The sequence below is a fragment of the Dermacentor silvarum genome, chromosome 3, assembly GCF_013339745.2.
Source record: "Dermacentor silvarum isolate Dsil-2018 chromosome 3, BIME_Dsil_1.4, whole genome shotgun sequence".
Lineage (NCBI taxonomy): Eukaryota > Metazoa > Arthropoda > Arachnida > Ixodida > Ixodidae > Dermacentor > Dermacentor silvarum.
This window is the reverse complement of record NC_051156.1, coordinates 183,549,875-183,621,963: the sequence shown is the minus strand read 5'-3', so window position 1 is coordinate 183,621,963 and position 72,089 is coordinate 183,549,875. Positions and strand designations below refer to the sequence as shown.

At 46.6% G+C, this 72,089-nt stretch overlaps 1 protein-coding gene across 1 annotated transcript; it reads right to left on the bottom strand.

The window, feature by feature from the left end:
• Window positions 1-15,047: 15,047 nt before the first annotated feature.
• LOC125944411 (uncharacterized) lies at window positions 15,048-70,910 on the bottom strand. Its single transcript, XM_049664867.1, has 4 exons — window positions 70,902-70,910; window positions 69,820-69,987; window positions 68,377-68,508; window positions 15,048-15,251 (listed from the first exon to the last, which is right to left on the bottom strand). Exons 1-4 carry the CDS (start codon window positions 70,908-70,910, stop codon window positions 15,048-15,050), a joined length of 513 nt encoding a protein of 170 aa, XP_049520824.1.
• Window positions 70,911-72,089: the final 1,179 nt, after the last annotated feature.

Here is a 72,089-nt window from a genome sequence, read left to right as displayed (position 1 = left end):
CCCTGCTGAGAGGATGCAACGTAAAGTCGAAGAGAAACGTCGTTGGCGCGAGTCTGATCCTGCTATACGAGCGCGCGAAGCCGCAGCTAAGCGTGAAAAACGAGCCGAAGAAGCCGAACTGCGAAAGCAGCAACGCGACGATGCGATACGGCGCATAACGAAGTGTGCAGCAGGCTTTCACCGTCACGCATGTTGCCAAACATTTTCTTATGGGCAACATTCATACCTAGCTTATTGCTTTGGTATCAGATTTGGTCAGTTTAGTGCGTCATGGTAATGACGATGACGCCAGGTATGATGTTGCGAGAGTTCCTTTAATATCAAATTACAATATTTTATAAAGCATTGTCCCAACCCTTATGCTCATTAGGCGTCATCTTCTTGCGTGCGAGAAGCGTGTGTTAAGCTTCTACAACGTCGAAAACAAGTATAGCTGCTTTTGAAAACACGTGACCGCTAAAAGTCGCGAATGTTGTAGGAATTCTAAGGTGTTCGTTGTCGAGAGACACACGCACTGGGATATGCATTCTTCTAGAAAAAAAAAAGCAAAATCAATGTTCGCTATCTAACGAGTGTCAATATGCGTTGGCGGTTCTGTTCAAAAATATGCTGGAAACGTAGGCCTCTGACTATCAATAGTTGGGCCGACCCACATGGCTTCTATCAAACGTGCGTTTTGCATTTCAACAGCTTGAATTTCTTATAGAGGGCGTCGAACGATTCTGGTGTTAGGAATACATGTCCCTCTCTGCGCTATCATCAGTTGCAGAGCGGGCGATATTTTCTGTCCCGAAAGAGCGTAACGAGCAGACTTGTGCAAAACCTGAACATTCTAATGTAAACAAATGTATTGCAGGAGGATGACAAAGAAATACTGATTTCAATGAAACTAGAAGATTCAAGCCTAATCAATGGTCTAGTATTTTACGTCAAACAGGCTTCATTTTTGAAACGCAAACAGATAGAGAGAGAGAGATACATAATTATTCCTTCGAATCACTTCATCACCACCCACAGCCAGCACTTCGGCGAGCACAAGCATTTCTCCCGAAAGAATTACCCGTACAAGTTGCGTCGCGGTAAGGTCATATTTATCAAAAGGCTCGCGATTCACAACACTAGGCCTCGCACTCCGAGTCCCCTGAAGCCGCCTACGTTCGAGGCAGACATTGTTGCACTCGCACTCACCTGCACTCCCACTCACTCGCACTCCCCTGCGCTCACACATACTGGCACTCACTCATACTCGCACTCACCTCCACTCACACTCACAGGCACTCATTCGCACTCGCACTCACCTGCACCGTGCTTCATAACGGAGATTCGATTCCACCATCAGTCGCACGTATTTTCTTTTATTGCGATAGCAATTATATGGACACTTCAACCGGATTTCTGCCGTCGCCGTCGCCGTGAGGTTCCGTATAAATAAAATCTTCGCCGCGCGCCGTATGCCCGAGCAGAAGCGTGCGGGAGACGCGCGCTATCACGGAGAGCGAACGCCGGGGAATATGGGAGGGAGGGAGGGAGGGAGGCGGGGCGACGCTGCGCTCCGGCACCAAAGGCCTATCTTGCAACCGTGCGCAAGGGGAACTTCCCACTCAATCTTCCACGCGCAAGCAAGGAAGCGGGAAGGCAGCGCCGGAGGGAGCGGGGGGGGGGGGGGGGGCGCACTTCTACTCTGCCAACAACCGCGCTCGTCGCTCGCCCGCACCGTCTCTTATCTCCACACAGCTCTGACCTTTGTATGCGCTGTGCATTCGCCGCTCAGTTTCCGTTGAAGCGATAGACCGCACGTACCTCGCCCGCTACGGCGTATGCGCTTGCTGCCAGCGTTTTGACAGTCGTCTGCAGTCATTCACTGTGGTCTATTCATGTTTGCTTGTGCGCGCTGACACCATGCTTGTTCATTCAGTTAGTAATAGTCGGGTCATATTTTCCAACGCACGCTACATATGCAATGCTGCCCGGATCGGCAGTGCAGCGCTATACAGGTGTGTCCCTTCGCACGCGCTGCCCACGGGCAGCGCTTGTCATCAACACCACCGTTTCACACGCGCCTTCTCGTGGTCATCGAGTCTCTCTTCATGTCAGTCTACTTACGCCGCAGCACACCTACTTACTTAATCAGCTCATGTTTACTACAATTCATATTGCTACCAAAGCCGCTCACCTTATTTCGTATGACAGTGCTGTGTTGCTATCGCATTCATTGCTTCGCCCTTAGGGCGAAACTGTGGCATTTTATTTTTTACTAAATCGAGGCGAGACAGGAACCTACCTGCCTGCCTACTTACCGCAATGTGCCAGGGATGAGGCAAAGAGTGCTTCGCAATAAAAAAAGATCGTTAATCAGTCTGTGTTAGTACTACCTCGGACCTGTCTGAGTAGTTTTGTTATTGTTTCCTGGATGCGCGGGTGAAAAAAAAAAAGTACGCCTCCAGTCCACCCTGTGAGAGTGGATGTACAGAGGAGCTGTTGCCGACGTTAGACAAGCACCACCACCACAAGCGATGTACTAACGACCAAAAAACATTACGAACCACGGGATCTCAGGAAACGCTAAATATCCGAGCAGCCTTTAAAAGAAGCCAGTAAAACCGTACAGCACAATGTTGTTCGCATATACCAGCAGAGGCTGGAAATGGGGATACCAGGCTGCGTTTCGAGGTTGCGGAGATATTCAGCTTTTTGTCAGATCCCTTGGTCTGTAAACTTTTTTTGGTCGATAGTACGTCACGCGCGCACGCACGTGTTTCGGAAGTGCAGCATACATCCTCATTCTCCTATAGGCCCTCCGCCAATCGCAAAATGCTTTATTGAACTAATTGAATTTTTCAAAGAAAATTGCGTCAGACAATTCGTAAAGTACGATTTACACTCAAGCTGGAGACATGATAGCTCCGGATTGTAATTCGAATATACGATAAAGCATAATTCTGTTACACGGTAACTCAAAGGCAAAGCCATTCTCCAGCTGTCGTTTGAGGTCTCTCAGAGTGGCCTGGGCCGCTAGGTGGGGGTACCGTTTTTGGGTGAGCACAGAATGAGCCCACGAAAAATCCCGACCAACTAGAAGCTAACAGCTTCGCTCTCAAATTCATCGTACGCCTCGGCCATCCAACGTCAAATATGACATCATTACCGGCGCTTCTCGTACCGGCAGATTTTGTTGCAGTGTACGAGAGGCGGCGCCTATATAGGAAGAAGCGGCCGGCCCGCTTATTAGGGAGTTGAGCCCGATGTCCGTTATAAGCCGTCTTCTTAAGCCCCTGCTATTCCTCGAGTCTTTACTTGGTGGTCCAAGAACGTTGTTTCTTAGGCTTTTGTTCATATATAATTCGGCCACAGCGTTCTCAGAGGAGAAGGTCACGGGAGGGAGTGATATCAAGCCCAGTAGATGAGGCAACAAAAGACATGTCTCACCGGCATCTTTGTGGTGTGATGATGGGAAGCCCTGGTTACCTCTGAAAGTCTTGAATGTGAGCCAACCGGAACCTGGCGGTTAAATCCCAGGAGCGATCTCCTGGAAGCCCTCCTCAACACCGCCATAGTTCATGGAGGCATATTACCTTGTTCCGCGTTATCTGAGGACGAGCCTATGGAGGTATTGTTTGTCGTTTCCTACTATGTGAAGCGGTGTAAGCCGTGAGATTAACGATGCTATTCGCCAGACCTATAAAAGCGAAGAATACGCAAGAAAACACGCATGATGCTAGCACGTAAAGTTGGTCGTTTAGTATGCTTATATTTTTTAGTAAAGCCAAGATTTTTCTGCCTCTTCCGCCCACTTTGTGTGCGCTGACTACTGTCTGCTGTTGGCTTACAAGTAATACAACAACTTTGGCCACTAGTTATGTGCCCGAATAGACAAGCTGGGTCACTGTACATGTGAAACTGGGCATACGCCACTGACAGTGTGTCCGAATAGACAAACTGGACCACTGCATGTGGGCTACGGCGCATTTTGCACTGGGTATGTAAACAGTCCAGGTCAATCCCCCAGACGGTTTATTTGTCACTGGGTAATTCAACTTTTTCCATACACCATGATTGGATTCAGGCCAGGACTTTCGACCCAGGATGCCATGCTTAGAATTAAGAAGGGGCTCATATCAACGGTCACTCGCGATGCAAGAGTCCTACTCGGTCTTGATGTAGAGAAGGCTTTCGACACTGTACGCCACACGGCAATTCTCCAGGCCATTTCGGATCTTAATCTTGGTAAATGTTTTTTCCGCTATATTCAATCTTTTCTGAGCGGCAGAATCGCTTCCTTGCACATTGGCGACTTAAAATCACAACTTTATGAGGTGGGTGACAGCGGCACTCCACAGGGTTTGGTATTGTCTCCCTTCCTGTTCAATCTGGTGATGGCCAAGATGGCCAAATCATTGTTGGACATTGAAGGGGTTGAACACACCATTTATGCCGACGATGTTACTCTATGGAGCGCTGGAGGCAGCGACGAAGAGTTGGAGGCTCTAATGCAGGAGGCTATTAGAACCACGGAACTCTGCCTTTTTCCAGCGGGACTCAAATACTCGTCGAGGAAATCGGAATTGCTCTTTTACCGTCCTTCCAAGCCAGGAAGAAAACCTAAGGGCTGGGAGCAAGATAGTCGACGTCATATCGTGCCCTTTGACATGGATGGTAACCGCATCCTTGAAGTACGGTCGATCAGAGTCCTAGGACTGACTATTGAGGGTAACGGATACAATGGACTGATGATACAAAAGATAACTGCCAAAGTGGAAAATGCTCTACGAAGGTTTCGACGCATTGTCAATAGAAATAAAGGTATGAGCGATGAATGTGCCATTAGGCTCATACACGCTTTCGTACTATGTCATATTACTTAATTATGTTGCGGCTATGCTCGATTGGAGAAAAACAGAAGAGAAACGACTCGATACCACAATCCTTCGAGTCTTCAAGGTAGCCTTGGGGCTACCGTTGAACGCATCCACCGACCTTTTTTTCGAAACTAGGAGTTCACAATACTCTAGCTGAAATCGCTGAGGCTCAGCGCACAGCTCAGGTCGTCCGGTTGTCAGGCACCAGAGCTGGCAGAGACATCCTAGTCACTATGGGCATGTTTACTGAACTTGAAAAGGATAACGTCAGACATCTTAGCAAAGAAATCAGGGACGCGATTGTGGTTCGTCCTTTTCCCAGGAACGTCCACCCCGTCTTTAACCAAGGGAGAAGGCTCGCCCGCGCGAAGGCTCTTATTGCCGAGGCTGCTACGGATTGCACAGAAGCTGCCTTCGTAGACGACGCCCAGTTGGCCAGTCGCGAAGCTTTTTCGGTAGCCGTAATAGACGCCCACGAAAAAGTCTTCAACGCACTCTCTGTCTGCACCAAGAATCAGGAGGTGGCCGAACAAATGGCCATTGCACTCGCTCTGCTAGATCCAGAGCGCTCGGTAATCTATAGCGATTCTAGGGCAGCCACTCGCGCCTTTGCTAGGGGAGTGGTAGATGCGAAGGTTTCCATGTTACTCGAAGGTAGATCCACTAGTCTACACTCTATAATCTGGTTCCCAGTCCATATGGGCGATATCGTGGGAGGACAGCGGAATCTTAACGAATCCGCTTATAGGGCCGCGCGAAGCCGCGCTCCCCTGCAGACCCCCCAGTCTCCTCCCAAGGCCTTTAAAGACCAACTTCAGACATATAATGAGCTCAACAAGCACCTTCATTTAGGACGTAGAGAATTCTCCCTTCCAAACAAGGAACTTAACAGGGCGCAGTCAGTGACTCTCCGCTTGCTACAGACGAACTCGTACCCCAATCCTTGGCGTATGAGCCCAATCGACCCAAACTACGACGGAACTTTCACTTGTGCCCAGTGTGGTGGACATGTGAACTTGGGACACATGTTGTGGGGATGCGCGACGCAGGCCTCCTATCTGGAGGACAAGAACAAGTGGGACGGCGCTCTTAGGAGCAGCGAGCTCCAAGACCAACTCTGGGCTATCCAGAAGGCCCGCGAAGCGGCGGAGAGCCTAGGGCTCCCAGTCCCGACATGGGAGGTGCCCTCTACACCTTGACGAACAGTCTGGTGTCCTTCAGGACCCTTTTTGGAAATAAAGTTTCACCACCACCACCATTGCCGGAATAGACAAGCAGAGCAAGATGCAAGAAGTGGAGAAGTCGGCAACAAAAAATTTAATCATTCTGAACTGCGCCGAGTGAAACTGATGACGAGCAACTAACGCAAATAGTGACACTACCCAGGACGAAAAAGCAAAAACTACCAATTGGGTAATTTCGTTGGTATCGTTTGCGCTTCCTCGTCCTGTCTAGTGCGTCAGTTTGTGTTTGTTGCTGGTAATTAGTTTCACTCAGTGCACTTCACGGTTCGTGATGAATGAATCATCACGAACCGGCCCGGCTCCTTGCTTCACTCGAGAAAAAAAATGTCACAGTTTCGCCCTAAGGGCGAAGCAATGAATGCGATAGCAACACAGCAATGTCATGCGAAGTAAGGTGAGCGGCTTTGTAAGCAATATGAATTGTAGTAAACATGAGCTGATTAAGTAAGCAGATGTGCTGTGGCGTAAGTAGACCGACATGAAGAGAGACTCGATGACCACGAGGAGGCGCGTGTGAAACGGTGGTGTTGATGAGAAGCGCTTCCCGTGGGCAGCGCGTGCGAAGGGACACACCTGTAGCGCTGCACTGCCGACCCGGGCAGCATTGCATGTGTAGCGTGCGTTGGAAAATGTGGCCCCACTATTACGAACTGATTGAACAAGCGTGGGGTGAGCGCGCACAAACAAACATGAATAGATCACACTGAATGACTGCAGACAACGACTGTCAAAACGCTAGCAGCAAGCGCATATATACGCCGCAGCAGTGGGCGAAGGTGCGTGCTGTCTATCGCTTCAACGGAAACTGAGCGGCGAATGCACGGCGCATAAAGGTCAGAGCCGTGTGGAGATAAGAGACGGTGCGGACGAGCGACGAGCGCGGTTGTTGGCAGCGTAGAAGTGCGCCCCCCCTCCCCCCCGCGCTCCCTCCGGCGCTGGCTTCCCGCTTCCTTGCTTGCGCGTGGGTGATTGAGTGCGTTCGCTCTCCGTGATAGCACGCGTCCCCGCACGCTTCCGCTCGGGCATACGGAGCGCGGCGAAGATTTTATCTATAGGGAACCTCACGGCGACGGCGACGGCGACGACGACGGCGACGGCAGAAATCCGGTAGAAGTGTCCATATAATTGCTATCGCAATAAAATTGAAGAAGTCAATCACAGAGAAGTGATTAAGTTGACATCAAGAGTAGCCGAGTGGGAATAAAGTAATGAAGATAACAGAATGGGACCAGAGATAGCATTGAGCGTTGACATTCGTGCTACAAAGAAATGAACAAAAAGTCGGTAACAGAAAATTTAAGTCGGCTACACAGACATGAAGAAGCTGGCAACAAAAGCAGCTGAGTTGGAGAAAGAAGTTAACTGAGCAAAATGGGACCGGTGCGTGCATTGAGCCTTGATTTACATTTGAAGTTAAGAAGGAGCAGTGAAGTGAGGGCGTTTCTGTAAACGTCAAAAAAAAAAAAAGCTTCGCTTATTACCTATTTCCGCCTATGCATGGGATTCGCTAATCTTTAGGACGAAAACGGTTAATATGAAGATGTAAAGTGGAATAAGCTGTACCTATCTGGTGCTTGCTTTTGTGGTATCAAGCCAAGAATAAATAAAAGTTTTTTTTTTCGGTTGTTTTTCGCAAGAATTAAATGTATCTTTTGATAGAGAATGTACACTGCTATTGCCGTCGCTCGACAAAATAAACAAAACTCACTCATAATCATTACTAAAATATATTTTTACTTTATGGTTTGCTCAAATTTACTCATGAAGATCAGACCCAGCCTGACTTACTTGGGCTCAAGCGCTCACGACCCAGGCAAGCGTGTAGTGCACGTTAAACAACCCCAGGTGGTCAAAATTAATCCGGAGCCCTCCACTACGGCGTACCTGATAATCAGAACTGGCTTTGGCACGTAAAATCTCAGAAAGAAGAGGAAGGAGAAGAAGAACCATGCAAAGCTTACCCTGACTCTCAGACACCATAATTACATCCCGCGAAACTCAGTCCGGCTCGGATTCTCCAAAATTAGACTGAGACAGGCTTGCTAATGTGCTCACAAGCAAATACTTACTCGGGGTCCCCCAGAGTCACAGAATCACCTGCTCCATCTGTCTCATCACACAATGGGTGCCGACAATGCCGCTTACGGCCTCTCAAGCACGATAAATATTCAGGAAATCAGGGGCTCACCCTTAAACTCGCAGACGAAAACTAATTTCCCTGAACTTTGCAGCCTCATACCTAACGCCGACTCAAGATCAACTGCTCCCAGTGAAACTCCAAGCAAGGCAAAAGTTCACAGTAAGGCATAGACTTGAAGCGATCGATGGTGGTGGTCGAACAAGGGGTGTGTCAGACTTGAGCCAACGTTTCGACAAAGTCAGAGTCCTGACATGTTTTCGTCAGGGCACTGACGAACGCATGTACCGTTGTCGAAAGCTTCGCTTCAGAGACATCTCTTGTTCGACCACTGTGGATCAGAGGTCACGACAAGGACATTTGCTGTATTAAGAGCCTGGCCTACATGTAGTGTTACGGTCGAACTTCGCTATAGCAAAGTCCCATCGGACACGAAATTATGTTATTTATATCCGATATAAGCATACCCGCACGTATAGGCAAAAAAAAAAAAACGCGATCACGTTTTTGTGACAGAAACGCAAACTGGATGGGCGAGGGGCGAAACGCGACGGGCGAGCATAGGACCGGCTGCGAATTTTGTTGACCCGTGCCGATACAAGGCACGGGAACCACAATAAATTGCATACACGTACGCGCTCGGTACCACTGCGAATACGCAGCCATGCGATCGGTGCTATCATGCGGGATCAGCACATTGGTTTACCGACTCCGGTCCAACCAAGCCAAGCCACTGGCCAGAACGTGCACCGCGCCGAAAGACTTTTCGGGCACAGAGACAACCGCACGTGGATCCATTCTCAGCTACTACGGCCGTGAGTCTAGCCGTTGCGGCGGCTCTCACATTCGATTGTCGATAAGGTGTACGAGTGCGAACATATTGGCGGCTAGCTTCTCGCGACGGCTTGTCGCCAGCCACTCCACCGGCCGCATTGCCTAACCGGCGCTGCCTCGTCGGCAGTTGGGCGAGTCTGCATGGCGGCCACATTCTTCCTGGCAGCCATGTTTACAGCATCGCACGCGTGGTTCATGCCCGAAGCGCCGTGTAGTATTTAAATTTTGGTAATAGCCGCTGTACGCTAGTGCTAGAGGTAGGTGGCGGTGCCGCAGGAATCATGCATGAAATAAAGTAAATGGGCTGCGAAAGTGTTCAAGTATTTGTACAGAAAAAAAATTGACTCACGGAGGAAAAGAACTACGAAGCTTACCACCAAGTATGCGAGCGGTATAGTAGGCAACATGGCAACAAAGAACGTTAAACGCAAAGTGAGAAATGATGAGGCAATCTCCTGGGTGGCGGCAACGGAAAAGAAACCGGCTTTGATTAACTACCTAAGAGGTAAAAAGGAAATCAGGAAACAAACAACTTATAATAACTGAAAGGGAAGCTCTTTACTTCTTGAAGCGAGATCAGGATGCCTAAGAACGCGTAGTTATAAAGAGAGGTACACTTAAGAAGAGGAAGCATGGGCTTGCTGCGGTAAAGCTAGAAGAAACGATGGAGCATGCTTTACTAGAATGTGAAGATATCTACCCAGCTGTCGGCCTCCTTGAAGCCCTAGGGTTCAGACATAGCAGGGGGAAAGTAAACATATCCGCAACAGAGATCGGAGAATTGGTTGCAGAAAAGTAGGGAGACCACAAACAACAGATGCGCACAAAAACAACTTCTCAGAAAGTTTGATGCTGAGAATTTTTGCATATTAAAGAAATATTTATACTTAAAACATTAGGCAAAATGAGAAAGATAGCTTGGTGGCGCTACCCTCGGTTTCAAAGGGGACACTCATAGCATCCATCTATCCATACATGCAGGTCCGACAAATCAGACGTCTGAAAAAATCATTCGGTGTCTGTGTTTGACATGTTTGCCACCAAAATGTATATCTTTAGGCACGTGCAAACCGGAGTCAGCTTCCCAATAACCAATACCGCCTGGGATCCCGCATTTTGATTCCCTTATGATAGAGAATACTCCATTAAAATAACGCACGACAAACCAATCTTTGTATTTACTTTGTTGTATCCGATAATTGGATAACCGGTGGATCATTAGAGTTACAGAATATATACCAAGAAAAGGAAGCACAGTCGAGGACAGCAGAAGACTAGGTGGGGTGATGAAGTTAAGAAATTTGCAGGCGCAAATTGGAATAAGCTAGCGCAAGACAGGGGTAATTGGAGATCGCAGGGAGGAGCCTTCGTCCTGCAGTGGATAAAAATATAGGCCGATGATGACGATGATGATGATCCGATAATTCATTATACCAGTGTTCGTTGCATCGAGGTTTGACAGTATTACAATCTACTGATTGCATTGGCAGCTATAAAATAAAATTCTGCTTCTGTGTACGCCAGTGTAGTCAGTGGCAGGATATAAAACGCACCAAGCAACTTTTTGACATTATATTGAACATATTACTGCAGTGTAATAGCACACACATCCGCCTAGCTTACGTCGTATAGAGCTTTATAATGAACACGAGCGCAGAATTTGAGGAAGCGAGTAAGGTCATCTCTCACTATTGACGCTGCCTAAGAAAGCAGACGGTTGCTGTGTGCATTCCATTTTCGGTGGAACTCCAGCAAAGATCCGGAGCCAAAGCTGCGTGAGAGAGTGCTACCAGACGTAGTTTGTGGTGGTGGTCACTTCGGAAATAACTAATCAAAAGTTTTGATTTCTCCCCCAGCTACTGCGTTGTCGAAAATGTATACATAGAATTTCGTGATTGCGTCCTACACAAACGGACATTGATGTGCAAAGATGTGCAAACAACGTGTCCAGGAAAAACTGACAGCCCATGGAACATAACGGCTCTCCATTCTCGCCTCACCATAAATTTGCTCTCGTTCGCAAGCGGTGGGTTAGGCACAGCGCGAACGCATAATGTGAAAGGCTTTCAATCTCATCCAGGCCGCAAAGTATTTGCGATAATATTGTCTGTTTTCTTAAGTTTGTGCCGTCATTGCAACCGTCGGTATGCCAGCAGATACGCAAAGCCCTGTAACCAACACGTCAGAATAATCGATACGTTCAATAACGTAATTTGCTTGCATCTCAAAAAGGTAAACTAGAAGAATGTTCACCAATGACTTGTTTACCCATTAATTGGTTAATTTGCTTCTTTCTGTCGGTAAGAGACAACATAATTACTCATTTTCTCGCTAAAGGTTTCAAACGTTTCGTTCTCCCACCATGGTGGCATTGTAGGCGCTGTAGGCGCCCATCTGATATAGGAGCAGAAGCGCCGCGTTCATATATTTCCTATCAGAGTCACGTATACGGTGGTTGGCATGTGTGTAGGATAGTTACCAGCCTGTTATTGGTTTTCTCATTTGCGTCTGCATTCATTTTAAGCCACAATACAGTACAATAAAATACATAATTATATAACGTCAATAAAAAAGTCGCAGTTTCGCCTGAAGACGAAGCATCAATTGCGATAGCAAATCAGTAGAGAGCTATACGGAGTAAGGATAGTAGTTTTATCGGGTGCATAAACTTGGACACATTCGCTTACTAACTGAATTAACATGCATGGTCTCAGCGCGCACAAGCAAACATGAATAGATCACACTCGATGACCGCCGACAACCACTGTCAAAACACTGGCGTGAGCAAGTGTGGTGTCAGCAGCGAGCGAAGGTTCGTGCCGTCTATCGCTTCAACGGAAACTGAGCGGCGAAAGCACAGCTCATACAAAGGTAGCAGCGGTGTGCAGATCGCTTTCAAGATACGGTGCGCGTGACCGCCCGCAGCCGCGCAAAGTACAAGTACGGAGTTGCTGGCAGAGTAGAAGCCGCACCCCCTCCCTCCCGCGATGCCTTCCGGCTTTCCTCCTTTCGCGTGGGAGATTGAGTCGCCAGTTCCCCTTGCACCCGGTCGCAAGATACGCAGTTGGTGCCGTCGCTAAACGTCGCCTTCCCTCCCTCCCTCCCTCCCATCCCCACGACCTTTCACTCGACGGAAGACGATCGCGTTTGGTCTCCGCCGGGCGTTCGCACTCGGTGAAAGCGCACGTATCTCGCGCGCTTTCACTGGCCATACAGCATACGGCGCGCGGCGAATCGCCGTTGAACTTTATACGGAACCTCACGGTTACGATGACGATGACGGTAACGCTGACGGCAGAAATCCGCTTGGAGTGTCCATATAATGGCTATCGCAATAAAATAATTATGCTGCTTATAGTTGAGCGGTAGGAGTCGAGCAACGAAGTTTTGAAATTCGAACATTTGATTATGTACATCAAGTTGCTTCTGACGGCTCTGCGAAGCATAAATTATTATCCGCATAACCTGTGATAGTATATGAGGCTCCTAATTAGGCGCACGCTTCCATTTATCTTATCTAAGAAACTTATCATTTTATGAATGCTTTTGACGGCTTTTATCGGTGTTTATAACAAACGAATCTACTGAAATTGACTACAGCAGGCACCATGTGCTCACAACTGTTAGCTTCACGCTACCGCATTCATACCTGCTAAGTAGTAGCCAGATAAAACTCAATAGGAACGACCGACCTTTATTCACAGGTGGCCCTCGTTCCGAAGCCCAGTGAGTGGAGCACAGCGCCGCCACTCAAGTAATGAAGACACTACGCATAAATCACGCTCGTCGATGATTCCTATAAACAGGAAGTTCTCGGGAAACAGTACGGTGTGCCAAGGCGAAATTGCATGATAATAACGTGAATGCAATATACAGAATAATAGGGCATCGATAAGTGGAAAAATACTTAAAATAGAGCCGATGAAAATTTAATGTTTATATATACGGCAATCAGTCAAGCTCACAGAGGATTTCCGGATGGAGCAGCAGATGCGACTAAATCAACCTCTGCTTTGAATTTGTGCAGATTCGTCAGCCTTCGTCACTTATCCAGGAAAGCGAAAGCGGTTATATGCGCAAGTTTTGTCTCTCGGAAATTTCCCTTTTTTTTCCGGTTTTCTGCAATCTGCTCTGTCTCCGATCTATGCAGAAAATGTAAGCGGTCACATGCACGCGAGCTAAAATATGCCTTATATATTCTCTCACGCAATAATGGGTCGAATCTCGTAAAGTGGAGATACCGAAGCACTGTTGATGAAACTAAGCGACCTACCAGCTCCTGTCTCCTTTTGCCTCAGACGATCGCCATAACATCTTGTTCGTACACATCCAGTAATCACCATTAACGCCAGTCACCATACTACCCAAGCCGAGGTCAGACGGGGGAGAGAATTTACTTGCTTCAGTTCCAAGGCATTTTAGGTTAGGTTAGGTTAGGTTAGGTTAGGTTAGGTTAGTCCGGGCTTCTTTTGTAGGCTCGAGCCTCATGGGCCACCCCATTCTTTATGCACTGCACCAGAAGCCGCCACCATACTTTCTCAAGGCGTGCGTGGAAAAGTGGTTCACTCCTTTCAGCGGCCGAGATGCTTTTTGAGTTGGTAGGAAATCGTTTTGGGAAGCGTAAGCACCGTGGCATTCCAACAAAGCGTGCATATTCAAAGAATAGGCTCTTCAGTGTATACAGGTTGAGGCAAAAGTGTTTTCCTTTGCGAACATTCAAAACAAAAGTGGTAAAAGGATCCTTATCAACCACACATCTGCTACATTTGGCGGGAAAACTTGGACGAGGCGCTCACCTTTTCCTCACTCTGTCATTTTCGTACACATAGGTTACATCTGCATGAATAAACGCTTCGATATATTGCCCAGCGAGCTCAGAGTTAAGATGGCTTGAACTGGGCTAGTGCAAGGAAGAATAAACACCTATAAAGCCCAAACATATGCGTTGGCTGTGCGTAGATTTATTACTTGGTTTCAAAGTTTTGCAAACTTTTTCAGGCGAGTGTTCGTTTCTTTTTTTAAAAAAGCTTTTCGAAGTTGTCGCGTTAGTAGCTTCAGCAATGCGCAGGTTACCGCAAGCGTATTTACATCGGAGCTGAGAAATAGACGTCTGGCTAAACACCGCAAAAACACAACTTTCAAGGCAATCTGTAGAATAAACAATCAACCATAATGAAAACCCTAAAGTCCTGCGACAGAGTGTAGAAACATGCAAGCTTGCACTAGCTTTATTCTCGACGAACGTGTTGCCTATTGCAAAATCCAGTAGTCAATGTCAAAAGGGCGACGCAATGTATGATACGCGATTCGAAGAAAGAAAAATAATAAGAGACCGCGCAAATAGGGAAGGTTGCAACTCAACATCGTGACAGTTTGCATTGGTCACAAGAAATAATGTTGAATTGCGTAACGATATCTGCGTGAAGCGAATAAAATAGTAAATGCCACTGATATACAATCAATTCAAGCGCTTCTAAAGTTCCGCGCGATATCGGTCCACCGTAGAAGTGAATCTTCGCCGTGTCCATCAAGAGAACGAGCGGAACGCGCGTCGAAGGTAAGAAGATTTTTCCTCTATCCCCGACCCTGGTCCCCACACAAGGCACAAAGCTCAAAACAAGCAAGCGCTATAGACAAATGTAGTGATAGTGACTACGCGAGCAACTGTGCTTGCCCCGTAATAACTTCGTTTTTTGTCCTGCTCGTGCCCACACAAGAGCTTCCGCACTCCATGGCAAGTGCATTTGATTGCTCAAATATAAATTATTGGCAGAAAAGCAGGCATTGCCTTCCCCCCTTTTTCTTTAAAATATATGGAGTGCCCAAAGAAAGTGCCGGAATTTTCTCCCAGCGTTTAAGCGCTGCGACCAGTCTATAGTCCGGCGTCGTACGTATACTACACGACAGCAACCCCCCCCTCCCCCTTTTCGATGGTATATATAGAACTTTGTCGCTGCACAGGAACACGTTCCTTCTTCACGGGCAATCGGGGATTGACCGCGCTTTCAGCTTTGCAATCGTCGTGCCGGAACTGTACTGGTAGATGAAGCTGATCCTGTCGTGGCCTGTGACCACGTTCGAGTCTCTGCTGACGCAGACTCCCTGCCAGTCTTCGCACTCGATGTCGAAGAGCGCCAAGCTTATATCCAAGCTCTCGTACCGGTACTTGGCCTCGCATAGCTGGAAGTATTTCAATGAAGCCACACATGTACTTTCCCCTGAAACCATGCACCCGACGAGTTTAAAGAAAATGAAATTTCAATATCTGACACAATGTTTACGTTTATGCACCGCAAACATGATAACTATACTCGAATGCAATGCGTTTTTTTTTTCTTTATGCACTATACCCCGTTTCACAAGTTATGCCGAAATGCAGACATCAAATCCGGCAGATGTACAGCATGAAACGTTTATGTACTGATGTCAAGAGAAAGAAGGCGATGCGTGAGGCTTCTCGAAGGTAGAATTGGGATTACAAGTGCATGCACGGAGAAACACGACATACATCTAGTTATTTGAAGGATTTTTTACCACTTGTGCCACAGTGACACATTCTCAATCTGGAGGAGTGGCCAATGGACACACACTATTTAGTGGCATAAACCCAATGGCTAAATCAAGGAAGCCGTTGACCACGTTATTCTCTTAATAATTCTGCGTGTTTTGGAGGTACCAAAGCGCCAACACACCGGGTGTGTCCGGGAAGTAATAAGACTGGTTTTTCCCCGAACGGAACAGTTGCATGGCACCGCCGGCAGGCAGAACTTGTAGAGGGGAGTCTAAGGTGCAGTCGTCATCAATATGAAAGGGAACAGGGAATTTTTTTTTCCAAAAGTATAATAACTCGTGATGCATGGGTTCAAATCAAGGCACTTGATACTTAAGAGTTCCTCTTGATCTTTTAGTCTCTTTGAACACCTTTGGGGAGGGAATCTGTGTTTGGCCCCTTCCGGCGTTTGAAGAAATTCGGCAGGTGTCACACTCTTGTAACACAAGAAGGCGAAAGCCTGCTGCACATTTCGTAATACATGAAGTTATACGATCGGGGTTAAACTTCTTTGTAAGACACCTTGGTAATGCACTAAATTATACAATCGGGGCTAGACTTCTTGCAAGACATAACAAGCCGCAATGGGAAGTACTCGCGTGACACTAATGCGACCTCCTGAACGCGACATATGAACACTTAACGTAGTACCTAAAGTGCGGCATACTGGTGCATGCACTAGGCCACACCTTTAGTCAGCGAGATGGCGACGACGTGACACGTGCAAACACGCACGCACTAGGCACACCTTTAGTAAGCCAGAACCGTGGAGCAGCCGTGGCTTCAGGGAAGCGTGCTCGATCGTCTCGCGCCCCGGAGGTCTGGGTTCGATTCCCACCAAGACCGGAATGTACCAGATTTTATTTTCAAGGCCACTAATTTACTTTATTTACAGGAACCTCCCTGAGAAATATGACGTCTATCCGAGCATATTTTGCGGCGTCGGCCATTTTTCGTCAGGGCGCAGTTTCGCCAAGGTCACCATGAAGGGCACGCCAAGGGCACCGCCAACATATACACCTAAGGCTTTCAAATTAAAAATAATCAGGTGTACCCTTTCATATAGATGATGGCTGTGCATCACTACCCATGCGCGTCATGGCAGGTGTCAGTGACGTGTTGCAGAGAAAACATCAATTGCTAAATGAAGTATCCCCTTTTAGCTCGATCGGAGTCCGAAATGGAGCCTGCCATTGAGCAACGAAATCTCTACAAACTGGTAAAACTGCCGCTGCTATATTTTACATGGAATGACTCGGTCAATTGTTGAAAGAGCTACTGCGGGTCCTCAATAAAATCACCACTACCTGGACCCTCTGTCATAGCACGCCGAATGACATGGCTATGGCGCGGGCTATAAATGATGTCCCGGCCCCCGCCTATCAGGAGGTGTACAAATCTTGGCAGAAACGATGGAAACGGTGTAATGACGCCGAAGCAGAAGATTTTAAAGATTTTCGAAGTGTTTGTATCAACAAGTTAAAATATATTTATTTCCTGGCAATAGTGCACGCCACTATTCCGGACAGATCCTGCATACGTTCACGCTTTGTGTCAGAAATTTTTTTATTTCGTACGGACACACGAGGCCCGTTCAGGCCACAGGACTAAACGCATTTCTAGAGTACGTACAATTATTCTCGCCGTCAAGAATTCGTTCTTAGACAACACCTTGGTCACGTGCACCATCTACTGTTCCAGCCAGCGTATCCAATTCGTTTCTGCCTAGTTTACTTCAATTAAACAAATGTGCGTGTTTTGATATATCCCTTCTTTATTTATTACGGACTTCTTGAACAATAAGATATTCCTTAAAACACCTTCAAAATGATTTTATGCTGCCTGTATCGGTTCAAGGTAACCAATTTATACTTCATAATATAAGGAATTATAGTTTTGTAATGTTTGTGGTGTTGATCGCGGTGACAGGCTCTAAAATAGTCAGACTACTGCGTCGTCACCTTTTCCGTAACAGCTGACGGCAGTTCGAAGGTCGCCATGAATTCCGCGAAGTTTGTATTGTAGCTGTATCCTGCCAGGTCTGGGTAGTGAGTATCGAAAACGTGGTAGTACTTCTTGGCATCGTTGCAATACTGGAACACAGATGAAAGGAGAAAAGAATGAATACACAATGCGTGAAACCGACAATGACGACTATCTGCTCCGCCAGCAGCAGAAACTTTAACGCTTCAATAGAAGGCTTAGGTTTCCACTCTACCTGCTCTAAATACGTTAAACGCGGAAAATCTCGCACTATAAGCAATTGTAGAGCAACATGAAAAAAACTGTGGCTCCGATCCACGCTGTGAAGGTGGTTAGACAGCGAAGCTGTAAACGACACCCACAACGATTACCCATTGTCACGTCACTTGAATTAACTCACTTGGCTCTACAACGAGTGAAACCAGAGACAAGTCAAATGTACTTAAGCATACCCTTTATTAGTTCACAACGACATTATATTAACGCTGTTCTTCGGGCGTCTTTACTTTGCGTGGTCTACCCATGGTAGCCTGGAATGAACTGAATGAGTTGCTAGACCGTGGTGACGTCACTACGTGATTTCTATGCTGTTGAGTACTTTCCCACTCGGAGTAGCTTACGCAACCGTAATCTTTACCGGGAAACACACGCGGGAGAAGGAACGTGCTTCGCACTATTCACAGACGTCTTAGCATACATTATATGGTTTGCACTTCACACGAGGGTTTTGAATGACGTCAACCCCTTTCGAAGCAGCTGCAAACCTAATCTTTACCGGAACGCGACGGAGGGTGTTCCCATTGCTCACACGCGCCTTATAATCAATCATGTGGTTTTGATGCTTGTTTTGTGATTTTTCTCTTGAAAACGAGTGCTGAGCTGTACGTTGTATGCCTGATTTCAAAGGAGATATGTGGTTTGTATTCAATTTTCAGCCTGGCGTTTTTTGCTTATGCCAACGACACGAAAATTTTCTTGGCTGGTAGAGGTATACAGCTTTGCTGTAAAACTCCCGATACAGCTTTTTGTTGCTCAATACACGCTACATAAAAGTTTTTCCGAGCGTGAAAAAAGTCCGCGAATACACGCAAAATTTTCGCACGACTGGCCGCTCAAGACACTTTGCGTGTATTCGCGGGCATCTTTCACGCTAGTAAAAACACTTTTATGTAGCGCGTATTGAGCAACAGATAACTGTATCGGGAGTTTTTCATGTTGCTCTACAATTTTCTCATTGACACTTTTCATCTAATTGTAATAATTGAGAAGTTTAATATTCAATTAAGACTAATCGTCTAATTAGGCGGAATACAAAAATCATTCTTAGTATCTCCAAGCGACGGCAAACAACATTACCTAGTCCATCTACGTAGCATTTGCATATTTGTAAAGTCTGGCTCAAGTTAAGTGAAACACCCTGTAAACTCTTTATAGGTGAGGACACTCGCGAGACGCAACCGAGTAGAGATAAAGTATCAACAGCGCAGGTGCAGCGGGAAACCTATCGGCGGGACGGCGTAACTTCAAGACAGAAAAAGTTGTCGCACTCGTTTCACCTGAAAGGTGAAGCATCAATTGCAACGATAGCAAATTTGTAGAGAGATATACGGAGTAATGATATTAGCTTTATCAGCTGTATAAACTTGGACATGCAGCAGCACCGGCAACGCGCCGAACTGTTGTCGACGCCGTCGGCATTTTGCCCGCGTTCGCTCAAAATGCGTGCGGCGTTGGTGACTGTTGCCGGAGCCTCTGATATAAATAGGCACTTGGTGCCGCACGTCCTGCTAAACGTCGCCTCCCTTCCCTCCCCCTCCCCCCCTCCCCCACGGCCTTTCGCGCATCGGAAGAAGGCGCGTTTGCTCTACATATATGGTGATTGTATTCATTAGTTTTATCTCCCGCTGATATAGCAACCAGCGCTTCGCGGGAAATCCGAAATGATTCAGTGACGTCCGAAAGTAGGTGAACATGGGGAGGGAGAGAGCGTAGGGGAGATGGCATGGCCTCAACGGATCAGATACAGCGACGCGACGACGCGTGCAAACGCCGTTCTCTGGTTGCTTGTCCGCGCAAGCTCTCGCCTGCGTTCTAACCACTTTCCAACCGAATTTCCCGCCGATGGGTATCCGCTGCCGTCTACCGCGCCATTGGACGCGCGCCATCACTACTTTATCTGGTCGATCGCGTCTCGCAAGCAAGCCGTGAGAAGTATCCCGATCTAAAGAGTATATATCTTACACCGGGATATACACTGACCTCAGCGGAATTGACAGTAAGTGGCAGGCTAAATCTAATCCTACAATTGACGACTTGCGAAATTCTGCGCGTCCTCTACAATATTTGGTTGGAAAACAAGGTGATTTCGCTATCGGTGATATTTGATAGCTTCTCGGCCAGCTGAGTTGGGCTGAGTCACTTGCATTTCACGAGAGAGCGATAGTGCAACCCTATAAAACAGGTGCTCTTGACCACTGGTCAGTCCCTTATGCCGTCTCAAGGTAAACAGAAGAAAAGCGTGTCAGCGCCTATCTATGACGACTCATTCCGTTCTTTCTTTTTTCGAAAATGGCGGAACAGATAACGACCAGATAAGCACCTTTGGTTGGAAAATAAATTTTTCGCGCATGCATAATATTTTTGCAAATGGTCAATTGCGCACTGAAAAGCACGGACGGTTTTCCATCGGTCTCGGCTCGCGCACCTGCGCGCCATCGAGCTGCGACACCGGTGACTCCACTGCCGGTGTACTTCACCTCGCCAGCGTTGTGAGAAGCCTGGTGTCTGCCAGAGGCTGTTCCTGCCACACAGGAGCAGGTGTCTCGCGTGTAGCGTGACGCCATGTTGCCTCCGCGTATTGTTAGAACGCCGTGCGAGGAGCTCGAGCACAGCGCTAAACCTTGCTTGTCGCTTTGAATGCTTCGCCTACGGGTGAAATGGACAATTTTTTTTTTTCGCTTAAGAACCTTTTTATGGAATACTGGCCGAGAAGATGTTACACGCGTGCGCGGGCTCCTACCCCTGCCGCACCGTGATTGCAGTGTTCCTATATACTGACCGCGGCAGATGGGCCGGGCGGAGTGCCGTTGTCCACACACGTGTCGCCGTACATTGCGGTCGTCCCCGTGCTGGTCTTGTAGATGCGCGTGCACATCGACACCGAAATGGCCAGCGAAGGGTAAATGTTCCACGTCGTGCTGCTGTTCACCCACTCCAGCACTTGGAACTGCGAGCGAAATGGAGTGAACAACACTCCGCGAGCGATGAAGGAAGGAAAACGAAACCTTTAAACTGCCAGCTAAATAGCAACGCATAACTATTTAGGGACTGGTGAAGTATTCTTTGAGGACCTTTCACTTATATGTCGAGAAAAAAATACTCGTAATTTACGAAGGAAACGTAGGGCATAGGTTTAGCCTTTTTAATGGCTCGTTAAACCTCAACGTTGCTACGTGATTGAGGTCCCCGTTTCTAAAGTATATTTTCGCCGTGTACGGTGATTTTGATACAGCAGAAAGTCCTCAAAACTTGCTATGTAGAGCCTCTCGCGCTTTTACAACGCAGTCTTCATCCTTAAATGTTAGCCTATAACATAGTGATGTCTGAGCCGATGCCACAAATATTCATGACGTCATGGTTAGTGCGAGATGTTTTTGTACCGTAGTATGGACGTTTTCCTAGTTTACCAAGATTACGCTCAGGGTAGGACTTATAGTTTTGATTTTTAAGTGGGTAAAATAACCGAATCTGATGAACTAGTTTTTTTTAATTACACCTAAACAGTGATTTTCGATCTTTAAATGCCACAGGGTGTTTTGTTTTACTAATTCACACGCACTTCCAGTCCCGTATCTTTGAAGGGTGCTGCACACAACAAATGAAGATGCATTTGTCGCACACAATACCGAATCGGCGGAGATTTAGAGAATGCAGACAATTACTTGCCCAAATTAAATCTGCGTTTAAAAAAATACACGGTTGAAAGGCAGAGCGCAAGTGAGAAGGAGTTCCCCCACAATGACTTCTCGAATGACTGAAGTAGATGCCAGTTACGGAACTGGCGCAAAGCTAGCTGAGCATGCTGCTTCTTTTTTTACTTTTTTCTCTCTTTTTTGTTGGTTTGTTTGCTTGTTTGCTTTCTTTTTGTTAGAGAATGCGGGCAGCACCTCACCATGTCCATGGTGTTGTTGTTGTTGACGTCCTTGAGTGGCGACGCTCCCGTGATGACGCACTGCGGGTATCCGGCGGTGAACTCGTCCTCCGTGAAGTGAGTCCACGGGAGGAAGCCGTCCACTTTGAACCGCCTGAAGAACACGCCGTGCCCGAAATCCGGCAGAATAGATGAGTCAACCCGCGCGCAAGTACAATCTGAGCTCCGCAGTTTCCTACAAAAGCACTAGAGCAAATTGTGGCGCAGCAATTGCTCGGCTACAATGGTAGTAAACGCCTTTACATAAGTATAGTATTATTTACATAGGTCAATATTAACGGCACTAGTTCAGACTTTCTTCCTGTAACATCTGGCGTTCCCCAAAGTTCGGTATTAGGTGCCCTCCTGTTCTTAGTATTTAGCAGTTCTCATGTTGCAATTACCAACATCCCCATTGACGCCGTGGGCGCATTCAAATATCTTGGCCTTACTATAACGTATTACTTAAACTGGTGCTCACATGTAGCGAACGTCAATCACATCATTCATCTGCTAATAGCATAGCATAACGTAGCAATAACTGTAGCATTTCTAAAACGTAACCTTCGGCATGCTGCTCAGCATGTTAAATTACTATCATGTAAGGCACTGGTTAGGTGAAAACTCAAACGTGCATCGCCACCCTCCACGCTTCCACGACGCCATGGTGGCTCCAGGGTTCTGGCTTACTAAAGGTGTGGCTAGTGCGTGCGTCATTAGGCATGCGCGTGACGGAGCAAACAATGGGGTGAAGGTGGCGGCACGTCATTAGTGTACAAAATGAGCGTGTTCATGGCGTTCCGGGGTTTACAAACGGTATAATGCTTTTGCATGCCCACGTATGTAGTCTTAAGTGTCCCTGCTGAATTCTTTTCCCTCGCCCCCACAGCAGCAGAGGGGAACAGCCTTCCCCACAACATCGCCGACATCAACACTTCATCTGGCTTGATGGAAGAAATAACAAATGCTTTGTAAATAATATTGTGGACAACCTTTACTTCAATGTCTCGTATTCCCACTCCTTGTGTAATACCCCGCAAGGGGTCCACAAGGAAATAAAATGAAATGAAAACAAGATTTGCCGCAACTTCGCGCTTGAAGCTTTGCGCTTTTTGTGGCGGCTAACTATTACATTCTATCTTTCCATGTTCTCGTAATCATAGTTTTTAAACAGCAAGGAAATAATACTCTGCACGCCTCCGCATTCCTTGCCAATTGTATTTATACCACCAAAAATTTAATTTATTTGAAATATTTGTTCATGGGGAGCAATATAGACTATTTTATAAAACTCGCCGATGCGTGGTGTGAATCCCAAACATTCCACATACCTTTCCCACTTCTCGGGGGCACTGAAATATAACCAGATAAGTTATGCAGAAGCTAAAAATATGCAAAATACCACGCACTGTGAGAATCAGTCTAAACAAAGATTTCATTGATTTGCGAAGAATGCTATTTTCTTTTATCGACCATTTCCACATGTAGAACTTGCTACCATGTTGTGCACATTTTTCCCTGAGAAACGTCTTTCTCAACTTAAACTTGTGGTGCTCCATCAGGCGCATCCCACGCACGACGACGAAGGCATGACGCCGACGGCATGGCGACCTTAGAATCCTTGCGACAAATCGACGACGATAGAAGGACCATAATGCCCATAAGGAGGACCATATAATGACGACGACGCAATGGCGTCAATGGAATGGTGACGATAAAATGACGACGATGACAGTAAGACAACGGGATGACTACGACGGCGTAACGATGACGGCATGACGACATATTGGATGACGATGCTAAAACCAACGGGATGATGAAGTCGGATTGACAACAATGGAAATGACGGCGACGGCCTGACGATGGCGACGTGATAACGATATTACAGCGCAATGACGACGGCGTGACAACAATAACAATGACATGATGGCAATAAAAGAACGACAATAGAATGAAGAAGACGACAAAACGACGACGGTATGTGGCTGTCGGAGCTCCTGTGTGCGCTTACGTGCGTCACCTTCTATTTTACCCTGTATTCGGTGCTTGATTGCACTACGTGTGGTACTGAACTATCTTGCAAGACATCAGCCAGCAGGCAGCAGCCATACGCGAAAAAGTGAAGGGGAAGAGGCAAAGAAAGGTTGCAAGATGGTGAAACATATTGCAAGATGGTGAAATTAAACTCTAATATCTGCGCACATACCTTTACTTCTATTGAATCTGGATTTGCGGGAGCATGTCTTCTTAAGAGGAAGCTTTTGCTCGGGGGATCCTACCTAAATACATGGGGAAGGAGAACTCGTTTTTCTCGGCAGCAATGTACCAAGTTTGATGAGGTTTGTTGTACTTCAAAAGAAAAAGTTAAAGTCTAGGGACTGTTGGCGGCACATTTTCGATTTATATCGGAATTTGTACATTAAAACTGGCAAACATCGTAAATTTTCAGAAAACGAAACTATCAAGTTTACAATGCCGTAACTCAGCAACGAAACACGATATCACAATTCTGTAAATTTCCCCTACAACTAAAACGGACAAAATTTACATACTATTAACATGGCTCTAAAATAAATCACTAATATGTGAGTAGTAGCTTTGAAAAACTTTTACAAGCTATTTAACAAATTAAGATATAAATTGACATATCAAATTTGTACTCTTTGGATACTCTTAAAGATCCAGTTTTGCAGAATTGCGATATCCGTTCTTGGTGCAGATCTACAAATTTGTAAACTTCGTGATTCTATTTCTTTTCTTTTTTCAAGCGAAAAGGCTGCGCTATACGGGAAGGCGTACTTCCTAGTAGCTATCATCACTTGCTTACTTACTCCAGCTGCTGCGTGACGTTTCCGAGGAATGGCGTCTTATTAGCCGGCCACATTCGGATGCCCAGGACAATGTAGCCACCGTGAGGCGCGCCGGGCTTGGGGTGACTCGCGTTCACTTTTAGCTGCCAGTCCTTCAGCTCCTGCACACATGGAAACCCATCAAAGCAGACACACAAATAAATATCCCAAAATATAAAACGTAACATCGCTCAAGAGCTTGCAAAGTATCATGGCTACAGCACTTTTCGACGTGTCAAAAGAACTGGCCTGGTATTCCATTAAGACGTCAGCACTCCGACACAAGTAGATGAGAGTGGTCGTAAGTACCTTCTGGTAGGTCCTCTTGAAATGGCAGCGCCCGCACAAGTGTGCGACAAGGAAGGTCGTGTGCTCCCTTGTATTTTTTTGTGTCCGTGTCCGTGCACGCGCACGACAACATTAGGAATACGAAAGGTACACTAGTAGAGTAGTAGTAGAGAGCTCATATCACAGTCACGTTCTCCTTGGTTTATACCAAAATTATGCAGTTATCCTTTTTTTTCGTTTCCCATTTTTCATTCATACAGCTTCGAGAGCAGATATGGAGCTAGATTCACGAAAGTGTGTTTGGGTATGCAAAGAAAGGCTGTCGCATTCGAAATGTCAGTTTAATGCATTATTGAAGTGGGTTGTGCCAACACCACCTATGTAGCCCAAGGCCTCTTCAGTTCGATCCATGACGTCATGCTACCTCGCCCGAATGCCGTAGAATCTAATGGGGATGCTCCCGAGTCAGCAGCGGTGACTTCGACGTCACCCCTTTCGTCACGACAGGCTTGCCAATAGAAATTTTGAGCTAGGCAGCATGACGTCATGAATTGAAGTTAACAGGCCTTGTGCTATCTATAGGTGGTGTCGGTCATGCTCGAGAGCATGCTCATTTTGCAGATCGCGGTCATGCAATGGGTGCAAATACGCGCGCACCTTCAGTAAGTCGAACACCGCCTGAACTTCATTCTGGATGTTCAGGTTTTCCCAGGGCTTAACTTCCAAGTCAAGGACGGCGTGATGGTAGATGTTCCCGTTCCAGTAGTCTTGAAGCTTCACCTGACCTTGGGGATCCCTGACGTGCTCAATAACTTCGGCGTTCCTTCTGCAAAGGTGAAAGAGTCAATACCGATGTCACCGATTTCCAGCATCGGACAAGTGTTGCATGTAACCAAATTGTCCTACGCGTTTAGGAAATTGTTATATAGCATTCAAGAATGACATCCTTTACCAAGAAAAACAAAATGAAAATCCCTGCGCCCGTAAGGTACACAAGGATAGCTGGGCTGCAAAACAGCGGCAGTGAGTGGACTGCGATTTGACTAGGGCGTTGTCTGCACAGACATTGCACATATTTTGCCAGATTGAGTTCAAGGCAAAGTCAACACCACAGACCTTTTTTAATCGCGGAGCTGTTTAGGCCGGCCGTAAGTTGTGCCGCTAGCCGCAAAACATCGCGGAGCGATGAGTCACCTGGGTTGCCTAGCAACCACCACGCGGAGCGGCGTGTGCTTCGCCTCCTCTCCGAGGAAAGGAGAGCATGCGCGCGGCGCGAGCTATGCTCAAGAGAGGAAAAAAGAAAATGAGAGCGAGAGTGAGAAATAAATTGTAGCAGCACCAACGAGGCAACTGCGCAGAGCTGCTGCGACGCCGCCCGCGTTTCCCCGCGTATCGAGCCGCGCGGTGTCCGTGAGTGCAGCAGGCGCCTCTGGCGTCGGCTCGGCAGGTTTCGACCAGCCACGCCCCGGCAAATGTGGAGGCGCAGCTTGGCCGTGACGTCACCGGGAAGGTAAAGCTCGGAGCCGCCACGACGGCGGCAGAACTCTCGTTGACTCTGTGGCGAGTACATGTACCCTTGACATGGGACGACCAAAGAAGATCCGGACACCCGAAGAAGAAAGCCGCTCATCTTGAAGCGCGTCGTGCGGCCAAGCGAGAATGTGCGGGTAGGCGACGAGTCGATTCGGAATACCGTGCCTAGCAGCACTTAGGATTTCCTAGGAAAACTTAGCCAAGCCTCATAAAACCTGGAAGAGAAGCCAAGTCGATCACCAGCTCCGCTGTTCACTCCAGCCTTGCACCACAATAGTTCAAGATGTCCAGGTTTTTTAACTGCGAAGCACTTTTATTTCTTGCCGAACATTTGCTACTTTGAGAGTATCTATCTATCTATCTATCTATCTATCTATCTATCTAGCCGCCAACGACTTTGTGCTCTCATGGTCGTTTCGTTAACTTGGTATGTTAATTGGTAATTAGCATACTATGACAAGAGTATATGACGAAGATATATGATATGTCATAAGATAAATGTCATGACATGCGTGCCATGTAGGTCATGAAACAGCCGTCTACGTCTTGGTGCTCTCATGGTCGGTGCGTTAACTTGGTAGGTACCAAAATTGGTATAGTATGACAGGAGTGTATGATGAACATAAGTGATATGTCATGATATAAATGTCATGACTTCCGTGTCATGTAGGTCATGACAATGATCCAGCGAAAAATTAACACTCAACAATCACTAGAATGGGTTCGGACGTGGACACTAAGGGAAGGAAACACTCAATGATGATGGTAGAAATCATAGTCATGAGCATGACTCAGCAAAAATGACAATGACTCAGCGAAAAAGATTAACACTCAAAAGCCACTGAAATGGATTCTGACGTTGGTACTAAGTGAGAGAAACACTAAGGCATGAAGGTAGAAGTCATAGTCATGAACATGACTCAGCAAAAATGACAATGACTAAGCGAAAAAACATTAACACTCAAAAACCACTGAAATGGGTTCGGACGTAGGTACTAAGTGAAGAAAGCACCAAAGCATGATGGTAGAAGTCATAGTCATGAGCATATGTCAGCATAAATGACAATGACTCAGCGAAAAATGATTCACACTGAAAAACCACTGGAATGATTTTTGACGTGGGTACTAAGTGAAGGAAACGCTAAAGTATGGTGGTATAAGTCATAGTCATGACCATGACTCTGCGAGAAAGGATTAACACACAAAAACCAATGCAATGAGTTCTTACGTGGGTACTAAGTGAAGGAAACGCTAAAGGAGGGTGGTAGAAGTCATAGTCATGACTATGACATAGCAAAAATGACAATGACTCAGCGAAAAATATTACCACTCAAAAACCACTCAGCTGGGTTCTGACGTGGGTACTAAGTGAAGGAAACACTAAAGGATGCTGGCAGAAATCATAGCATTGAGTATGACTCAGCAAAAATGACAATGACTCAGAAAAAAAGATTAACACTCAAAAACCACTGAAATGGGTTCGGGCGTGGGTTCTCACTCAAATAAACGCTAAATGATGGTAGTAGAAGTCATAGTCATGACCATGACTCAGCAAATGTGACAATGATTCATCGAAAAAAGATTGACACTAAAAAAACAAACAAATGGGTTTGGATGCGATACCAAGTAAAGGAAAGGGCTAAAGGTTGATGGCAGAAGTCATAGTCATGAGCATGACTAAGGTTTTGTCTGAAGGTCTCTCAGGCATAGCTAAAGGGACGCCTGAGGACTCATGACATGAATGTCACGACATGCGTGTCATGTAGGGCATGAAACAGCCGCCTACGTCTTGGTGCTCTCATGGTCGTTTTGTTAACTTCGTAGGCACCCCGCACACTGCAGCGCATTGTGAGTGATGTGTGCTTGGCCTAGTTCGTCTGGGTGGCTACAGATGGCGCCACGTGTCCTGCGCAGCAAGTAGCCTCGCCGACATCGTCGCCTACCTTGCCTGCTTCCGTTTCCGGCAGCCTCATCCTTTGTTTGTTTGCCCGCCATGGCGAGTCAGTGAAGCCATTGCCGCTGTAGTGCTCAGTCGGTGTGATGTGTATGTAACATTAGGCCAGCATTAAACCGTTCCCTACTATGTGAGTCTTCCTGTGTCCAGCCCAAGCCTCACAGCATAACATTCGATTTTTCACTACATGCGCTTTGTACATAGTATAGTGTGTACATACTGTACCCTACAACATGAGTTACAACTGCTAAGCACGAGGTCGCGGGGTGAAATCCCATTCACGGCTGCTGCATTTTTATGGGGGCGAATTTCAAAAACGCTCGTGTGCTGTGTATTGGGTGCATGTTAAAGATCCCTCGGGCTGTAAAAATTAGTCCGGGCTCCCCCACTACGGCGTGCCTGATGATTGGGCGCGTAAATCGAGTGCACCATTTCATGAGTTCGAACCACGCACAGCATAGTACTAGCAGACTATATATATATATATATATATATATATATATATATATATATTATAAGAAGCTAACAAACAACTACACCAAGGACAACATACGGGGAAATACTTCTTCTACTTACTAAGTGAATTAATTAAGTGATAAATTAGTGGAAATGAACATGGATGAAAAAACTTGCCGCAGGTGGGGAACGATCGCACGTCTTCGAATTATGCGTGCGATGCTCTTACCAGTTGAACAACCGTGGCGCCGTTTTCCCATCCACTTTGTGGGGTTTTAATGTTTTTCTTCGTTCTGGGGTTCTACGTGCCAAAATCAGTTCTGATTATCAGGCACGCCGTAGGGGAGGGCTCCGGCTTTCTTTTACTACTAGAACTAAATCTGGGTGTGTCCGCCGCTTAGGTTTGTGAGCGGTGGCGCTGGTTATAGAGGTTCGCCTCATCTTCCATTCTGGAAAATAAAGGTTCGCCGCATCTCATTCGTCACACGAACACTTGAAAACCACGAGAACAACTTGCCGGTGCGGGAAGCTGAGGGCAAACTTGGTGGTAGTCTGAGGTTGCCTGGCCATGGCGAACATCTTTTGCAAGTCCACGTTGCTGTCGTCGACCAGGGTGTCGGCGCTAGACCGCGCGTACATCGGTATGAAGGCGAAGTCGCAAAGCTTGTCCGTGTTGATGGCGTCGTAATTCTGCGGGAACGTGCCAAACGTGCACCACACCAGGTTCCTCGGCATCGGGCCCGGTGCCAGCGTCGCTGCGCCAACAGGAAAGCAAAAGGGAGCGCCAGCTGATGCTCCACAGTTCGACGAACGGGTGGCGTTCGTCATTCGCGTAGCTATGGTTGCCCGCGCCTGAAATACGCAGCGTTTGCCTCTTCTCTCGCTTTGGAACGAATTTCGAGAGAAAGTATTACACATATTCAAAATTTTTTCAGTGTCTATAGCGTACAGAACAGATATCCTAGGATCTTGACGGGAATGGAACAGCGCGAAAGACCGCGCGTGGTGAACACGACAGACGCAGAACCACGTTCCGTCTTTTGGCCTGCTCAAAATGCACACCAACCAGCCTAGTTCAGCGCAAGCCTGCGGTCTATTACGAGAAACATAGCGGTTGCCAAAGTATGAGAAACGCCGTTGAGGACTAACGAGGACGTGACAAAATTATTAGAATTGCACGCTTAGGACTCGGCGAGCTAATGATTCAGTCAGGGGTGATTCGAGATCGCTGGGCAAGGTCTGCGTGCTGCTGTGGAGTTAAATTAGCTATATGATGATGATAATGATGATGATGATGATGATGTTTATGATGATGATGATGATCATAAAATTTCTAAGCTCTCACGCGTGTAGTTTGGTTGCGTTCGTGCACTGCAATGAAGCTAACGTGCTTCAGTTGGACAATCTATAGTGCCCCATTGTCGCATGGTCTCCTTCAGTATACATTGCTGTAGGAATAAAAGCCGCATTCATGTAACAGCGGCTACTCAACTTCGCAGCACCTAATCAGCATATGTAAAAAAAAAAGAAAGACACTACGCCTGGTGTCTTCGAACATTGTTGCGAAAAGTGTTAAAGTCACAGGCATACCTAACGCCATCGACGGCACGGATCACGAATGAATCCGTGAGTGTGCTGATGACTTAACTACAACTGTGCTGCCGCACCGTGCCTAGCAGTGGCGACAGCGACAATGTTGAGGACTAGGTGGGCACCAGTTGCGCGGTGTGAATGCACAAAGAAATTATTTATAAGATCAACAGCGTTCGCTCTTTTCGTGAAAAATATTCCCAGTTTTACACACAGGTGGAAATTTTGGATCAAAATGGCCCGATTCCATGTAAGGGGCAGACCTCGTCAAGATTCTTAAAAAAAAAAGAAAAAAGTGCGGCTATTACGGCCGTGAATTCGGGCGATCTGCTTGGAAATTTTCGAGCACCATCAAAGCAAGAATCATAAATAATTACCGCGGAATCTAAGTCAGTTTTATTTAAAAGTGAGGCATGGGTATGCTTCACCGGCACTGTGTTTGATCGGCATTCACTCAAGCTCGCTCGAACGTACTCGTCTGACAGGGGTATAGCACCATCAAGCTTGCAACGTACCCGTTTTGACTTGGCCATATCGGCCACGTATTAAAACGTAGGGCGTGATCTCGTTGCACAATGCCTTCGAGTGGAGTGGCAGTGAGCCTCATTGATCGAATAAGCAATTGAGATTCAATAACGATCATTTGTGATTTCTGTGACCAGCTGCTCGAAAACTCACCTCTTCACTCCTGTGCCTTTCGAGTAGACGCTGAAAGCTCCCGATAAAAAAATACGTGTCTAATGAATTACGTATCAAAGATAAAGATTCGAATGGGCACGAGAGTGTCAGTTGTCACTTCCCAGACTGTGATAAATTGCAGCCGCATGGTTTTCGATAGCAGCGAAGCTGCTATTGCGTCTCAACGCGCTCAAAAACGTTTTGTATGTCTGTTATCAGGGTTTTTCTGAGAAAACGAAAGTATACAACACAAGAAGTTTATTTTTTGAGCAAATGTGAGAATTGCTAGGGGCGATGCGAGGGCTAACTTTAAAGTCGGTGTGTTAATAAGGAGTTAGATATAAGTAGCAAGAAACTTGGAAGACGCTTAAGCTTCGCTTTTAAGAGTGCAACGCGATAGCATTGAGAGATCCTTGACTGCTTCTCACGCTTCCCGACAACCGCAGCTTATGCAACCGTACTGGTTACCGGGAAACACTGGCGGCGAACGCTATGCACGAAGGCGAGCTTTCTGGTAGAAACGCGGCTTCTTGCGCGGGCCGATCCCGGACATGGTGCATAACCGCGCTAAAAAAAATGTTTCCATCATTTTCATGTTTCGGTTTTTGTTTTGCACTTTTAATATTTCAGTCTGAGAAGAGTTAACATAAAGGGTATGCGCTGTGGGTGTTTTGTTTCGTGACATTTTTTTTTTTTTTTTGTGGACTGTCATTCTCAACATTCCGAAGAAAAGCTTTGTCAAGAATGTAAGACAAGATATGAGCAACATTAGTGATAGAATGGTGTGGCAATATAACCGGCATATGCCACACGTCATATAGCAAGGCATGGTATATACATATACCCGAATATATGCTGAAGGCCTGAGTGGTTGGGGGTGATTTTCTCGGCCGCGCTAGCTGGCGCCGACGCCGAGACCGACGCCGACGCCGGATTTTCATAGTTGGGTTATACGAAACATTTACAAAGCTTCCCCGCAACACTTGCAAAACGAAAAGCGGCTGCAAAGCGAACACTTTCAAAATTTTTTAAAGGTTGCCTGTGGCAGATAGCCGAATTCTAGTTAATGAGCTGGTCTACTCGAAGAGGCGGACATAACTTGCACGCAAAATTGCAATGCATAATTGACTAATTAACAAAAATTCACTAATTAAGTTTTTAACTAATTACCCGGTGGCCCATATTGCAATTCACAAATTTTAGCCGTGGAGTTCGCAAGGCGGATCGACTTAGAATGAATTCTCGGGATGACGCCTGTTTCGAGATATTAATTCTCGAACTTTGCGGAGAAATGCATTGGCGTTCCAGTTACTTTTGTGCTTCGATGCATAAAGCGACGTTTTGTCTTACCCCTTTCTTGATAGGTAACTTTCTACTTGTCTTGTGGAGAACCAAGGTAGCTGTGGAATCCTTGTAGATATTTGCCAAGATATTCACGTATGCCTCCTGTACTCCTCGATTATGCAATACCTCTATGACTGCTGGTATCTCTACTGAATCAAATGCCTTTTCATAATCTATGAAAGTCATATAGAGAGGTTGATTGTACTCCGCAGATTTCTCGATTACCTGATTGATGACATGGATATGATTCATCGTACAATATCCCTTCCTGAAGCAGGCTGAAGTCAAGTGTTGCCCTGATTCTATCGGAAGTTATCTTGGTGATTATTTTATACAACACTGAAAGCAAGCTAATGGGTCTAGAATCCTTCAATTCTTTAACGTCTCCCTTCTTATGGATTAGCATAATGTTGGCGTTCTTCCAACTCTCTGGTACACTTGAAGTCATGAGGCACTGCGTATAAAGGACCGCAAGGTTTTCAAGCATGATCTCCTCTCCATCTTTGATTAAATCGACTGTTACTCCATCTTCTCCGGCAGCTTTACCCCTAGGCATGTCTTACAAGGCCCTTCTAACTTTATTGCTAGTTATAGAAAGAGCCTCTGTATCTTCTTCATCACTACTTCGAATGAAAGTAGCGTGGCTGCTCTGGGCACTGTACAGGTCAGTATAGAATTATTCCGCTGCTTTTACTATGTCATCGAAATTGCTGATGATATTACCCTGCTTATCCTTCAGTGCATACATCTTGCCTTGTCCTTGGTAGTGCTTAGCCTAGCCAAAATACGTGGCCAATACCTTGCGATAGCCAATCGATAGGCCAATCAATAGCTAATCAATAATCGATCGATAATCAATTAAATTACTGAAAATGCTGGGGATGACTTGGTAGTGCTCAGTCTAGCCCAAATACGTGGCCAATACCTTGCGATAGCCAATCGATAGCCAATCGATAGGTAATTAAAACGCTGGGGATGACTTTGTAGTGCTAGGTGCCAGTCAGCTCCGCTGTTTCTTTAGCCCTTCGCCATTAGTGCAAGCTAGGCTACTTTTTAATAATAATTACTAAACCATCGTACCCGGTGTCCTAGGAGAAGTACACGAGACACCGTGTTTATGTTTATCAGCCGCGGTGGCGTAGTGGTTTTGGTGTTGCACTTTTAAGCCCGAGGGCGCAGGATCAAATCCCGGCCGCGGTGGCCGCGTTTCGATGGGGGCGAAATACAAAACCACCCGTGTACCGTACGGTAATTGGGTGCACGTTACAGAACCTCAACGCTCAGAATTATTCCGGAGTCTCTCACTACGGCATGCCTCATAACCATATTGTGGTTTTAACACGTAACACCCCAGACCTTTGTCTTGATGTTATTAGGTGAAATTTGGGCCAGGTAATGGGGCAAAGTGGAAAGTGGGTGGGTTGTTTGCGGCCTTTGCAATAAATTACGTATGCAAACGCTGCCGAAGCATTATGAGTGTTTTAAGGGCGGCGCAGAATTGAGCCCGTTACCAAAGCAGAACTACTAGCTCCATGAGCATCAAATCTAGTGAAAAAAGGAGGAAACGATATGACAAATCTGTGTGTGAAATTAAATGTGTGATCATCAAATATGGTCCTTGCAAAAAGCTTTTTAAGCGAGTGTTTTAAAGTGTCATAAGGTCGTTATCAGATATTTTTCTCAATGTCCTGAGAGAGGTTATCTGTAGACGAAGATGAATGCTTGTGAATTAATTATGAGCTTAGCAGTACATTCTTATGCGAGCGATCTGGAGCGTTATATTTGTGTATTACAACCAACGCAGATTATAGCCCGATGTCATGGCTCAATTAGGAATGCTACTGGGAAAAATTATTGTAAACGGGGGGAACATTATGGACAATGTTCTCGCGAAGTAAAATGCTTGCGATTGAATTAGTCTTGAAAAAAGTTGTCGCAGTTTCACCTGAAAGGCGAAGCATCAATTGCGATAGCAAACTTGTAGAGAGCTTTACGGAGTAATGATAGTAGCTTTATCAGCTGTATAAACTTGGACATGCAGCAGCCCCGGCAACACGCAGAACTGTTGTCGACGCCGTCAGCGTTTTGCCCGCGTTCGCACAAAATGCGTGCGGCGTTTGTGACTGTTGCCGGAGCCTCTGATATAAATAGGCACTTGGTGCCGCAGCTAAACGTCGCCTCCCTTCCCTCCCCCTTCCCTCGCCCCCCCCCCCTCCCAAAGACTTTCGCGCGTCGCAAGAAGGCGCGTTTGCTCTACATATATGGTGATTGTAAAGGAGGAAAGCGACGCCTACTTCTGCAGCCATTAAGGGAGCACGGCGCAAAACGCGCGTTTGTTCTCCGCCGTGCGTTCACTCCCCGTGAAAGCGCGCGTCTCTCGCGCACTTTCACTCGCACATACAGCGTTCGGCGCGCGGCGATTCCATCTCCATTGACGTCATACGGAACCTCACGGTGACGGCGATGGCGACTGACGACGGCGACGCCAACGGCAGAAATCTGCTTTGGAGTGTCCGTATAATTGCTATCGCAATAAAAATAACAAATGCTCGAAAGTGTCATATGTGGGCAAGCTTTCAAATGGGCTAGTCATTACAAGCAATGCCTTAAGGTACATGGCTTAATTTGGCAACTGAAATCTGTAAATGAATTGCTCGAAAAAGAAAGCGTCGCTGCAAATCGGATTGCGATTCTGCAAGGTCACACAAGTTTGTTTTTTTTTTTTAGTATCAAAAGACTTCAGTCACTGCATGTATTATTATAACCTGCCTTGGTGCAATGGTCGGTATACAAAGTAACGTTCTGCAGGAGGACATCTTGTTGGGCTAGTTTTGGTTTACATAAAGACATACTGTAGCGCGAGGGCACAATCTCAAAGACACCTGTGACGTGTGTCTGTGTCTTGTTTGTGATTGTGCCTTCGCGATACCATATGTCGTTAAGAGAAGTAGCATTTCGTCTTGGTATCGGCTTGCGCCGCATTGCCGCCGTTTATTAATCTAAATGTGAATATACTGATGCGTCACAAAAAATAAACTTACTTGAGGTGGATGGGGTGGATGGAGTGGAGGGAGTAGGAGTAGTGGTAGTTGTAGTGGTTGTTGTGGTGGAAGTCGTAGTGGTTGTGGTGGTAGTAGTGGTGGTTGTCGTGGTAGTTGTAGTGGTTGTTGTGGTGGTAGTCGTAGTGGTTGTGGTGGTAGTAGTGGTAGTTGTGGTGGTTGTGGTTGTTGTGGTGGTAGTAGTGGTAGTTGTGGTGGTTGTGGTGGTAGTAGTGGTAGTTGTGGTGGTTGTGGTTGTTGTGGTGGTTGTGGTGGTAGTAGTGGAAGTTGTGGTGGTAGTAGTGGTAGTCGTCGTGGTAGTAGTGGTAGTTGTAGTGGTTGTGGTGGTGGTAGTAGTAGTGGTAGTTGTGGTTGTGGTGGTAGTAGTGGTAGTTGTGGTAGTAGTAGTAGTGGTTGTGGTAGTAGTGGTAGTTGTAGTAGTGGTAGTAGTAGTGGTAGTTGTGGTGGTTGTGGTTGTTGTGGTGGTAGTAGTGGTTCTTGGTGGCATGATGACGGTCGGATGGGGAACTGAAAAAAAGATGTGGCGCACCAATGCGTTAACGCAAGGGACATTTTAGACCATTTTCTTTTAATTACACTGAAAAATTAACAAATCCCGATGGCTCACATTCGTATTCCCCATTTTGAAGAATAAAACCACCGAAACAAACCAGGTCCATATTGTCACGAGCCTTCAGAAATACTATTCGGGGTTTAATAAACCGTAGAGCAGCTGGCTCCTGGAAAACATGTCCGTCGGGGCTGGCTGTCGAGCAGGGAAGACGCACCGCGGTCTTCTTTCTTTCGGGCTCGACCCATTCTTGCCCTCGACCCACTACCTACAGGTGGCAGTATGCTATAATGGAAACACCACAGACCATTATGCAAAATTTTGTAACCGAGCTCGTTTTTAATTACGATTTCTCTTCCGGAAATACCTTCAATTTCGATGCATCCACATCAGGCCTGTCCAAAATTTCAGTTTTTTATTGATTTATTTTTACAAGTCGCATGGAGCAAGTATTGCAGGCTCCCTACACACGTGCACGGGTAATGCACCCATAAACAGCTAACACAAAGAAAATACGGATATAACATTTGAGAGCCATTGTGATCACTGGGGAGTCACATGTAACGACGCAACAGAAGAACCATATGTCACGCTGGTTATTTCACACGTAAAATGGTATAATAGCGCGAACTGAGATGTTCACGTAAGAGGCGCTCAGCATCTAAGTTTGCAGATATATAACTTCACTAATCTCAGAAGAAACACAACAGCAACACCTTATGCCCATGGCTCTCGACTGCACGCAATTCAAGCAGCGAGAATAAACTTTCCTGTACCATTCATTGCTGGTGTGCCAATAATAAATCTTCCGCGCATGCAGGGTGTTGACTGTGAAAGGTGTGGCTGCGATGAGACGATTGAACGTATTATGCATGAATACCGACGTTTTTGTATGCAAAGAAATGTTTTCAATGTTGTTCTTGACAACTCGGACAACATTTCACTGTAGAACAGAGTCTTAGGACGTTATATTCATCTCCAAGGATCGAATTGATGTCATTATTATATTTTTATGGATGATGATCGCTGCCACGCGGGGTACTTTTAGTAACAGAACGTAAGTTATATTCGTATGCTTTGAGGAACTCATAGAAGATTGTTCAACAAACTGATGCTTTTCTCTTTCGAAGAGCAGGGCTAAATGAACACGAAAAACAGGAAACAAGACAAATGCACGCACAGACATCCTAATTGCTGAATTCTTCTTTAAAAAGGTCATTTGATTATATTGAAATACAAAAGTGCCACTGGTTGACCGTCTACTCTCGGACGCAATCCGCCACGACATCATGCTCCCTCATGTAGGCCCATGTTTTTTTTTTTTTTTTCGTTTTTGCCAGTTACAATATGTTACTGAATAACGCATTCTTTCATGATTACTTATATGTAGGGTTCCGTGTTTCCAGTCACAAGGTAAAACAACACATGAAGGTTTTGCAAAGCAAGAACTGCAAACACTATGCCCTATTTATTTCGAGATGATCCAAAACTTTAAGATTGGCCATAGTTCTATAAACTACGAAGCGAAAAAAAATGAAACCATGTTGGGAACGCATTGCACATGTCTTATGACCTTTCTTGCCCGTTTTAATTCCATGGCATCTTAGCATAGCTGTAATGTGAACATTTCCTCATGTGTTGTCATACAGGGAGGCGTAGAACCTACACCTGATTTGTTCTGTTGTATGACATTAAGTATATTGAGAAATAAATCTCCCTGTGGAGCTGGCATGTTCGTATCAGTTGACATCAAAACACCAGCAGTTATACAAGCCCCTCTATTCGCTTTGAAGACTGCCTTCAGAATGGCGTGTTTGCTCGAACATTAGCCTAATTTTGGTCGTAGATTTCTACTTACTTCATATTCCCATACAAGCATTTTCGTACAGTGGAGCTGTTTAAGCCGGCCGTAATTTGTGCCGCGAGCCACAAAACCGTGGGCCGATCCTGGCGGCAATGCAGAAAGGGTCCAAGCGCAATGGCACATACCCCTTTGAATTAGCGAAGCTGAGCCTGGCTAAGTCTAGCTCAGCATGTTTGGGACTACTTAAGCTTAGCCAGTCATCGATAGCCAATCGATAACCAATCAATAGCTAATCGATAATCCACAAATAATCAATAAATTCCGGGAAATGCTGGAGACGACTTGGTAGTGCTTAGCCGAGCCCAAATATGTGGTCAATACCTTGCGATGGCCAATCGATAGCCAATCAATAGCTAATCAATAATCGGCAAACAATAAATTCCGGGAAATTCTGGGCGTGATAGTATAGTGCTTAGCCTAGGCCAAATACGTGGTCAATACCTTGGGATAGCCAATTGATAGCCAATCAATAGCTAATCGATAATCGATCAATACTCAAATTCTGGGAAATGCTGCAGATGACTTGGTAGTGCCTAGCCTAGCCCAAAAGCCAGGGCTAGCTAGGTGCCCATCAGCTCCGCTGTCTCTTTAGCATTGCGCTTCCAGTGCAAGCGACGCAATTTTTTTTCCCATCACTTAGGGCAGCCAAAGGAGTGTTATCTCTCTTCCCTTCGTCTCTGTACGTTCTCTTCTAAAGAAGCCGCTTAACTCATCGAGAGAAAACTTTATCTGAGCATGTCCTATCTAAAATAGATGGGAACGGATAAATCGTTTTTCTTAGCAACCACTAGACTGAATGTAATGAGATTTGTTTCATTTAAACGACAAAGTAAAATTTTACCGACTATATAAAGCAAATTTAATGAAGATAGCATTTGTTTTAAAAAATTGACTTTCTCAACATTAGAGAAAAAACTGAAAAACTCTTAACCTAACAATAAATAAATGCACCTAATATCTGTAAACTTCACCTATTGGCACATCTAAAGTGGACACAACCAATATACTATAAGGCACTCAGAAATATGCCACAAATATTGCGAGCACGACCTTGACAAAACCCTCGTAAATGTTGTAACGATCTCGTGCAAGTTGTATCTCACATATCACATGTGTCCAGTTTACATCGCCGAAATGAACCAGTTGCATAACCGCTATACGTGTTTCTGGCACTCAGTTACGAATTGGTAAACTTAAGCTAGCTGTAAATCAAACCTCTTGTTTCCAACAGTCGTGTAGAACTCAACTTCATCTCTTAAACTGTACACATTCCGTTCGAATTGGTCGAGCGACTGTATACCGTGATGAGAGCATTCTTACGTTTCACATATAAATATTTCAATAGGAAAAATCACCTAACTTCTTACTTGTCAGGAGGATGAACACGGCGTAGCATAAGAGCGCCAGCACGAGCAACAGGAACAAGCAGAGGACCGCAAAGACGCATTTTGCTTGCCTGCGTGAATAAGGTAGCCGCATCATCATCATGATTATCATCATCATCATTGTCGTCACCTCATCATGATTACAGTTAAAACGCGATCTAACGAAACCCGATTTTACGAAGTTCCCGATGTAACGAAAAAAATTTCATTCCCCGGCCGGTACCCATATGATTCAAAGTTGTCATCAACACCAATTAACAAAACTAATGGCCACTAAATCCGATATAACGAAGTTTTTTTGAAATACAAGAGTAAAAAAAAAAGCGGTGATTTTTTTTTTCAAATTTTGACGCAGACGGGTATTTCTTCGAGCCTGCGCTTTATCCCTATCGCTTTAAAACATCTAGGCGCCCTCGTAACGGCCCTAGCTTTATTTTGACGAGGCTGGACGCTCCGCCCATGCACGGAACAGCGGACTCGGCAGTCGGAAGTACTCTTACGTGCCAGATGGCGCTATGGAGGCGGCGGTGGTTGCTTTCGGTATTTTATGGTTATTGGACAACTGGCACTGATCGTCTCCTCGCAACTTTCTTGCTCGGCCTGCTCGCATATTCACCGCATTCCTTCTCCGTGTCTTTGCATATTGGCAGCCTGTCATAGCTTGACGTGACAGGATGCCGATCGCACATCGCACAAGCAATTCAGGCCGTATTCGTGGACTTTTCACACGCACAGGCGTGGATTAGCGGCAAATACAATGCCTAGGTAGCCTTTGAGTCTCGCTACGTTACAATTTTAGATTTCGAAGGACGGAAAAAATCCCTGTCTCGATTTTACAAACTTTCCGATTTAACAAAATAATTCCAGCGTGGTCATCACTTCATTCAATCGAGTTTCAAATGTGTTAATATTATTAGAAATGCTATAGCCAATAGCGATAAAGTGTAACTTTTTTTTTTCCTGAGCGACCATATAAAGTTGGCAGTACGTACTCTGGTATTTCGGATATGGGCGATCGTGACCTGCCTCGGGCGTAGGTTGTCGTCGGGCTGGAAAACAATGCCGCAAATCTCATTTTATGATAACCAGTAAAATTGTTGAACATACGCTCGTTATCCACGTTTGGTTAACATTCGAGCACCACTAGCAAGAGGCAGAGCTGCAGGTCACTCAGAGGCAAAATCCACGCGCAAATAGCTCAAGCATTTTGGCAAGTTTTGGCAAATGCGCCTTTCTAATTGCAAATATTTGAGTGAATTCCGAAAACAATTTCACGTATTGATCACTTAATATGCAAAGTACTCGAAAAAAAAAAGCCCCGCAGAGAGAGGCCTTCGTCCTGCAGTGGAAAGAAAAATAGGCTGATGATGATGATAACTTCATAAGGTGACATGATATGAATTGTCAAACACGGAATAAACAACATAACAGGAACCCTCTACACAGCCACACAATGACATGGCCACCAATAATGCGGGGTTTCTCTGTTGCAGAGTTTGTTTGCTTTTTTTTTTTTTTTTTTTTACATGCGGTCATGGTCGAGCCACATGGCGGAAAAATTATTTCTGACATGCAAGCAGCTATTTATTTTCATGATAACCTTGCAGAATGTAATTAAATGCGAGTTGCAACACTCCAACAAAGTATCTATCACATATGCTCGTAATTTATGCTCGTATATCACATATCACATATGCTCTCAAAGGACATGTTAAAGATCAACAACGTACACAGTTACTGCTTCTGTTTTACTGCCTATTGTTACCGTAGCAAATTCGGCACCGGTAACGCTAACCTGCATTCTCACCGTGAGCAGTTATAGAAAAGAATGCAGTTTTAGAAATAAATACTTACACTGCTCCTGAAAAAGAAAGGACAAGGCGTACTGCATGAGCAAAAAGCCCGACAGTTATCAAGAAATGTCGCGTAGCCTTGCTAGATACATGGCGTTGCCTTTTGTTTGTTTTAAAATTTCGGTTGCAAGGGCAGACTTTCGTGTACTGAAAGGGCATGGCAGCTAACTCCATTTGTAGCACCAGTTTACGAAAGTGTGGCTTAATTCACGAAGCTTTTTGTTCGCAAGAGCTATTTTCTATTCGCAGGCTGCCATAACCAATCACGACTTGCTGAAAACGGATCTTACGTACAGTTCTAGTGTAACGTCGTTTTTTGAAAATTCGGGCCCTATGTGATTTTTTTTCGTAAGAACTCTTCGTCCAATAGCAGTGGTTTTCATCACTTAGCCCTCTATCCTGATTGGCCAGTCACTGCTTTCCTAACCCGTCTAGCGCTCTGAGTGCTTTGAGAATACGGACCAAGATTGTCTGGCGTTGCGTCAAACATTCCCTGTCGTAAGTTCGCGTTCACCATCACTGTGCTACAATGAATAAGGGACTATTATTGTCGGAGGTTTACAAATCCCTTTATCAAGCAACAACCACATACATATATATGTAAAACTGGCAGTTCTATTGCCCAGAACAATAACTGATGCGGAGTACTAGTTGTAATAGCAAAGTCATCAAACATTTTAAATCTAAATCGAGGTGAAGTCGAGATGTATATATACAGCCTATTTTTAACAACTGGTTCTTAAAAATCTCCTTTGGCAGGTAGCGCAGTTAAACCTCTTTTTAAAGAGCCGGAGATTCCTTGTACTACACATGACAGCGCTCAAATGGCTATCAACAATGTTCCTTTAATTATCACAATGTGCCCCAGGTTATTTTGCCTAATTGATTATGAATGAATGAATGAACTTTTATTTCCCTTTTTAAGAAAGGGGAGGGGCCGGGGGGGAGAGAGGGAGGCCTGTGTGCTCCAGTCTTAGCACCTTCTGCTGCCAGACGTCCGCCTACCAGTCGTGGTAGGCCTCCGCTACCTCCTCAGCCCACCTCAGGACTCGGTCCTGCAGGGTGGGATCGGAGCTGCGCAGGGCAGTCTCCCACATCTCCTCGCTACTAATTAATGGTTTGAGGTGGCGGGGGGGATATTTGATGGGCATTTCCACATTATATGGGAGTGATCTGCTGTTTGGACAGGGCAGAAGCGACACTTGGGTGTCGGGTATGTGTCGGGAAAGAATAAGTGCAAAGTGCGTGGGATAAGAAAAGTGCGAGTTTGTAGTTGGCGCCACAATATTTCTCTCTGGCGCGTGCTCGACACAGAGAGAGGGGGATACGTTAGGCGTTGGTGTTTGTAATGTGTGCAAATTTCATGGAATGTGATGAGTGCGTCTTTATTGGTCTGTTGTTGGGAGTCATTGGCTTCTGGGGTAAGGCCCACATTTCCGTCCACTCGGTCCGTGAATCCTCGAGCAGCCTTATCCTACCTAATCGCGTTAATCCTAATTGATTAAGTCGAGTGCTAACGAAGACGCGTCCACTCCGACTAGCACCACGTGGCTTTCGAGGTCTCCCAAAGCCTGCCACGAAATATGTGGGCTGTCTACGTCTAAGTTTCCTACACATTGCACGAGAGACGCATTTTGGGGGAAAAAGAATAAATGGAACGCAAATGTATTTCACAGCGGCCTCCTTAAAAGCTAAACATAATCCGTTAAACATTTATATAGCTGTTCCTGAGAAGGAGTAACAGAACGGCGTACCATGAGGTAAATGCTCCCGGGGTCCGTGGTGTCCGTGGTGTCCGTGGTGTACCTGTCCTGCGGGAAAGGTGCACGCAACAAAATATTTTGTGGTCTTCTTTGCTGACGAGGCCAAGTCGATACTCTGGGCAAATAATGCACTTCAAGAGGAGCTAAATAGGGCCTCTGAATCTACAACTTACTGCAAGGCAAAGAACCATACATTGTCAGGACGAAGCGTACATTCTTCTACGTCACTCACTGGCAAAGCGCACCTCATTGCTGTCATGCATCGCATTTGTCAACAGGCATTCGATTAGTCTTACTCTGACGATGCTAAAGATCAACGTGAAGACAAAACAGTGTACAAGAAGTCTGCAGGCTGTCTAAATTATGTTCAAGTGGTGCTCTCAGTTACGCCCTGCTGTCACTTGTGCTCGCTTGCGCGTTAATATGACTCGGACAGCAGGCCTTACCTTGCACTATAGCGAATATGGGAACATGGAGTTAACTGCTCAACTCCATCGTCGATAGTTATCGTACGTTCCAGTTCAACATGTTCACTCTGATTGTGCGCAGTTAACAGTAAACACACTACGCTTGCAAGAACGAGAACTTTCCAAGGTAGCGTTATATATGAGACGAGCCGTCACTGCCCTATAAAGGTGCCGCCACAACTACCTTGTATTCAGGTAGAGCTGTTGCTCACCTCGACTTGAAATCCCCGAAGACCTTAGCGTCGGCTGAACGGACGACACTGCAGCAACAGCGAAAGCGCAGAAAAAAAGAAATGTGCATTTAACATCTACGTAATGCGAAGCATTCACGGTTTGGTAGAAAGTGGTTCTGCAGGGAGCAGTTGATGTTTTTCCCACGTGTTGCGAACTGATGCGGAATGCTGCGCATGGCGTTGTTTGTTGTTGTTGTGGCGCCGGAGAAAGTCATTGAAGAGCGGTAGTGGGAGCTCAAAGAGGAAGAAGATGACTGTCGACGTGAATGCGATTAGCATTACACATTATCCTAATCATGTGCTGTACCGCAGAAGTAACCTACGAGATTCTGCTCAGCTGTATTAAGTGTACATTGACCGAACTAGTCACTACCACAAGCAGCAACGGGAGCTCGAAGAGAAACAAGAAGACTCTGCCCTGCTGCATACATGCCTCACACGTGACGCCTTTTCGGCAGTGCAATACGGCGCGTCGCTACGTTAGCCGACTTAGGCTAGCCGCATTATGTCGACGTTCATCCGAAGATGTGCTCTGAGATTTTGTTTTTAGCTGCACTATCTTCGATATCGGCACCAGGTTGTCGCCACATAGCCGTTACAGAAAAGCTAGGGTATTAAACGTTGCCCCGTGACCACCCCCCCCCTCCTCCCCCCCAAAAAAGCTTTACACGCTGCGCAGTTATTTGGCGTGCAACTAAATGAGTTCGCACGCACGCACTCACAAACACACACAACACGTTCGTGCAAGTCGAATCTCGTCTTATCTCTCTCACAAGTCTGTGGTGCTATTTTGCCACTAATAAACTAAAAAAAAAAATCAGAGCGCTTCCTCTACTGTGAAGATGGAAGTCAGCGAAGCTGTGACTATGGTTTGTCTGCTATAGTGAATATTGCTATAGGGAATTTATATATTATCATTATTGGCTATATTGAGCGTCTTCGGCATGTTTCTCAAAGAGCAAGGACAACGGCATCTTGTTTTCGCCCGGCGCGATGGCCAAGTAGTGCGTTTGCTGCGCCAAGTTCGTCTCATCGTCATAGACTAGCATGTGAGGCACAGCGTTCATAGCCGCGGCACCTTGCACGGCATCGTCAGGATCCTTACGTCAGGATCCTGGAAGATGTGGTTAAACGAGCTTCCCTCCCATAGCGAGTCCAAAGCGCAACTGCTGATAACAGCGCTAGCGCGATCTCTACGTCACGAAACAAAGCATCACAACGATTGGTGGGACGTGTCAGCACTGAGTATCGGGACACTTGTGAAAGAGGCATCGGCGGTGACCAGGAGTATATAGCAATTAGCCATCCATCATCCGTTTTGACACCTGTGCTAATGCACAACTGGAGGGAAACCGCCATGCACATGAAGCCAAAGCGAATGCTGCTGATGAGAGTTTTTTTTTTTTTTCTACACGCGGACAAGATCCTGGGGAACCTAGCCCTTAACAGCTTCGCTGTAAAAAAAGAACAGGCTTTAAAGGCTTCAACGGCACACGTGGAGAGAAAAGAGCTAGAAACGCCTGCATGCGAGGAAACGTCAATCACAGCCAATAACTTAATGTTATATAGTAAAGAGCGCGAGAGTTAGATCACCTAATACAGAAGATACACAATAACAGCCAATTTTCACATTATGTGCAACTAACGTCACTGTGAAAAAAGAAGAGAAAGACTGGAGCTGGATTTTAAAACAAAGATGCTGAAGAAGCAACAAATATGAGGCAATCGGTGCACAGTCATACACTCTAAATCTCGATCTATATAGGTTCCAGTGAGTGCAGCATATTCGGGAAAAAAAATGTTCCGCTTAAACTATGTGAAACCAGATTTAGACGGTACTAACTGCCAGCTCAAGAGAAGCACAAAAGAAAACGCGAAGTTACCAGACACACTGCTACACTGCGTACCTTCATCCCCAACGACTGTAGAATGTGCGAGGACACTCAGATACCATTTAATAAGAGAAAGATGACGTTCTATTCCGAATTTATCGAATTGCAAGCTTTCTTTCTCTTTCTTTCTTTTTCTTTCTTTTATTGACCGGACCAAACATTGAAATATTTCACTAGGAACAACGCGCCAATCACGTTAAGCACGAGTGTGCTTCTATAGTGCCTCGATAAACAAAGCCTACACGAAGCTGCTATATGAGATGCGTGAAAGATGGTGCTGTCATTTACAGTCAGTACTGTCTAAAAATAGATGGAAATCTAGACGGTAACTTCTTTAGGATGTTGAAGCAGAAGGCTGTTCATAAGGTTTTTCGAAGGTTGGTCAAGCGGGATCGGCTAGACTCACATGATGTGGCAGATCCCATTGTGGTGAAACTCGTGCTCGTGCGACTGGCACCGCCTGCCGAACTACGGCTGCCATCAGTCTCCTCGCCGACCGAGGGGTCTGGTGCATCCCTCTCTTCGGCTGAATGTGAGAAGGAACCATTGCAAAAGAAAAAAAAATCGCTCAGCGTCGAAGGGTACGAGCGCGTTGGCATGCTGTTTGCTGTGCGACCCGACCTTGCTTGTCATAAATTATTCGTTATATGTTTAAATCCTGAAATATTATAATTAAACAATCATGTATCGATTGATACCCTTCATTAAATGGAAATACGTCGCTGCGGCTTCCCTTTGACTGAGGACCTGGGGAAAAACCACGCACAAACGTGCATGGCCATTTCACATCCAGCCTTCCAGCGCAGCGGAATGCTCAAACACTTTCAAAGAGAGGCGCGTTTCTTTTTCCCGCGCACGGTTTACGGAGGTGATCCAGTCTTGCAAACCAAGTGATAAACCGTAATGATGTCTACGGGGTTGGGCTTCTAAGAAAGAGGCGCCAGGTTCAATTCCAAAACGCGGATGCCACATTGCGATGGGGTGGAATGCACAAATGCTCTTGCACTGTGATTTGAGTGCACTTTAAGGAATTGTGTATAGTCGGTGACAACCCCACAATTACAAACAAGCTCCTCGTACTAAAACGCAGAGCACCTGTATTTCACCTCTGAAAGACCAGCAAGCCTGTTGGAATATGCTCGCATCATAATGACTTTACTCTGCTAATGTTAATACAGGCTTATTAGAGAATAAAAGTTAGTTGTTTCAAGCTAAAATATTATGTATGATCTGAGGAGTGATTAACAACTCGAAGCGATTTGTACGCACAGTCAACATTACGCTCAATCGTCTTGATGCCGCAGCCAGGGCAGCGCAATGCCTTTCGCTGCTTGCATGAGGGTTTGCTTCCCGCTGAGTTGCTGTGTATATGCTCTGATGTGAACAGTAAACGTCAAGCAAAAGTTATCTAATATTTAAATTATTGCTGACTAACACCGATAGTTTCCTGTCTGTCTCATTTGGTTCACCATGGCGGTGCGACGCCTGCAACGCCACTGGCATCTCACCTCATCAAGCCAACGTTGTGAGACGCCTGGCAGCTGCCGGGGGGCTGTTCCTTCTAACTAGCCCGAGTTGCTAGTGTGCTACGTCACGCCAACCTGTCGCAACCGCGTATATTTAGAATAGTGTCCGAGGAATTCGAAGAGGACACGAAAGCTTGCTTATCGCTGTCAATGCTTCGCTCTTTGGACGAAACTGTGAATTTCTTTTTTAATGATTTAACACTAAATGTGATTGTATGGTAGCAACGTGAGATCGCGTGCAGTGTTTCTGTTTATGCACCGCACAGGTAACATCTTTATAGCGATGCTACGTTTATGTTCTTGCACTATCTTGTTTGCAAGCTACCTCAAAAAGTTGCCGCAGTTTCACCTGAAAGGTGAAGCATCAATTGCGATAGCAAATTTGAAGAGAGCTATAGGGAGTAATGATAGCAGCTTTATCAGCTGTATAAACTTGGACATGCAGCAGCACCGGCAACACGCAGAACTGTTGTCGACGCCGTCGGCGTTTTGCCCGCGTTCGCTCAAAATGCGTGCGGCGTTGGTGACTGTTGCCGGAGCCTCTGATATAAATAGGCACTTGGTGCCGCAGCTAAACGTCACCTCCCTTCCTTCCCCCTCCCCCCCCCCCCCCTACGGCCTTTCGTGCGTCAGAAGAAGGCACGTTTGCTCTACATATATGGTGATTGTAGAGGAGGAAAGAGACGCCTACTTCTGCAGCCCTTAAGGGAGCACAGAGCAGAACGCGCGTTTGTTCTCCGCCGTGCGTTCACTCCCCGTGAAAGCGCGCGTCCCTCGCGCCCTTTCACTCTCACATACAGCGTTCGGCGCGCGTCGACGATTTCATCTCCATTGACGTCATACGGAACCTCACGGCGACGGCGACGGCGATGGCGACGGCAGAAATCTGCTTTTGAGTGTCCATATAATTGCTATCGCAATAAAATGCCGAAACGCATTGCCTCGCTGAAGCGCTGGTTTGTCAGCATCGATAGGCCGACGCGAACCATCCGCCTCGGCTTCACAGGACCCCAGTACCTCCCACTTCTTCAGCAGAGGCAGCGCCACGATAACACAGCGTGCTAGCAAGACAACTTGGACATTTTTGTACAACCGTTGGGTGATCAACAATAAACTTTCTGTTGTCGAAGACGATGTAGACGTGGAAGCTTTTATGTTACTTCAAAAATTATAATCGGACAAGGGTTGGAGGTTGAGGAAGGTCGAGGTCAGCGTCTTTTCATACGAACGCCTCCGCGCCCAACTCTCCTCACCATACCTATCTTCCTTATATTGCTGCCTCATGTGTACCAGCAGCGCCTCCACACGTGAATGTTCTCGCCCACCTCGTTTCTGGGTGCAGCATGCAATGTGAGCGCAAATTATACGAGTTGGACTTAACGAGTTGCATGCTGACAGCAGCGGGATGTCAGCGATTACAGCACGAGCGTTAGCTCTTCTCACTAGTCCCGCTTCCTTGCTGCTGAGTTGTGTGTTACATCAACGCCTCCACGGACAAACACCTTCGAATGTAAACAACTGACGGAAAAGGAGGCCTAGATCTTCTGACTAATAACTGCTTGGCGAAGCATAAAGGGCAAATGTAAACGCAAATTCAATCTAAAGAACCGCAATTCTGTCGTAACGCGCAGGCAACACATGTTTACTTGAGCACGCGCACCTTGCGAACCTTCAAGGAAATTAAAGCTTAGTTGCAAGTCCACGCTTTCGTCTATCTGTTCATTCTGTTTCGTCATCCTTCACGCAATTTTCACCCGGTATAATTGTACCAGCTCGTCCAAATGTCAGCACTTTTTCACCAGTCTACAGATCACGCCATGCATGGCTTTTCGTAACGAACCTCTTCCAAGCGCAGTGCAATGGCTCGATACATGCTGTACGAGGCTTCAGAAACACCAACGTGGACGCGTTGCGTCTGCGATATAGGAGTATTATAAGTAAAGAAAAAAATTAGCGCAGCTTGCACTAGTGGTGCAAGGCTGGAGCAAACAACGGATCTTGTAATCGACCAAGTTGCAGCCAGCTAGGGTCGGTATCTCGACGAGGCTGGATACTCAAACGCAGACTCTCGCGGTCTCGTTCTCGAAACTCGGGGACTTTCGACTCGACGACGCCACTTCTCTGCGGCAGCTTCGGCACGGTATTCCGTATCGGCTCACCACCGACGCGCAGATTCTCGCTTGGCTGCAGGACGCGCTTAGAGACGCGGTCTGGCGAAGCGTTGACATGTCTACTCCGTTTCCTACACCAGGTGCAACGCTGTGGAGGCTACAGTAACTTTTATTACGATAGCAATTATATGGACACTCAAAAGCAGATTTCTGCCGTCGGCGTCACCGTCGCCGTCGCCGTGAGGTTCCGCATGACGTCAATGGAAATGAAATCGTCGGTGGTAAGTGGTTCTTGAGGGAAAGGGAAAGGTTGGCGCTATCTTCTGCAGCCCTTGAGGGAGCACGGCTCAGCGCCAACGGGGAGGGGTAAGTGGGAGCGAAAGAAGGGATAGAGTGGAGACGCCATGGCTGGGCGAAGCAAAACCGGCAGGCATAGGCGCACGTATCAGGCCGAGGTGGAAGGCCTTGGTGTGCTGCAGAGTCTGCAGGGGTGTTGTGCCAGGCCGGTCAGGCCCGGGGTGGAGTGGGAGGCCGTGAGGCCTTCCCGCTTGTAGAAATGTCCTTAGAGGCGTGCGGAGAGCCCTGACGAGTCAAGGAACTCCACGACGCCTCGAAGTGCAGAAAGGTGGTGTCGGCCGGGGAAGAGGAGATCTTCCTCCTTGCCACAGGGGAGGCCCAGGCGGCGGAACTCCTGCAGGAGTGGGCCCCGATATGATGATAAGTGGTTCTTGAGGGAAAGGAAAAGGTTGGCGCTATCTTCTGCAGCCCTTGAGGGAGCACGGAAATCGTCGCCGCGCGCCGAACGCTGTATGTGCGAGTGAAAGGGCGCGAGGGACGCGCGCTTTCACGGGGAGTGAACGCACGGCGGAGAACAAACGCGCGTTCTGCTCTGTGCTCCCTTAATTAGGGGCTGCAGAAGTAGGCGTCTCTTTCCTCCTCTACAATCACCATATATGTAGAGCAAACGTGCCTTCTTCCGACGCACGAAAGGCCGTGGGGGGGGGGGGGGGGGGGGAGGGAAGGGAGGCGACGTTTATTTGGCGCTGCGGCTCCCTCACCAGAAGAAGTGCCTATCATTATATCAGAGGCACCGGCAACAGTCACCAACGCCGCACGCATTTCGAGCGAACGCGGGCAAAACGCCGACAGCGTCGACAACAGTTCTGCGTGTTGCCGGTGCTGCTGCATGTCCAAGTTTATACAGCTGATAAAGCTGCTATCATTACTCCGTATAGCTCTCTTCAAGTTTGCTATCGCAATTGATGCTTCACCTTTCAGGTGAAACTGAGACAACTTTTTTGATAACGGATTCCACAAAACATTGCTGCAGTTAATACACAACACAGGCCTTACAGCACACATATACACATAAAGAATTATGCCTTATGGGCAAACTCCCAATAGTGGTTCAGAAAGTTTGGTGAGAAGAATTTTTTTGTGAAGAAAAGTAGCACATCAGGCAATATAATAACAAGAGCTTACGGGCGGAACCCACCACTCCGTTCCAAAGGGGACGCTCCTAGCATCCATCCATCCATCCACAGCGCGCTACTCTGCACTTACCGCGGCGCGCGATTCTATTCCCCACCTCTAGGCGCCTTCCACATCCGGCGCTCGCTTCCCTCGCGGCGACACGCATAATCTCGGCGATTTCACAGACGGGGCATGTACGCTTGCGCGTAAACAGCAGTTGCACACGAAGGGGGAAGAATTATGTTTAGCGTTGCGTTTGAACTCCTCGCGCGGTGTTATATAACGATTTGCGGGTGCGAAGTGGCTCGAAAATGCACGCAAGGCAACTACTGCCGGGCAGAGGGAACAGTGCCCTAGAAGTTACCAGGTGTCTGAGAACGTTTCACGACATGAGACTGGACGAGACCGACGGGATACCGTCGGCATTGGCGTCAACAGCGATATTGCATCACCTTGAGATAAGTCTAAATTATGTTTTACATTTATAATGGTTTAGGATAAAAGGCATACACTCTGTATGAAATGCAGTGTGGCTGTTTTTTGAGCTCTGCAATAGCCAAAATTGTGATGAATAAGTAAGTCAGGACCATTAAACTTAATCAGAGCAACTTTTGTGTTTCCATATTGTAGCATCTATTAAGCCTAGCACTTGCTCTATATGGACCACCACGCCAACGCCGACGCCCACGAAGATGGCGACAGCGACGGCAAAAATTAGCCAACAACTCAAGCACACGGGCGTTCTTGCATTTCTCCTCCATCGAAAGGCAGCCGCTGCGTGCGAGGTTCGATCCCGCGATCTAGAAAGCTATTAAAAAGTAATAAATGCGTGTGGTGCTATTCGTACTACAAACCATGGCACGTTCGGAATCGGTGACCAGAGCGTTCGAGCCCGCTAGCAGGCTAGTCAAACGTGGGCGCATCAAGCGTAGACACGCGAAGAAATAGTTAAGTATGCCCCGATACCATTCATTTTTACCTGCTTGTGTTTTCTTCGTTAAGCCCATGGCAACTGGGGTCAGTTAGAATGTGGGTGGGTTAATCGAACCCGCGCACTTTCGCGTCTCAGCATCTCAGTCACCAGGAAATGTTTCCGAGGAGGCTGCCCATACATTCCAGGGTTCATGCAAGCTTCCATAAACAAATCAAAAGCTCATTACCCATGGTCGGCTAGTGGTGGACTACAGAGGAGCCTCGGCCACCGCTGGGAAATGGTGCCTCGAAGCCGGTGTGTGTATTAGGCAGCCGAGGAGAAAAGAGAGCGGTGAGAGTCGCGGCTGTGCTACACGGATCCATTCTTCTTCTGAGCTCTCGAGCGCCACGCGGTCTGATGACGATGATGATGATGAAGGTCTTCAACTGTGGCATGTACCCATCACAGGGGATGCGTAAAACATTTTTTTAAGGTTTCACGTAAATTTCAAAACTCGCCTGTTGCTGTTAACATAATGTTAGTGCATGAATTGTATTATTCATAGAGGCGTACATTACTTGCAGGAGAAATCTAAGCACATATTCAACTAATTAACAAACAATAATTCATTATCGTCCCAGTTAATTAGTTTACGGCGCATATGGCAATTTATTAAAATTACTTTAGGGCTAATAATGCAATTTACTAATTGCAGCCGGTGAGCTTGGAAGACGTATCTGCTTGGAATGAATTTCGAGAATGATACCAGCTTGAAGATATGCGCGATCAGACTCGCTGTAAAAATGCACTGTTGTTCCAATTACTTATTTAACAAAATGCTCCTTTATGTATTGAAGCACAAAAGTAATTGGAATGCCCATGTATTTCGTCCCACACTTTTGGAAAATATCTCGGAACTGGTGTCATCCCAGAAATCCATTTTAAGTGGGTACGTCTTGCTATCTCACCGGCAACAATTAGTAAATTGCGATATGTGCCTAAAATAGATAATTAGGAATTTATCACTGATTTTTTGTTAATTAGTTGAATGTGTGTTTTGATTTCTCGTGCTAGTAATTTCCACCTCTTCGAATAATCCAGCTCAAGGAGGAGAATTACGTTACCAGCGACAGGCGAGCTTTAAAAATTCCATAAAACTTAAAAATGATCACCGCGTAGTGTGGCGCCACAAAGCATAAAAACAAACGCCTACTCAAAGGCGAGAAAGAAACTTACAACGAAAAATGGCAGAAAGCAAGAAGAATGCGCCCACGAGAAGTCAATTTCCCGTGAAGTCGTTTTCCCGTTTATGCAGCCTCTCTAATCTGGCATAAACAATAGAATATCTTTTTCTTTTCTTGATTGGGCCCAAAATTTTCTGCATTGTTTCGGCGCTATACTGCGAGGCTTGCTAATTGTTCATTCACTTTTCAATTATGTTTATGCTGTTGCGGATCACCGTAACACTATCCTAAAGGTTAAAATTTAGGATTGTGAGTTAGATGATAACCAAGCTAAATAAGTACTTTTGACTGGACATTCGAATTGGTGTTGGACATTTCTTTAACATTTTCCTGCACGTTCTCGAAAATGTGCTTGAAAAACAATAAACGAACATTTCGTATTCATGGGCGAAGCCGAAAGATAAGTTATAAGCGATAACGAATAAGTAAGCGAAATAACTGAAATGAAAGGCGTTAAGAGAACGTAGCGCCAGTTGTCATTGTCAAGAAATCAAAGAAACAGGCTACTCGAAGCTCCGCTTTGTAAGATTGGATTATTATTGAATATTATAGTAATACTATAATTTCGGGCTTCGAAACTAGCCTATAGTCATAGGGATGTTTGTCGCGCTTTGTTTTTGACTTTTTTAATCCAACAAAACGATTGCCGTGGCAATGTATTTTATGCTTGGAAACATTATTCTTCTCTGCTCATAATTCATTGCACTGAAATTGAATCCTCCAAATTCTTTATTAGTGCGGCCTTTATTATCACCTTCATTAATACCTCTTTCATAATTTTGTTAAATTTCGTTTCTCCTATTAGAAAAAGAATTTCTCTTGTCGCTCGATTATTGGCCTATCTCTCCTAATGAGTTCAAGTAATAAATTCGAATGATAATGATGATAATCAAGATAATCATCAGCAGCAGCTCTGACTGAGGCAACAACATGCTTCACTTGTTTTGTGCCACAGGGCAAACTTTCGAATAAAGCGACAACTTCGGTGACAGTGCAGCAATATTGAACGCCAATTACATATTGCCTTCATTTATAAAACATGTTTTCCCGCCCTGATGGTGCTGTAGCCTGTACGTGTCCAAATCAAAACAAATGGGGGCGTGAAACTAATCCGGACTAATTGGCGATCTGATACATTTGCGGAAGCTCTGCCCTTGTAGCTTTCCCTTTAGTGCAACACAATATAGTACCCCTGGTTTTAGATACGTCAACGTGCCAAGGCGCACTACCACCATTTCCACCAACAAAGCTTTGAACGGTGCACTTCCACAGGCTTTCCGAATGAGAAACCGACAGTGAAAGATGCGAACCATTCTATAACTGTCAACGTGGAGAAAAGCCACAATCTTTATTCTTTAATTCCTTGCATGCATGCTGCCCGATATTTGGCCAGTCGCCCGGAGTTGATATATGCACCACCTTAACAAAGGGTCCGCTTCACTCCAACTGCTTCCAGATATTACCTTGCTTTATTTTCATAGCGAAACTTTCTTTGCGCCGTCGTCGTCATCATGACGCCTTCCTTGTCGCTGTCATCGCCATTCCCTCGTCGACAATATCTAAACTGAATTTGACCATTAAGGTTTGCCTATATAGAGGGCTAAATATAGGGGAAGACTGCTCGTCTGAGGTACACATCAATTTTACCTATAGTGAAACGCTTTCCGCAGTAAATGCCACAGGCGTCTGAGTCAGTGTTCTTTTTCATCTCCTTTCGCGGTTACGTGTCATAGCTTGAGGGAAAACAGCAGCTGGAGCAGAGGTTTTACCGGCTGCTATATGTGGCTGCGACCTTGCAAGCCCATGCGTGACCACAGCCACACTGATACCTGCGCAGGTTGCAGCAATGTAACAATAGTGTGCTTTCACCAACAGCAGTCGCCTGTCCTCCCCATACTATCCGTTAAAAAACCTTCGAATTTCTGTTACGCAACCTGGCCGGAACGGTCCTCGAAATCCGTGACCCATGCTGTCAACGGAGACAATAATACCAAACAGCGTGCGGAATGAAGAAAAAGTTTCAGGTTCAAGAGAAATCCATAGTGTCAAACAAAGAGTATACACGGCTGGTACGGCTCAATTTTGTCCTGCCGAAGCTGTCATAGGAGCTGTCCTTTCTCTAACAGATTGGCGCGCTGACTGGCAGGAAGGGGCCACCGTGATGTGTAGCGAGCGCTTTACATAGGGCAGCCGCACTGCCACTAAATTGAATGTTCTGGCCCGAACGTCACTGCAGCATCAGGCGAAACAGGTTGTAGAAATCCGTAGGAGTATCTTCATGCCTATTGAGCAGCTTCTCGTCAAGAAATGGGGATCAAATCTGCTTCTGCAAAACAAAATTTGGTTTCGTAAAATTGATAACCTGAAGTTCTTTTGCAGAAAACGAAAATGAGAGAGAGAGAGAGGTCAACTTTATTATGCTGCATGTTAGAGCAGTTGGTGGTGATGCTGTACTACCGTGTTCCAGAACGAAGATCTGTGCATTGTCCATTAAATCAATTGTACATCAACGCGACGGACCAGCGGTGCGTCCGCCGTCACCGTATTTAAATTAATTGTGATTTCTTTTTGAAGAAGTCTATAAAAAATAATCGCAACGATGTTGTCGCCTAGCTGTGACGGTGAGCAGGTTGCCTATTATCGTAGGTCCCCTTCCTGCAAGGTTTTTGACAGTGTAGTCGTCACATTTCGCAACTTAGACAACATCTTCATTATAGCTGTCGATAGTTTGCGTGTAAAACAAGTTGTAGGCGATATTTCTGTCACCAGATGTGGTGATGCACTCAGGCTCGCCGGCTGTCTTGGTGCCGACGGCGCACACCTATCCCACTTTCGCGGAGCGCTTCAAAAACAACCACAGACGGTCACAATGGTCACAAAATTAACGCATGCGTTTGAGAACGTCTCGCTTTCCCCTCTTCCTAATTTTACAAAATAAACGAAGACAGGCCTAAATACACGGTGTTATAGGCGGCAAAACAGGGTGCCTCGATAGTACCGCCTCACTGCGGTCTCGCAAGCGCAGTGCATTGCGGTAGTTCGAAGCTGGCCCCGGGCTGAACTTGTGTCGTACGATTAGTATCGGCAGTTCGTGTTCGTTCTCAAAGGTTTCAGTGGTCTTCACTTTTCACGAAATATCCACTTTACATCTCCCGTTATAGCCGTTATTCCAACTGGAAATATTTTTAATGAAAAACAACTTGTAACAATAAATGTCATAAAAAAGGTAAAACATTACTGATAAATGTTATTTTTTTTATTTTGTGTTCAATACTGCCGGCAACCTTTTGGCCGCCGAGGCAGGAATGGTTACAGTGCATTATAGGTTACATTTGTTACAAATCATTGCCGCGTTATGACGAGAAAGAAAGAATGAAATACACAAACACCAACAAAAGTAATGCAAGGAACAATCAACACTTATTAGCATATCACTTTCTCAGTACCAAAGTACGCCCAGCAATCACAAGAAGGGAAAAACGGCCACTAAAAAAATATTCAGACGTTGTCAAGTTTACCACCTCATTTGGCAGCCCGTTGGACTCAGCATTGTTATAACTTGTTATAAAAAACAAGTTATAACGATGTGTGACGTGATCGCCTCTGCACTCACGTCACACAGAATCGCGGTCGTTCATGACCCATTCTCTTGCCGGCAGGGAACCTTTCTACGCAGATAAACGATCGTGACATTTCTACAATTATAAAATGTTGTTGCCGCTGTTTCGCTTCTTTCTTTTGTTTAGTAAGGCTGCAGCGTTTGATAAAACAGCTATTGGTCCGCCTAATACCTGCACTTGTTTCGAGTCGCTCTGTTTCTGTCATGTGCTGTCGAAATGAATATCAGTTATCACTCTTGCCGGCGTCTGCACACAGTAAGTAGGAGAAATTTTGCTGGTCAACATATCATATTTTAAAATTTTCCAGACGTTTCCCGAACGAACTGCTGCGGATAAAGAAACATTCCATAGTATGCCTTCCATCGTGCCAAAAAAAAATGGGGGTGCTTGAAGATAGGTCGTCCGCAGCTGCATGTGGCAGCAGCTACTCGACGCACAAAAAGCCCACCTCCTGTAATCGCACGGAGAGCACTGATGTAACATAAGTCATATCTAAGGGTATACCACATCAACCGTTTGGAACGCGAGATGTGCGCAGAAGCACAGGGCGACTTTCACAACACGGCAACACACGCCTCTTAATCTGTTATCTTAATCTGCTGACAGTTAGCTCAGAGAAGCCACGGTGAATCAGGGCTAGAGTGTGCTAGTCCGGTCGTGCCGGCTCGTGAAAAAACTAACGCTATTCCGGCAGCTGGTGGGTCGAGCTGCCAGAGAAAATCGAATGTGCAACAGCAGTCCCTACAGTGAAGGACTGGAAGGACGAAAAAGCTTAGTATATCCCCGAGAGTTATCGTCCGAGAATAAACCGCCACACGTCTCCGAAGCCATTCAAGTTATCTGAAACTTTTCCTACCGATAGCCTTATTCCACACCATCACCATCCTCGAGATCTTTTTTCCGCGCAGAGAAAAAAAGTGCAGTGCTCAATAGTATAAGCATTTAATAGCAACGAGATCAACGACGCGCCAACATAAAAACAATAAAACAGTCGGTGTGCGTTGGAGACTTCACAGCTACGTGCGGTTCAGCGCGGCAGTTCCCAGCTGAACTGCACGCCACGACGCCGCATTTCACGCAGCTGCATCTGCCTGTGAAGTCCCAGGGGACACGGGGGAACGACGGTGGTCGCTGGTGGAGAGGACGGCACAGGTGCCGAGACGCCGGCTGCCTCGACTTCGGTGTCAGGCACCGTGGATGCTTGCCTTTTCGTGGACCCGCTGGGCGGAGGCATCTGGTGGATGGGCACCCCGCCCTCGACCATAGTGGAGTTTAAGGGCCCACGCAACGCTGCCGCAACTCGACCCCGTCCAGCCGGGGCGGTGACGAAAGAGCAGCTCGCGCTGCCCTCAGTCACCGAGTCGAAATGATCTTCCTGATCAACGGAACATCGCATTGTCTCAACCTCTTCGTCGAAAGATGAAGAGGGAGAATGAGAAGCCGTCGCTGCGACGAGAGAGGTGCTGGAGGAAGTGTGAGATGTCAGGCCGTCGTTATTCAGAGGAGGAGGACGATCCTGCAGTGGGCCCGATGCCGCCGCGAGCCCAACTGCGGTAGGGGCTGTCGAAGGCGCCGTCCTAATGTTGCGACGCTGACGTGCTGCAGGAACCGGTGTACACATGCCGGGGTTCAGGCGGCCACGGAGCGCTCTCCGTCCACGGCTCAGCTTGGGTTTTTGGGAAGATGCTTCGACGCAGGAGCGCTTCGACGCCATGCTTAATACACAAAGGAGATGCCGCCTTTCCAGAGCAAAATGATGATGATGTCCCTATAATATGGCTCACACCCACCATGGGGAACGGCCAAGAATTAGGCACGTGAAATTTTACATACTGTTTCAAGAAAGTACAAGCAATGTGCAATTGAGCAATCAAAACAAATAGGTCTTTTTTAAACAGAACTATTTATAATAGTAATACTAGCATTTAACACACAAATATCACTAAGAGAATCTATAAAAGCAGAAAATACATGCGCTTCTTTGTCCTTGTCGTTCACCGCAATCATTATTTGGCTGCTTGGAAAGTTCACGCGGTATGATATTCATTAGTGACAGAACCTCCACCCCCCTGGTGACCAGACAGGCAGACAAAGAACTTTATTGATGTTCCTGAGGAACCGCGTTAGAGTACCCCCCTTTTCAGGGAGTCCCCGTAGCCATCGAGGGCCGCACCCACGTCGGAGTAGAAAGATCGTGGTCCTCCGCCCTGTCGCAGGCCTTGTGGACAGCCCATAGTTGTTCTGAGAGGTCGCCGCTCTTAAGGGCTGCCTCCTAGTCCGTTATAGGGTTAAGCGATGAGCTGCACAACGCAGGGCATTGCCAGAGCATATGAGATAAAAAGCAGTACACCTCCCCACAGTCTGGACAGTGGGGTTCCACATTGAGTACAAAGTGACTGAATTGGCCCCTGGAGGGGAACGACCCCGTTTGGAGCATGCGAAAGGCCGACGATTGTGGTCTAGTGAGTTCAGAATGTGGTAGCGGAAAGGCCCGCCGAGCAAGTTGATAATGTGCCAAGATTTCATGGAAGATGAGGAGCGAATCCCTGTACAGTCCTAAGTCGCCGCCCGTGAGTCACCGGAACCGCCGAGGTGTCTAAGACCTTGCGCCCAGGCATGGGTCAACTCATTGGCGTTAACAACCTCAGAGTGCACATTGATTCCCATATGGGCCGGGAACCATTTGATGGTATGAAAACCAGCAGCCCCCTCGGTGCCGAGGATGGCCCCACCGCCTCGTTTTAGATCGAGCCGGAGGCGAACGCTCGGGCTGCAGACCTGGAGTCGGTAAAGATGTGGGGGTCCTTCAGTGCTATAGCTATAGCAACCTGCTCGGCTACTATTGCAGAAACCTTCCGCACGGATGCTGATTTAATGAGATTGTCATTGGAGTCAACCGAAACTATGGCATAGTGATCAGAGCGCTCGTACTGGGCGGCGTCAACGAAACATGCAAGATTCGGAGTGGCCGCGGCCACTTTTAATAGGGAAACGAGCCCGGGCTACCCGGCGCCCTACATTGTGACCAGATTTGCGAGTTACAGAATGGATACCAAGAGAAGGGAAACGCAGTCGAGGACGGCAGAAAACTAGGTTTGGTGATGAAGTTAGGAAATTTGTAGGCGCAAGTTGGAATCAGCTAGCGCAATACAGGGGTAATTGGAGATCACGGACCTTCGTGCCGCAGTGAACATAAATATAGGTTCATGATGATGATGATGGTGATGATGATGATGATGACAGCGCCAGAAATGTTACAGGATGACCCGTGTCTTGTAGTGTTCCATTTCTATTTCCATTCTACTTGAGTTTTACGCCGTGTGGACGATCCTATGCATAGCGGCACTGCGGCTGAATACGAGCTACGCCCGTGCAAAGGACTACGAGTACAAAGAAGTTCAAACGAAATGGATCGCTAAGAAATGCGGCCCCGGGACATTCCCGGTATAAGAGAAGGCATCCAGCGGGCCACTTCCCCGTAGATTTATCCGGAGGAAAACAAAACACAAAAGTATGCGGAACCTACAGCTGTATGAATCGATATTATGCGAACTGCTTTTAGGTAGCTGGCTTTCCACCAGAATTTGGGGTTATTCGAAGAGTTACCATGGAAAGACCAACGTACATGTGTAAAGCAAGCAGACGATGACGATGGCGACGGCATTGCAAGTTTTCTTTTTCGTTCCTTTTTTTTCTATTTTTACTATTTCAGGAAGAAACGTCACAGTCGTTTTCGTTGCGACCTCGATCGATCCCGAAGGTGGTGCAATCTAACACAGCTTCTCAAAGCGTTAGCTTCCGCGAGGCAAGGCTGCGAGAAACCAAGGCGGTTTCGAAGAAACTGACACGCTCCCGGTCATAACGCAAGGGAAAGAGAATGGTAAGTGTGGTGAGTGAGTGAAATAACTTTATTGAGGTAAGTGTGGTGGTCGAAATAAAGCAACCAGGGCGCGCACACGTGCTCTAGCTTATGCTATGTAACGTGACGCAAGCGCCTGTCGTCTCAAAAAAATTACACCATCTTCCCGTAGGGGAACCCTGAGTAGTATGCGAAGCAGCCATGGGGTCGACTCAAGTTCCCATTAGGCGAGCCCTCGTTGCATCAGTAGCAGCTTCTCGGCGGCGTTGACGTTTCATTTCGGCTTCGCGAGCCCGAAGTTCGGGATCGGCCTGTCGCTGCTGCCGTTTCGTGGCAGCGGCTCGAGCCCTCTTCTCAACACCGCATATCCACGAAGTGAATGATGATGAGTGGGCGAAGCACCGGGGGATCATTCGGGCAAAACGCCGGAAGCGTTCTCCGGAAGCCGGAAGCTGGCTTCCGAACCCGGAAGTGGAACCGGAAGCGGAAGCCGGCTTTCGGAAGCCAGAGCTTGGCGTACATGCGCAGTAAGTTTGTGGACGCCGCACGGCGGAGGGAGGGAGGGAGTGACATAGCCCCGACCATAAGCTGCTTCGCATCTAATAGCCGTAGCTGGCGTTTCCACGAGCTTGCGATCGCGGCCTAACGATTCCGGGCGTCGGCCTGCTGCTGTTCTCGGCGTTGGAGGTTCAATCCCAACATCAGACACTTAAATATCCTGTTTACGAAACGAGCCTGGAGACAAAAACGTATACTGCCACGGCCGCTCGATGAAAACACACCAGTGCGTTTTGCTGCGGTTCCCTCACATCACAGCAGCCCGATGATCGACCCTTTAGACCATGGGCTTACCCAGGGACGCAAGTTGGCGGGAAAATGGTCAGACACCGGAAGGTGTGGAAAGTATTCTGAGAATGCCAATCGCTACCATTCGCATTCAAAATGACGGCACGTCATTGGTGGATGGGACCGAATGTACTCTTTTGACGCTGTCTTGGGGAAGTCTCGCATGTATCTGCTACTGTGCCTATATATATAGAGGGTGTTTCAGCGAACACTTTGAAAATTTATTTAAGGTTGGCTATGGCAGAGAGCCCAATTCTAGTTAATGATCTGGTCTACTCGAAGAGGCGTACATTACTTGCACAAGAAATTGAAATGCATAATCGAATAATTAACAATAATTCACTAATTAAGTTTTATTGCGATAGCAATTATATGGACACTCAAAAGCAGATTTCTGCCGTCGGCGTCGCCGTCGTCGTCGCCGTTGCCGTGAGGTTCCCTATGACGTCAGTGGAGATGAAATCGTCGCCGCGCGCCGAACGCTCTATGTGCGAGTGAAAGGGCGCGCGCTTTCACGGGGAGGGAACGCACGGTGGAGAACAAACGCGCGTTCTGCGCCGTGCTCCCTTAAGGGCTGCAGAAGTAGGCGTCTCTTTCCTCCTTTACAATCACCATATATGTAGAGCAAACGCGCCTTCTTCCGACGCGCGAGAGGCCGTGGTGGAGGGGGGGCAGGGGGAGGGAAGGGAGGCGACGTTTAGCTGCGGCACCAAGTGCCTATTTATATCAGAGGCTCCGGCAACAGTCACCAACGCCGCACGCATTTTGAGCGAACGCGGGCAAAACGGCGACGGCGTCGACAACAGTTCTGCGTGTTGCCGGTGCTGCAGCATGTCTAAGTTTATACAGCTGATAAAGTTAATATCATTACTCCGTATAGCTCTCTACAAATTTGCTATCGCAATTGATGCTTCGGCTTTCAGGTGAAACTGCGACAACTTTTTAACTAATCAGCTGATGGCCCATATTGCGATTTACGAATTGTAGCCGTGGAGTTGGCAAGGCCCATTCACAGGGAACAAATTCTCGGGATGACACCAGTTTAGAGATAATAATTCCCGAACTTTGCGGAGAAATGCATTGGCGTTCCAGTTAATTTTGTGCTTAAATGCCTATGCGTTTCTCCGCAAAGTTTGGGAATTATTATCTCTAAACTGGTGTCATCCCGAGAATTCGTTTCCTGTGAATGGGCCTTGCGACCTCCACGGCTACAATTTGTAAATTGCAATATGGGCCATCAAGTAATTAGTTGAAACCTAATTAGTAATTTTTTGCTAATTATTCGATTATGCATTTCAATTTCCTGTGCAAGTAATGTCCGCCTCTTCGAGTAGTCCAGCTCATGAACTATAATTGTGCTCGCTGCCACATGCAACCTTTAAGAATTTTTGAAAGTGTCCGTTGAAACACCCTGTATATACTACAAACTGGATTTTTCAATGGGCCAAGCGTAATTAGAAAAATGAGAAGCACAATTGCGCAGTTATCTTAGGTTTATTTACCCAACAGTTTCGGTTGGTGGACCGACCTTTTTCAAGTTATATATATATATTATATATATCTTGTGACGTCTCGGTTGCGACGACCTTTATTCGGTCCGGGAGCTCGTCAGCGAACCAGCGCGTCCCGACGTGGGACTAGCCGGGTGCGCGACGAGTTCGCATCCTCGCCGGACCTCCAATAAAGGTTATTTCACTCACCCACACGCGATGTTGGTGATGATCACATATACAGGCTAAGTGGAGGATACGGTAAATGTGTGAGGATGATGATGATAATTTACAGATGAAGATGTGCATAATAAACACCCACACATCAAGAGCGCCAAAGGAGCACTCGCGGTGAAGCCACTTTCACGGTCACCTTCGATCCGGGAGCGCACGTAATTCTCTCGGCACCGTTCACCGCCCCTGGCCTCTCATCAAAACTGGTTCCGAAGTATGATGTTCCCTTATCGTGTCCTCGAACGCGCACCTCCCATGAACGATGTAATAGAGCCAGCTGAGCCATCTTCAGACATGCGCCGCCGGGGACACGACATTGTCCATGTCGACCGTCTAAAGCCTATACTTAGTATACGACCCACTCATCGTGACGAGCTGTTAGGTCGCCGAACGGCTCCCTTAACACTCCCGGGGGTGATTGTAGCGAAGAAGAGAGACGTTAGTGGCTTCAGCGCTACTGGATCAAAACGCTAGTGGCGCTCTTGCTCGGCAATGGCTCTCGTGCTTGGCAGCTGTCATTGGCCTGACCGTTGACGTTTTGCTGCTCCGAGGTCTTCCAGATAAACACCTGTATATATATATATATATATATATATATATATATATATATATATTGGCACTATTTAACCTACGAACACATCCAGTAACCCCCATTAACACCAGCCACCATTCTACCCAAGCCGAGGTCAGACGGCGGAGAAAATGTACTTTCTTTAGTTCCAACGCAATTAAAGGTCCGGACTTCATTAGGTAGGCTCGAGCCTCATGGGCCACCCCATTCTTTGTGCGCTGCACCAGAAGCGGCCACCATACTTTTTCGAGCCAGCGTGGAAAAGTGCCTCACTCCTTTCAGCGGCCGACAGGCTTTTTGAGTTGATAGGACATTGTTTTGGGAAGCTTAAGGGCCGAGGCATTCCTCCAACAAAGTGTGCATATTCGAAGAATAGGCTCTTCAGTGTCTACAGGTTGAGGAACAAAAGTTTTACTTTACGAGCATTCAAAATAAAAGCGGTAAAAGGATCCTTATCAACCAAACATCTGCTATATTTGGTGGGCGAACTTGTACAAGGCTTTCAACTTTTCCTCACCGTTTCATTTTCGTATCCATAGGTTACACCCGCATAAATAAACACTTCGATATATTGTCCAGCAAGCTCAGAGTTAAGATGCCTGGAACAGGGCCAGTGCAAGAAAAAATAATCACCTATAACGGTCCAACATATTCATTGGCTGTGCATAGGTTTATTACCTGGTTGCAAAGATTTGCGAAATTTTTCGGGAGACTGTTAGTTTCCTTTTTTTAAAGATTTTCGAAGTTGTCGCCTTAGTAGGTTCAGGAATGCGCTTGTTACCGCGAGCACATTTACATCGAAGCTGAGAAATAGACATCTGGTTAAACACCGCAGAAACACAACTTTCAAGGCAATCTCTAGAATAAACAATCAACCAGAATGAAAACCATGAAGTCCTGCGGCAGAGTGTAAACATGCACTCTTGCGCTAACTTTATTCAGAACGAACGTATTGCGTATTGCAAAATCCAGTTGTCAATGTCAAAAGGGTGACGCAATGTATGATACGCGATTCGAAGAAAGAAAAATAATAAGAGACCGCGCAAATAGGGAAGGTTGCAACTCAACATCGTGACAGTTTGCATTGGTCACCAGAAATAATGTTGAATTGTGTAACGGTATCTGCGTGAAGCGAATAAAATAGTAAATGCCACGATATACAATCAATGCAAGCGCTTCTAAAGTTCTGCGCGATATCGGTCCATCGTAGAAGTGAATCTTCGCCATGTCCATCACGAGAACGAGTGGTAGGCGCTTCGAAGTCCACGTAAGAAGATATTTTTCATATCCCCGACCTTGGTCCCCACAAAAGGCACAAAGCTCAAAACACGTAAGCGCTATAGATAAATGTAGTGATAGTGACTACGCGATGTATAGGAGCAACTGTGCTTGCCCCGTAATAACTTCGTTTTTTGCCCTGCTCGCATCCACACAAGAGCTGCCGCACTCCATCGTAAGTGTACCAGATAGCTCAAAAATAAATTAATAGCAGAAAAGCAGGCATTGCCTTCCCCCCTTCTTCTCAAATATGTGGAGTGCCACAAACAACGTGCCGGAATTTTCTACCGGCGTTTAAGTGCAGTGACCAGTCTATCGTCCGGCGTCGTACGCAATACACGACAGCAATTCCCCCCCACCCCCTTTTCGATGGTATATATAGAACTTTGCGGCTGCACGGGCAAACGTTCCTTCTTCACGGGCAATCGGGGATTGAGCGCGCTTTCAGCTTTGCGAGCGTCGTGCCGGAACTGTACTGGTAGATGAAGATGATCCTGTCGTGGCCTGTGACCACGTTCGAGTCTTTGCTGACGCAGACTCCCTGCCAGTCTTCACACTCGATGTTGAAGAGCGCCAAGCTTATATCCAAGCTCTCGTACCGGTACTTGGCCTCGCATAGCTGGAAGTATTCCAATGTAGCCATACATGTACTTTCCCCTGAAAACATGCACCCGACGAGTTTAAAGAAAATGAAATTTCAATGTCTGACACAATGATTATGTTTATGCACCGCAAACATTACAACTTTACTGAAATTCAATGCTGTTTTTTTTTCTTTAAGCACTACACCGTTTAACAAGTTGTGCCGAAATGAAACCACCAAATCTGGCATATGTATCACATGAAACGCTTACGGGTGAACGTCTAGAGAAAGGAGGCGATGCGTGAGGCTTGTCGAAGGTAGAATTGGGATTACAGGTGCATGCACGAAGAAACACGACATACATCTAGTTATTTGAAGGATTTTTTACCACTTGTGCCACAGTGACGCATTCTCAATCTGGAGGAGTGGCCAATGAACACACACTATTTAGTGGCATAAACCCAATGGCTAAATCAAGGAAGCCGTTGACCACGTTATTCTCTTAATAATTCTGCGTGTTTTGGGGGTACCAAAGCGCCGACACACTGGGTGTGTCCGGGAAGTAAAAAGACTGTTCTTTTTTCCAAACAGTTCCAAACAGTTCCGGCAGGCAGAATTTGTAGAGGGGAATTTAAGGAGCAGTCGTCATCAATATGAAAGGTAACAGCGATTTCTTTTTTCAAAAGTATAATAATTCGTGATGCATGGGTTCAAAAAGTTCATTAATATGTAAGTTTTATTCTTGAACACTTTTGTGGAGGGCATCTGTGATTGGCCTCTAGATCTGCGGGCGTTTGAAGAAGTTCGGCAGGTGTTACACTCTTCTAACATATAAAAGCTAAAGCCTGCTGTACATATGGCAATGTATGAAGTTATACAATCGGGATTAAGTCTCATATCGGGATGGGATATCACACTAAGACATATTGGTAATGTATTAAAATATGCAATCGGGGCTAGACTTATTGCAAGACATAACGAGCCGCAATGGGAAGTACTCGTGACACTAAGGCGACCTCGTGAAAGCGACATATATGAACACTTAACGTAGTACCTAAAGTGCGGCATACTAGTGCATGCACTAGGCCAAACCTTTAGTCAGCGAGATGGCTGCGACGTGATGTGTGCAAACACGCACGCACTAGGCGCACCTTTAGTAAGCCAGAACCGTGGAGCAGCCATGGCTTCAGGGAAGCGTGCTCTTGTGTCGCGCCCCGGAGGTCCGGGTTCGATTCCCACCCAGACCGAAATGTAAAAAATTTTATTTTAAACGCCACTAATTTACTTTGTTTACAGGAACCTCTCTGAGAAATGTGACGTCTATCCGAGCATATTTTGCGGCGTCTGCCATTTTTCGTTACGGAGCAGTTTCGCCAAGGTCACCGTCAAGGGCACGCCAAGGGCACCGCTAACATAGACACCTAAGGCTTTCGAAATAAACATAATCAGGTGTTCCCTTTCATATAGATGATGACTCTGTGTTATGGCAGGTGTCGGTGACGTGTTGCGGAGAAGACATCAATTGCTAAATGAAGTATCCGCTTTTACCTCGATCGGAGTCCGAAATGGAGCGTACCATAGAGCAACGGAATCTTACAAACTGGTACAACTGTCGACGCTACATTTTACACGGAAGTGAGTCGGTCAATTGTTGAAAGAGCTACTGCGGGTCCTCAATAAAATCGCCACTGCCTGGACCCTCCATCACAGCACGCCGAATGACATGGCCACGGCGCCTGCTCTAAATGATGTTCCTGTTCCCGCCTATCAGGAGGCATACAATTCTTGGCAGAAAGGATGGAAGCGGTGTCCTGACGCTGAAGCAGAAGATTTTAAAGATTTTGAAGTGTTTGTAATTAGAAGTTCAAATATATTTATTTCCTTCCAATAGTCCGATCACTTTCCGGGCTGATCCTGTATTCGTGCGCGCTTTACGTCAGAACGTTTTTTTCTTTCGTACGGACACATGAGGCGCGTTCATGCCACTGAGCTAAACGCACCTCTAGAGTACGTACAATTACTCTCGCAGTCAAGAATTCGATCTTAGACTGAATTGGTCACGTGCACCATCTGCTGGTTCAGCCAGCATATGCAATTGGTTTCTGCCTAGTATACTGCAATTAAACAAATGTGCGTGTTTTAATATGTCCCTTCTTTATTTATTACGGACTTCTCGAACAATAAGATATTCCTTAAAACACTTTCAAAATCAGTTTATGCTACCTGTATCGATTCAAGGTAACCAATTTATACTCCATAATATAAGGAATAATAGTTTGATGATGTTTGTGGCGTTGATCGCGGCGACAGGCTCTAAAAAAGTTCAGAGGCCTTCCACTACTGTGAAGATGGAAGCTTGCGAAGCTGTGAATATGGTGGGTCTGCTGTTGTGAATATGGCCCCCACGATGAGAATGGGCGTATCGTCGTTGGGCATCACCCAACCGAACATGTCTATCACGAACGTTTCGGTTGAGAAACTCGCGCTGAAACCTGGTCATCACGCCGGGGAAGTTGGAGCTAGCGTAGCCGACGCGTGCACCACCGTTGTCGGGTTACTGGAGGCCATGACGACGCTGACGTTTGCCCACAATTTCGCGCTTCCGGAACTAGTGGTCGGCGGCTCTGCACTGACATTTGGCCTCAGCATCACGCTCCCTCAACTCGGGGTCCGCGGGTATTCTCTGACGTTTCACCTGCACTTCGGAAACCGTCACGCTAGAATCGGCACGTCGATGACGAGCCCCCTTTCCCGAGCGCGTTCGCTGCGGCGTTGCTCAAACGCATTAGGACACGTCGTCACTTGCTCATGAATGTCTCATACCCCCTTTAGCAACGGCTCATACCCGCTTTAGCAACGGCTCATACCCCCCGTAAACGCGGCCTCCCCCTTACGACGACAGAAGAGAAGTGAAATTCTACGCTGGAATGATTAGCGGCAATGCAGCCAGCTGTGGAAGCAGACGACGACACTTGAGGCAGCGCTGATGATGATAGTTTTTTCTACACGCGGAGACGATCCTGGGGGAACTAGACCTTAACAGCTTCACTGTAAAAGTCCGACTACTACGTCATCACCTTTTCCGTAACAGCTGACGGCAGTTCGAAGGTCGCCATGAATTCTCCGAAGTTTGTATTGTAGCTGTATCCTACCAGGTCTGGGTAGTGAGTATCGAAAATGTGGTAGTACTTCTTGGGATCGTTGCAATACTGGAACACAGAAGAAAGGAGAAAAGAATGAATACACAATGCGTGAAACCGACAATGACGACTAACTCACCAGCAACAAAAGCTTGAACGCTTCAATAGAAGGCTTACGTTTCTAATCTACCTGCTATAAATACGTTAAATGCATAAAATCTCGCCTATAAGCAACCGCTGAGCCAGTTTAAAAAAAGCATCGCACTTAACGAAAGAAAGTTTCTTTCTATACAAAGCATTCGTCGGATATCATCGGCTCTCATTCGTGAAGAAAATAAATGTTAACCAAAAAACAAACAAAAGAAAAAGAAAAGCACACTCCTCACTAACTCGGCAACAAAACCAGATGTCGCACTTTTGCAAAACAGCAGTCGATACGGCGCGCAAAGCTGACTCATTTGAGACAACAGTTTTTTACAGCTTGCTCCGTCTTTTTACGGCAAGCATGCCTTATGTTTTTTTTTTTTTTTTTTGGCATTCAAATCTATGCTTCCACCTTCTCCAAAAAGCGGGCAAGTACTTTGTCGCTTATTTTACCAATATGTTGCTGTCCTTGTTTTCACAACCAACACAAGGCATATCAATACAGCACACAAAGCGTATACCCCATAGCACAATATATACCACATTATAGCACAGACTATAGCGTCCTGAGTGGCTGTGTTCTTACATTGTGGTGCATGTACACCACGGTGTAAGAAATATATATACTCTTTATAGGCGAGGACACTCGCGAGACCCAACCGACCAGATAAAGCAGCAACGGCGCGCGTCCATCGGCTCGGTCTCGCAAGCAAGCCGAGAAGTATTCCCACCTAAAGAGTATATATCTTACACCGTCATATACACCGACCTCAGCGGAATTGACAATGAGTGGAAAGCTAACTCTCATCCTACAATTGGGTACTGACAAACACGGACGGTTTTCCATCGGTATCAGCTCGTGCACCTACGCGCCATCGAGCTGCGACGCCGGTAACTCCACAGCCGGTGTACTTCACCGCGGCAGCGTTGTGAGACGCCTGGTGTCTGCCAGGGGGCTGTTCCTGCCGCGCATCAGCAGTTGTCGCGCGTGTAGCGTGACGCCATGCCGCCTCCGCGTATTTGTTAGAACACCGTGCGAGGAGCTCGAACGCAGCGCTAAACCTTGCTTGTCGCTTTGAATGCTTCGCCTACGGGTGAAATGGAAAAATTAAATTTTGCTTAAGAACTAAGCTGACGTAAGAACCTTTTTAATGAATACCGGCCGAGAAGACGTTGCACGCGTGCGCGGGTTCCTACTCCTACCGCACCGTGATTGCAGTGTTCCTATATACTGACCGCGGCAGATGGGCCGGGCGGAGTGCCGTTGTCCACACACGTGTCGCCGTACTTCGCGTCCATCCCCGTGCTGGTCTTGTAGATGCGCGTGCACATCGACACCGAAATGGCCAGCGAAGGGTAAATGTTCCACGTCGTGCTGCTGTTCACCCACTCCAGCACTTGGAACTGCGAGCCAAATGGCGTGAACAGCAATGCGCGAGCGATGAAGGAAAGCGGTGACCTTTAAACTGGAAGCTAAATAGCAACACATAACTATTTAGAGACTGGTGGAGTATTCTTTGAGGACCTTTCACTTATGTGTCGAGAAAAAAATACTCGTAATTTACGAAGGAAACGTAGGGCATAGGTTTAGTTTCTTTAATTACGCGTTAAGCCTCAACGATGCTACGTGATTGTGGTCGTCGTTTCGAAAGTATATTTTCGCCGTGTATGGTGATTTTGCGACAGCAGAAAGTCCTCAAAACTTGCTATGTAGAGCCTTTCGTGTTTTTACTTAGCAATCGTCATCCTTAGTTGTTCTCCTTTAACACAACGATGTCTGAGCCGACGGCTCTAAAATCCATGACGTCATGATTAGTGTGCAAAGCGCATTGTGCCATAGCATGGACGCCTTTCCCTGTTTGTTAAGACTATAAGGTCAGGGTAGAACTTATAGTTTTGTTTTTGAGTGGGTAAAATAACCGGAACTGATGAACTATTTTTTCCAGCTGTGCCTTTCTTACAGATGGCCTTCTGTAAAGGCCGTTGGGTGTTCTGTTTTAGTAATTCCCACGAACTTCCGATCCCGTATCTTTGAACGGAACTGTACCCGACAGATTAAGACGCTATCTGTCGGGTACAATACCGAATCGACGGAGATTTAAAGAATTCAGACAATTACTTGCCCAAACTAAATCTGCAGATAAAATACACTGTTGAAAGGCAGAGCGCGAGTGGGAAGAAGTTCCCGCACAATGACTTCTCGAATGACTCAAGTAGTGGCCAGTTGCGGAACTGGCGCAACGCCGAGTACGCTACTTTTTCTTTTTTCTTTTTGTTTGTTTGCTTTCTTTTTTTAGAGAATGCGGGCAGCACCTCACCATGTCCATGGTGTTGTTGTTGTTGACTTCCTTAAGTGGCGACGCTCCCGTTATGACGCACTGCGGGTATCCGGCGGTGAACTCGTCCTCCGTGAAGTGAGTCCACGGGAGGAAGCCGTCCACTTTGAACCGCCTGAAGAACACGCCGTGCCCGAAATCCGGCAGAATAGATAAGCCACCCCGCGCGCAAGTATAATCCGAGCTCCATAGTTTTCCAAAAGCTGCTAGAACAAATTGTGGCGCGGCAATCGTTCGGCTAGAGTGGTAGTGAAGGCCATTATACATAAATATAGTTTTACTTGCATAGATCAATATGAAGGGCACAAGTTCGGACTTTCTTCTCGTAACATCTGGCGGTCCCCAAGGTTGGGTATTAGGTCCCCTCCTGTTGTTAGTGTTTATGAATTCTGTTCAAATTACTGACCTCCCCATTCACACCGCAGACGCATTCGAGTATCTTGGCCTAACTATAACGCATTACTTAAACTGGTGCACACATGTAGCGAACGTCAGTCACATACGGTTTCATTACCGTAGCATTTCTAAAACGTAACCATCGGAATGTTCCTCAACATGTTACATTACTAGTAGGTAAGGAACTGGTTAGGCCGAAACTCAAGGGTAGGGTGGGGAGGGCGTTACACTCGCCCTCCCCACCCTCCACGCTTTCCCGACGCCACGACGGCTCCACGGTTGTGGCTTACTATAGTTGTGCCTAGTGCATGTGTCATTGCACACGTCGTGTCGCAGCCATGTGGCTGACTAAGGGCCCATTCACACTTGCGACTAGGCGAGGTCGCGCGACCAATTGCGACTGGCGGCCAGAAAACTACTCAAGACGAACGATGTTCACACTCACAAATTCGAACGACGAGTCGATAAACCGAAATGTATCACGATATGCCATTCACGTCTGCTTGAAATGTCATCGCCGCGTAAAATAAGCGTCAGCGTATACGGACGTCCTGTTCCTTCGCATCTGATTGGTTCAGCTGTTCTGCGACTGCAGTCGCGCGACTGAAAAATCGAGCAGTGAGCGACTGGCCCGAAATGGTCGCATTTCGAGAAAAGCGACCATTCGCGACTACTTGCGACTGGTCGCTTTGCGACCAACGTGGTCGCGCGACCTCGTCTAGTCGCAAGTGTGAATTGGCCTTAAAGGTGTGGCCTAGAGCGTGCGTCATTGGG

Excerpts from the sequence above, each read along its gene's own strand:
- LOC125944411 (XM_049664867.1), bottom strand. Across the intron at positions 68,509-69,819 it reads CGCCCGGCCCATCTGCCGCG|TATTGCAACGATCCCAAGAA; the intron begins GTCAGTATATAG and ends TCTGTGTTCCAG. Across the intron at positions 15,252-68,376 it reads CGTCAGCTGTTACGGAAAAG|CTATGCGAGGCCAAGTACCG; the intron begins GTGATGACGTAG and ends AAATACTTCCAG.